The following is a 59,623-nucleotide window of genomic DNA, read 5'->3' as shown; positions in this document are numbered from 1 at the left end:
TGCATCTTCAATTCGTCGAAGACTTATGCTGTGTATTCTACATTACGGATTTATTGAAGAATTATGTTGTGTATTCTACATTACGGATTTATAACACGGAATTATGTTGTGATCCGCTCTATTTTAGCAACAATTTTACATCATCACACTAGTAACAATTTTACACTAACTCTACTTTAGTGTCCGGCAAATTTTGCATAGTCGTTGACACGTATAATCACACACAAACGTGTTTGATATGTGATTTTTTATACTTTATTTAGAAGTAGTTTTTGAGAGGATTTTGGACTATTTTGAAGGATGGACCTCCGCAAAAGCAAATGCCCAATTCGCATATAGCCCAAGGCCCCAGGTCCTTCCCCCTCAAAAAAAAAAGAAAGAAAACACAGGTCGTCCTTTTTCAGTTTTTCGTCTAAAATCCGCCTCTTGGAGGGAGCCCCACTTCGTTAGACTGTCTCCAGCGGTCGCCTGGAAATGGCCCGGTATCGGCTTTTAGGGGGCGCCATGGACCGCCACCCGCTCCAGCGGTGGACTGGAAAGGAGCCGGTAAATTTAGGGGGAGGAGAGAGAATCGCCAAACCTGGGGGGTGTACGGTCGTCCTCCACCCTACGCTCGTGGGCCCGACGAGACCCGCCCGATCAACTGTTGTGAGAGAGGGGTGCGGACGAATGGTCGTTGGATAATGTTGAGGAAAAAATAAATATATCATTGAAATGGTGGGATATATGGGGTGTGGTCCAGGATTTTTTTACCGACCGTTCCGTTCGAACCGCCGGCGCCCGGTTCCGGCTAACCGGTCCGGTTTGACCGGTTACCGGTAAAAACCGGTCAAACTCAAATTTGAATTCAAAACCCGCAGTTATACCGGTTTCGAACGGCTAACCGTCCGGTTAGACCGGTTTACCGGTCCGATTTGACCGGTTACCGGTCGGTTTAACCGGTAACCGGTCGGTTTAAATTAATTTTTTTTCTTTTTTAGTTTAAATTCAAATGCCCGCAAAGTATACTAAATGAATATTTGTATAATATGTTTTAGCCTAAATGAACCCTCCAACCCTCTTTTGTACTATTTTTACATTGTATTTGTATACTTTTGTATGCACGTTTTTTTGTTTAACTTCAAATGCTCGCAAAGTATACTAAATGAACGAATATTTGAAAAAAATTAACACCATTAGATTCGTCGCAATTTAAAGTATTTTAAAGAATTTTTTGGGATTTTTCCATTTTTTGAAATTCAAATTTAAAATTTGAATTTGGCCCGGTTTGAAACCGGCCGGAACCGGAACCGGTCCGGGCCGGTTAGACCGGTAACCGCGGTAACCGGACCGGTTCCGGCCGGTTTTTTTAACCCTGGGTGTGGTATGGAGTGCATTGTTGGAGAGAATTTTGATATAGAATGTAGAATCTGTTTAGAGGGAGGAGAATATTCTTTTTAGAGGTGAGTTTTAGAGGAGACCTATGGAGACAGTCTTACCAACTCATCGGCTGATCGGCTCGCCGAGCCAGATCTGAGCCACACGCCCACACCCGACGTGCCCGAACAAACGAACCGCGCGCCCCGCCCCGCACCGCACCGCACCGGTGAGTCGCTGGGGTCCCGACACTTGAAAAGCAGTCAGGCAACAACTGCCCGTCTCGGCTCTCAAATTAACCCCGGCTCAGCGTCGCGGATTCCACGAGTCCGCTTCCAATTTCTCCGCACCCGCTCCGCACCGCACCTCCCCAATCCCCAAGCCAACCACCCCCGAGATCTCCCAGACCGTCCTCGAGATCCCTGCGGCCATGTCGTCGGCGGCAGCCATGGAGGCCATCGACGAGCTCGTCCAGCTCTCCGAGTCCATGCGGCAGGCCGCCTCCCTCCTCGCCGACGATGACCCATCCGACGAGACCGCCTCGCGCCGCCCATCCACCTTCCTCAACGCCGTCGCGCTCGGCAACGTCGTAAGTGCCCCGCCACGCGAGCTTGAAACCCCTCGCTGTTGCCGCCACCCGATCTGACTCGTTCCTATTTGCTCGGTTTCCGTGCAGGGCGCTGGCAAGTCCGCCGTGCTCAACAGCCTCATCGGCCACCCCGTGCTGGTGAGTACGACACGCTTAACTCGTTCCCTTCTTCTGTGAGCATGAGCATTCGCTTATGTGATACTCCGGTGGTGGTTGCTGTTGCGTTGCAGCCCACAGGGGAGAACGGGGCGACGCGGGCGCCGATAGTGGTCGACCTGGAGAGGGATCCGGGGCTCAGCAGCAAGTCCATCGTCCTGCAGATCGACAGCAAGTCACAGCAGGTGTCGGCAAGTGAGTGAGATCTCGCCTCGCGTTGCCAGATCTAGCAATGGGCGCTGTTGGTCGTTTTGCTGAGTCTGGTGGCGGTTTTTGGTTTGTGGTGCGACCTGCAGGTGCACTACGGCATTCGCTGCAGGATAGGCTTAGCAAAGGGGCATCCGGTGGATCTGGGAGAGGCCGAAGTGATGAAATTTACCTTAAGCTGCGGACAAGTACAGGTTGGTTGTTGGATTGTACCTTTTCTTTAGTAGCTGGCCAATGTTGCCAATCCAGTAACAAGCTGAATAATCGGGAATGGGTTGGGCACAATGTAGCTAAGGATTGAGAATGTTCCCAAACTGTTATTCTGTCTGTAGAGCACTGGAGTCTTCTGCGCTGTATGTTTCATATAATGCTAGAATGGTACAGCCGCCATATTTTAGAGAGACACATCAACGAGGGTCTTCTGATGTCCTATTACTCGTTGGCCATGCTTTAGGGGAGTGTTTCTATGGATTGAGAAAGTTTCCAAATTCTTCTTCTAGTCGTAGAACATACACGCCTTCTGCATTGTATTGTATGTTCCGTCTAATGCTGGAATGGTATGACCATAATGTTTCAAAGGAGGGACGTGATCAGCTAGGCTCTTCTGATCGGTTATTACTTAGTAAGGATAGTGCAATGGTCTACTGGATTGTAACCCTACACTGAATGATCTCATTATCTGATAATGTTGATAATTAGAATACATGGTGTGCATTAGGCTTCACTTTACGCTATTTTGTTTTCTCTGGGCTCTTACTAACGATTTTACATTGCATTATCCCTGGTTTTCTGCTCTTCCAGCTCCTCCCCTGAAATTGATTGATTTACCTGGCATAGACCAACGTGTTATGGATGATTCAACGGTGAGTACTTGCAATGTGTTTTTTTGTCATTCTTTGTCAACTACTTGGGAAGGTTTAGACGATAGCTAGAATAATTGTTGGTCTAATTATGCATAAATGTGAATTGGAATATTATTGAATTCATGGAATGTCGGCGCTGGTGGATACAGAGAATAGTAGCTGTGGGACCAACCCATCAAAATTAGAGAGACTAGTATGTAACCACAGGAAAACCAATGCCTTTTTCCAAGAAACTTTTAGCTTGTTTGACGCCGCGTATATAGCCTTTGGGAAAAGTATTGAACATTAGGTTGGAACACAGCTTACACATCAAGCTCGTCACCTCTTATGCAATTCATACTCTTTTAAGTGCTGCTGCTTTGGGCCAATAATATTTGTTTCCCCAGTTAGGAGTCTTTTGTTGTTTGAACCTCACAGAAACATGTTTACACGTGCACCACACAAGAAGACTATTAGTTTACTTGTTACATTTATTGTATTATCTCAGTTAAGTTTCATAATGGCGACTACTTTCTCATTTCAGATCAGTGAATATGCTGGACACAATGATGCAATACTGATTGTTGTGATACCTGCAATGCAAGCTGCTGATGTTGCATCTTCTCGAGTTCTTAGACTAGCGAAAGATATTGATCCAGATGGTCTGTCATTCTAATTAGATCGTATCCTCCACAGTAGTGTAGCCACTCTCTCAATATCAATTGATGTTTCTTCTTGTTTAACTGTTGTAGGAACTAGAACAATAGGTGTCTTAAGCAAAGTCGATCAAGCCGCTGCAGATGCAAAAACTGTTTCTTGTGTTCAGGCCATTTTGTCCAACAAGGGTGCCCCACGAGCAGCAGCTGATATTGAGTGGGTTGCTCTAATAGGACAGTCTGTCTCAATTGCATCTGCTCAATCAGGATCAGTTGGGTCTGAGAATTCACTGGAAACAGCTTGGCGAGCAGAGGCTGAAACACTTAAATCCATTCTAACTGGCGCACCTCAGAGTAAGCTGGGGAGAATTGCTCTCGTGGACACCATTGCTAAGCAAATACGTAAACGGATGAAAATTCGGCTGCCTAACATGCTGAGCAGGTATGCATCCTATGCTGATCATGCTGTGTTTTACTTCTAAAAGCATTTTAACGCTGCCCTCTGCCCAATTAAACCATGCTTGTAATAAAACCATCGATATCTATATAGATGTGAACACATGTGAAATTGAGGGCACATCCTCCTCTTTGATGTCTAGACATTTCCATGTTGGCCCTTTAGAAAGAATTCCAGATATCCTTTATTTATTGATACAAAAGGATATACCACTTGTTTTATTGGCGGATTATGCTGATGATAATTAATCATGTGTGTTTTTATATTATTGCAATGATGTCGACGGATTTGCTAGTTTTAGATGAATGCCTAGCTACCATTTAGGTTAGATTCTCAAGGTTTTTTCTTCCGCCAGTCAACAAAAAGCTTGAGGATCTAGGTATTTCTCATCTGACATCATTCATGATTCTTTCATTGCAAATGTTCTTGTCTCTGCTGACCTTCTGGTTAAACCCACATAACATCTACATGCGGCACCTAGGTGATCCAGCCACAACTTTTGCATCTGTAGTTACATACTGACATTCATCTGCTAAGAGGAATTCCATGTGAAAAAAGAGATACATAGACAGCCTTCACTTGACTACTAAGTTGATGATCACCTTGAAAGCACCTTTCAAATTCTGTTAGTCACTGAACTAATGAACTCTGCAACTTTTACTAATCATCCATTGTACCAGTTGAGTTTATATTAGGTCATAATTGTTGAATTGCATACACCCTGCTCCAATTCCAGACTTCAGGGTAAATCCCAGATAGTGCAAGATGAGCTTGCAAGGCTAGGAGAATCGATGGTACAAAGTGCTGAAGGAACCAGAGCAGTTGCTCTGGAGCTGTGTCGAGAATTTGAAGATAAATTTCTTGCTCATATTACTTCTGGTGAGGTTAGTGACGATCCCCATTAGCATTTTTCTGGTTATATCTTAGATTGTCGCCACATGGAGTAACTGATTAAAAGAGTGGTGTACTGTTTCCACTCTAAGGGGTCTGGTTGGAAAATTGTTGCAAGTTTTGAGGGCAAGTTTCCAGATAGGATCAAACAGCTTCCACTGGACAGGCATTTTGATTTGAACAATGTGAAGAGGGTAAATTCAAAAGCTGCTCTATATTTAATTATAGACTGGGCATTTTCTTTTTGGCCTATGATGACTAAAATTCTCTTCATATTATAGATTGTCTTGGAAGCGGATGGTTATCAACCTTATTTGATATCTCCCGAGAAAGGTTTAAGATCCTTAATAAAAGGAGTTCTGGAAATGGCCAAGGAGCCATCACGACTCTGTGTTGAAGAGGTATGTCTAGATCTGACTTTCCTTTGTCTTTGGGCAGTTCTGATATATTTTGCATCTTTAGACTATCATATTTCCACAATTATTTAAACTGACTTTGTAGCTTCTGATATGCTAACTAATTATTATGTCTATCAACACACTAGGTACACCGTGTTTTGTTAGATATAGTAAATGCTGCTGCAAACGCTACACCAGGGCTAGGAAGATACCCTCCATTCAAGCGTGAGGTATCACATTGCTCTTTTGCTGTAACCAGCTTTCCCTTTTTTTCTACTTGCATTTATGGTTCATATTAAGGCTAATTTCTGAACATAATAATCCTATGTCAAGGTCATTGCAATTGCATCTAGCGCATTAGATGCTTTCAAAAGTGACGCAAAAAAGATGGTGGTTGCACTTGTTGATATGGAGCGAGCTTTTGTTCCTCCAAAACACTTCATCCGATTAGTACAGAGAAGGTCAATCACTGCTTTATTTTATTCCATCTACTTTAATGCAAGTCTTAAGCAAATAATCTGTTCTGTCTGATTTATGTCATTCTGTACAGTGTAGATTGATTAGAGCAATCCTTCTCTTTTGTATTCTTGATTTATTTTCTGTCAGAAAATCTTGACAAAACCAAATAGCACCATCAACCTAAATTTTAATTACCAGAAGACTGAAGCATTTCAATCCACCCGCCTCCTCTCAAAAATACAAAAAAGTTCCATTCGTGTGTTTCTCACTTAATTAATGCCTAATCACCTGGTTGGAAACTTGGAATGAATAAATGATTTTGTCAACTGGCGCCTTTACATAATTTTATGACCATATGAATGTCATGTGGTATACATCTTTGTCTTCACATGGTATTTGCAGAATGGAAAGACAGCGTCGTGAGGATGAGTTGAAAAATAGCAGGTCGTCTAAGAAAGGGCAAGACACAGATCAATCCAAGATGAACAGGGTATGACTTCTGCCTCTTTTTCAGGATGCACAAATCTATGTACTTAAGACCTTCTAGGCTCTTGGTATCAGTTTTGTCTTGCCTGTTGACATTCTCTCTCTCACTCATATTAGGCTTCAAGTCCCCAAACAGGATCGGACGAAACTGGTGGTAACCTGAAATCAATGAAGGATAAATCTAATCAGCAAGATAAGGATACAAAAGAAGGACCAAATTTGCAGGTTGCTGGGCCTGGTGGCGAAATAACTGCAGGTATGACAATGTGTTATAGGGTGGAATAAAATCATGTTTTCTCATAGCAATTTGGCAGTGCATTTTTTTCCATGCAACTATACTTGGGAACACTTCAGATTTTTCTAAAATGCTGTTCCATCATTAATTTTGGTTTTCATTAGAACGGAAAAACCATTTTCATAAGAATTCAATCTGTTTGGCAAATTGTTAACTTGTTCAGAACTCTTATGTAACATTTTGCTACTTGTATACAATGCATTCATGTGTAATGGGTGTAACTAGCCAAAAATTCAACTATTTATTTTCCAATTGTATGCTGTCATACTCCGATTTGGTGACATATTTCTTCTTTTCTCACCAGGTTACCTTTTGAAGAAAAGTGCAAAAGATAATAAATGGAGCAGAAGGTGGTTTGTTCTAAATGAGAAGAGTGGGAAGGTTAATAAATCTCCTTTGCAATTCCCTTCAATCCTGATTATTCTGAATGCTAACTTTTGATGATTCCCTTAACATTCTTTGCTGATATTTAGCACCTTCTTTAATTTGAGATGGCTTACATGATTTGCTTTAACCCTTTTCCGCTCCAGCTTGGATACACTAAGAAGCAAGAGGAGAGACATTTTCGAGGTGTCATTGTCCTGGAGGTGTGCTCAGATGTCAATCCTACTTATACTCCGAATAGTACAATCACTGTTTGATAGAATTCAAACCTTTCACCATCACTTTGTACCGAATATAGTTTCTGAAATAGTTTTATGGCAAAAAGCACTGTAGTTTCTACAACCAATCTTAATACTTTTTGTGTATATTAGCAGCAAAAGTTAAAATGTTTATTGCACACACCTTAAAATTACATATATTTTAAAAGGAGGCAGTATACTTTTGCATCCACACTTTAAACGGTTAATTCTTCAATTGCAAGGAAAGTTGGAATTCATATCTGAACTGAGAGACAACATGTAGCCGCCTATGGAAAGTGTGATACGATCTGTTTATAATAAAATGATCTGCTGTCTGATTTAGGAATGTAACCTGGAAGAGATAGAGGAGGGAGAGATTTCTAAGAGTTCTAAGGACTCAAAGAAGGCAAATGGGCAAGAAAAAGGACCAAGTCTTGTTTTTAAGATTACTAACAGGGTAGCCTACAAAACTGTCTTAAAAGGTTTGTACACATAAATGTTACAGCTTGTCTTAAAGGTACTTTTTTAGTCTTAATGGTTTAAATGTTTATTTCATGTTTGCAGCTCACAGTGCCGTTATATTGAAGGCTGAGAGTATGGCCGACAAAGTTGAATGGATCAAGAAGATAAAAGGTGTTATTCAAAGCAAAGGGGGCTCTGTTAAGGGTCCAAATACTCCTGAGGATGGTTCTATGAGACAAAGCCGCTCTGATGGATCCCTTGTAAGCTCCTGAAGCCCAACCTGTTTCCTTGTACATGTTTTTTTTTTGTGAAGTTCCTTTTAGTTTTAGCATTCATTATTATAGTATTAAAGACAAGACAGGACAAAATGGAAAAACATAGAACTGAAACCTTGGCCAATGCAAAGGTTGTTCCTACCATCTAGCCTGTGTGAAATGGTGCAACCACAGTTGAATCAGACAGCTTTCGACTGAACCGACAGCAAACCTGTCAAGTTGGACTGACTAGAGTTGGGAGGCTAAAAAAAATTAATTGCACACATGAGCATCAATTCAAGGTGTGGTCAAGGAAGGCTGAGGCACTTCTGGACCATCTACCAGCTGGATAATGCTCATTTTTTGTTCTCGAAATTACATTTATTGTTTAAACCTTTGGTCTCAGCTTTACCTAAAGCTATCGCCTTATTATGTTACTCATTTAAATTTCTCAAACACAAGATCACTTCATTTTGCTGCTTTGTTTGATGACCACTATGACACCTTGTCACTCTTTTTTGTTTAAGGATACAATGGCTCGGAGGCCTGCTGATCCTGAAGAAGAACTTCGGTGGATGTCTCAAGAAGTTCGTGGTTATGTTGAGGCTGTTTTGAACAGTTTGGCAGCAAATGTTCCAAAGGTTAATACTTGTAGCTTCAGGTGATTCTTTGAACCGTATGATTTGTGGAGTAATGTTCATTGTCTTTTGCATTATCAGGCTATCGTACTTTGCCAAGTGGAGAAATCAAAAGAGGATATGCTAAACCAGTTGTACAGCTCAATAAGGTTAGGCACTTCTTCTGATATACTATGTTGAAAATATAAGACGTATTGGATGAACACAAAAATTTAGACTAGACTGCCATGAAACGAAGAGAAAGAGAAGAGATGATAACCATGCCATCCGTTTTTACCTTGAAACATGACGGAGAATAGCTAGTCTATTTGTCAGATATTCACCAGGATAGCAGGTGAGGGAATATACAATAAACAAGGGCAAAACCTGGAAAAGTTCAATAAATTCACATGGATGCCTTATACTTTAAAAAAAAATGAAAACTATATGCCATATAAAGAGAAACAGAAGATGTACCATCTAGATGGAATTGCAACAAACTAAAAGTTCTTTATGGTTCTGTCCATGCAAATGTCTAGTAATTATCCTTTCAGTTAGTGTTTGGCATACTACATTCAAAGAAATGAGGAAAGTGATTGAAGTAGTGCCTTTACCCATCCTTGAGTTTTGCAAACTGATACACTCTTAATTGCTTGTCACACTCCTGATGGCCAGTGTTACATGGACACGGGTGCGGGTGTCGGTGTCCGACTCGGGTGCGGGTGTCCGATTCGTTAGAATTTTCGGGGACACGGCAAATAACACTTGGAATCCGACACAGGTGTCGGAATCCGAAACGGGTGCGGGGTATCTGACTCGGCAAAAAAATTAAGACACGGGTGTCCGGGTAACACAGCTGATGGGTGAATGCAGGTGTTACTGGTATTTTAATGTGCTTAGAAGAAAATATTATTGTTCCATAGTCATTGTAATTTTTTAATAGTTTCTTGCTGAGTCTGCTGCATTTTTCTCACTTCTAGTGCACAAAGCAATGCAAAGATCGAAGAACTACTCCAAGAGGACCAAAATGCTAAACGTAGGCGTGAAAAGTACCAAAAACAATCATCCCTCTTGTCAAAGCTTACTCGGCAGCTCAGCATCCATGATAACAGAGCAGATTCGTATGGGAACGATAGTTCTGGAGCTGGTAAGCTGGCTATACTTCAAATTCAGCATTATGCTTGCAAATGTATATAAATCTATTCGTGAACTTTCTTAATTTAAACAGGGAATATGGTGTATATCTTTTGAACTAAAGTCTTTCTTTTTTTTCAAAATTAAGTTAATAGGTCGCTCATTCTAGCAAAGCCCTTCTAAAAAACTCGGCCGGGTGGGGAAAGACCGCCCCACCGGTATTAAGCTAAGAAGAAGCCTCGGCTTCCCCGACCGAGAAAATCTCCGAACTCTAGCCCCGCCCTGACACTGGGAACCGTAACCCATGGGAATTGCTTGGGCCATACACGGTCCTCAGGCCGACCTGGGCCGGCTCTAAACCAGTGCTTTGGCACACGGGACCGGTGAGAGGATTTTTTTAACCACAGTCTGAAATTTGCTCCCACGGGGATTTGAACTCAGGACCTGTGGAGTGCCGCTCGAGTGTCTTAACCGCTAGGCTAAGCACCCTTTGGCTAGCAAAGCCCTTCTGGATTGTTTGCACATTGGTTTACCTGCTTAAGCGTATATGTTTTTAATAAAACCTAAAAGTACAACATTATGAAAATGTCTTTATAGTTTATATAGTTGATCCACATATGATGGGTAAAAGTGGGTACAAACCGTAATCGTTTGACTGCATTAAGGGATACCTATTTTTACTGAGCCTGGAATGACTATTCTCGTTTATTTAGTGAACTTGCTTGCATTAGCATAACTAAAGCTAATGGAATCCCTTTTGGTAGCCTGGAAAATCGGCATTGCTTGGCATAAATATGTGGACCATTTTGCTATGCTTTCTATTCTCTCTGGTTTTGCCTTTTGGTTGCAAATTCAGTAACCTAACCTTGAGCGGACATAAATTTACTTGCAGAGAGCCCGCGGTCCCCTGGCCAATCTGGTGAGGACTGGAAATCTGCCTTCAATTCTGCAGCAAATGGCTCTGTTGACAGATCCAGTTCACAGCATGAGACAAGGTCAAGAAGTGCTGACAGTCGTGGCCGGCGCTATGAAAATGGGGATGCCAATTCTGGCAGCCGGCGCACACCTAACCGGTTGCCACCAGCACCACCGAGTGGGGGGAGATATTAAGTACGTTGATTGATCTATCTGTGTGCCAATGAACATCATACGTTCTTGCCAGGCTCTCATCCCCTTGTGATATTGGCGGAAGAACACGTCTGGGATCAAAAGAATAGAGAGCTTGCCGGAGACATTTGGATGGACGGTGTGTATCAAGAGGACCTCAGTTGTTTATAGAAAATTAGAAATATATAGGTTATTGATGATTGCCATTTCTTGACCATTTTGGAGTATTGATCTGTTGGATGCTCAAATCCTGTGGATTTTGTTGCCACGGATCGGGTGATCTTGGTTTTGTACCATTCTGTTGTAAGTCATCCCATCGAACTGGCAATGTATAATTCCTTCCCATTCTTTTTAACTACCAAAGGCTCATTCGCTATTTGTGGTGCTAATATACTTTGCGATTCTTTGATATATGCCCAGGCTCCTCTATACTGTGACTGCAGTTTAATATATCCCTTGACCCTTGGCTGGCCTCGAATGGGTTCGCCGTAGTTCCCGTTAAAAAAAGAAAAGGCGTGCCAAGACTGTTGGTTTATGCTGCCGCCTTAAAAAAAAATGAAGGTTCAGTTGCAATCATGTGAAGCAGCATTCTTTCCACTCCATTCTCATGAGTTCTGGTCATGTGTTTCTGCCTCTGTTTCATGTCCTGCAGCTGATGTAGTGATCGTACGGCCCGCCAAGTTGGCATTGAAAACTGTATCGCGTCACGTTGGCGACCGAAGATGACCTGCTCGTTGCTGAACTGGAGCGCACGAACGAAGGATCACCCGACGGAAGGTACAGACAAGCACCACCAATAAATTAAGCGTGTCATTTCCTTTTCCTCGTATGTACTGGTAGCGAATTTACATTTGCATGTCAATGCCTCCACCTTTCTCTTTTTCTTTTTCTGTATACGTACAACCATCTCCGATCTGTGTAAAATGGAATCCAAAGCCCAAAAGAATTGAACCAAAGAATGGGGAAAATTGTACAGGCCCCCCTCTACGTCCTATCTATTTACACCGCCGCCGCCGCCGGCGGCGTCGGGCCCTGCTCCCGCTCCTGCCGCGCCATCCGGTGCAGCTTGGCGAACATGCCGACCATGGGCGCCGTGTTATAGGTGCACGCCTCCGTCTGCATGTAGTTCTCCCGGTTGTCCCTGAACCTGTCCCGGCGGTCGGGCCCGCCGACGATGGCGCCGACGAGCACGTTGGGGTTGGAGCTCCGGCGGCCGAACCAGTGGTCGAACCCCTGCGTGCAGCCGATGAACTCCTTGCTGTGCTTGTACGGCACGATGGAGGCGGCGCGGTGGTGCACCCGGTTGGGGTACTTGGGGCCGTACCCGACCAGGTAGCTGACCCCCCTGGGGTTGGTGCCCAGCACGTAGTCCACCTGCGCCCTGGCGAGCGCGAACACCTCCGACGCCGCCGCCAAAGCGCCGCCCTCCCCGCACGACACGGCCCCGACGCCGGCCTCGGCCAGGTAGTCGGAGTAGGCCGAGAGCAGGAACGCCGCGCTGGTCACGTACTGCATGTTGTTCCACTGCCGGATGTAGAGCATCCCGCCGGGGCTGCGCTCCACGTTCCGTCCGCCGTCCGCGTTCCGGCCCAGGCACGCGCACACGTAGCGCTCCGCCTTGGCCCTATACCGCTCCAGCGTGCTCCGGTGGCGCGCCGCGTGCTCCCCTCTCAGCAGCAGCTGATGAAACAAATAAAATGAAGCACACAAGTGTCAGCCCTGCTTGCAACTCTTTATTATCTTTGCTGGCATCATGACTAGCCAGGACTAGCTGCTCCACACTGTTGAGTTCCACTTAGGCATGCACTTACCCTTGTGGCTAGGATCTGGACGCCGGCGTACTTGACGTCCCAGCTGAACTCGTTGATGGCCCAGCCGGTGCCGCCGAAGGAGTCGGCGTTGTCGACGACGTAGTCGAGGTACTCGGCCCGGCCGGTGGCGCGGTGGAGCCAGAGGGCGGCCCACAGGAGCTCGTCCTTGTACCCGCTCACCGACGCGTAGTAGCTCTTCACCTCCGCGATGCTGCTGTCGTATTTGCCCCTGTACTTGTCGGCGAACTCGAACAGCTGCACAAGGATACGTACAGGAATGATTTTAGCTAACGTGCACTACTCTTATTCAACCAGCACACTTGTCTAATAATTGACACTGGAAAAATTAAAGTAACATTTGGCAGCAGGTGGTGCTAACATGGACTAGCTAGTTCTGTTTTTTATTTCCTTTTAATATAACATAATAAAAAGAAAACGAAAAAGAAAAGGAAAGAAAAGTATTGGTTGAATTAGCAGCTGGGCACATGATGACGTTTACATTCCTTAGTTTCTAAGCAGTTTATGCGATTGAACTGGCGACCTAATCATGGAAACGCGAGGCAAATGGAAAGCTATAGCTCCGATCCCGTCCACCAAACCAAATGGCAGCTCCCCCTTTTGGCCATGAGCATTCTTTTTCTCTGCGTTAGGTTGCGTGCCGTCTCCCTGGCCCCACATGGCATCTCCTACGAACCGACAGGAACCCCTCATCTGAAAGCCGTCGTGTTCACAACTTGGCACAGGCATGTGCCGCACAAGACACCAGGAAGAAAGAACGAACACACCCCTGCCTGCCAAGATGGCGCATCTTGACTCTTGAGAGAGAGAGAGAGAGAGAGCACATAGCAGCCTGCAGGGTGCTCGCAACAGCCCAAAGTTCGGTAGGCGCACTGTACGCGTACTAACCCTAGTCCACCACTTTTCCAATTCATGTTTTGTTTTCGAAGTTTTTCACGCGCGGCAAACGTAGCAAAAATGTCCAACGAACTTGCTGCAGGTTACGACGAAGTACCTGCTGGGCGTGGTGCAGGAGAAGGTGCGCGTAGTGCGGGTTGGCGTCGCGGAAGACGATGGAGGCGGCGGCCATGGCCGCCGCGGTCTCGCCGGCGACGTCGGAGCCCGGGTGGTCGCGGTCGACCTTGTACGCCTGCCGCGACGTCGTCATGTCCTCCGGCCGCTGCCAGCAGTAGTGATCCGTGTCGCCGTCGCCCACCTGCGCGCACGAAACCGTCAACACCCGGGATCGAGCACCTTTGAACAACTAACCCCTGCCATGTGGAACTTGCATAAACTAAATGCTACTGTGTTCGTACGTTCAATGAGCGGCCACCAAACCTGGCTGTTGCTATTCACCAGAAACAAATATAAAAAAAAAATCTTTGTGTGTAGCCAAACCAAATATAATTGCAATTGGGGTCGTTTGGAATGTTTGGAAAAGGTAGGGGAGAAAATGAAACTAGCAGTGACTAAAATACAGGTGATAATTGACTTGGCCTCTAGCTCTAGCTAGCTTGCTCCACGTTGGTGGTGTCGTGTGTAACAGCTAGCTTCCGCACGAGGCCAAGTCACGGCGTGCGAACTGGTCTCGCCATGGCCAGGTGCATGCCCAGGTGATGGGTCGATCGATCGAGAGCCGGCGATGGAGCAGTGGTGTTATTACCTCGGCCCAGAGCTCGTCGGGCTGGGTGTGCGCCTTGATGAAGTAGTCGGTGCCCCACTTGACGGCCTCGAGCGCGTGGCCGAGCTCGCCGGCCGCCGCGACGTCGCCGCCGTACTCGATCAGGCTCCACGACAGCATCGTCACCGTGAACGCCATGGGCAGGCCGAACTTGACATGGTCCCCGGCGTCGTAGTAGCCGCCCACCAGATCCACCTGCGATGATCATCACGCGGGCGCCCATGTTAGCGGACCGCGGCGATCGGGTTTTCGCGGCGCCGCCACGGCCGGCCAGCCGGCGCGGCCATTGGCTCGCCGATCGCATGCACTATACACGTACCCCTTGCTCGAGGCCGTCGGTGAGGCCGGAGTGGTGGCGCCAGGTGACGCGCTGGCTGTGCGGGAGCCGCCCCGACCGCTGCGCCTCGAAGTAGAGCAGGCTCTTCTGCAGCGCGTCCCCGTAGTTGTGCGCCTTCCCCTCGGCTCCGCCGAGACCACCCGCGAGGACAACCAGCACCAGCAGAAGCGCGCCCCCGAGCTGCCGCCGCCGGCACGATGGCGCGGTGCCCGCGCCGCTCATTGCAAGAGTAGAGCCCCCGCCCGGCGCCGTCGCATGCGGCTGCTGCCTCCGCGCCGCCCTTGCTCTGCCGCGCGCCGCGTTCCTCTGCCGCCGCCTCTGTGTGTGGGCGCGCGCGCGATCGAGCGAGAGAGATCGACTGGTCTGGCTTGGCCTCCCCCGTCCTCCGTGACAAGCAGCTCGCGCGGGCTTATATCCGCGGCGCGACCCCGCCCGACACGGGACGCGCGCGCGCGCGCACCGTGTTGAATTGGTTCGACTCCTCCCCGGGGGGAACGGAATAGAATACTCGGGAGCGCGGAGGAGTTGGGGGCCGGGCGCGGCGGCAAAGCTAGCTAATAGGCGAGGCGGGGCGAGGCGAGCGGGGGGCGCGTCGCGTTCGGGTGCCGTGGCGTGGGGTTGGAGTTGGAGGCGGGGGTGGACTTGTTCGGGTTTGGTTTGGTGGCGAGGTAATGGTTGGGGTAGGGTGGGTTTGGCCTTGCTTTGCTGCTGCCCTTGGCGACGCAAGCAAGCAAGGGCCGGGGCAGATTTTGACCGGGCGCCGGCCGGAGAGGTTTGGGAGCTCGGTTGGATTGGTTTGGGCATCGGTTGGGGCCAGACACGCACTGCTCGGCTCCGCTCGCCGCGCGGTGAAGAAGCACGAGTACGACCACGGCAAAAGGAGCCGGGTCATCGCGCGGCCGGTGGCACATCAGCAGCAGCACATGCTCCAGGCTTACACATGGTGACGGCCGGCTCGGCGACCAGTTTCACTGCCCTGTAGTTAGTAGCAGGTAGGCTATCGACAACGCAATCCAAGTTTACCGAGTCGTCATCGCATTCGCACGGGCCGGGTCTTCACACAGCTGCAGGTTCTCCAATCTCCATGCATGCGTCCGAGAGTATGAAACAGAACCAGGATTGTGCTGGCCGGTGACCAGTTTTTACTGCCCAGTCTTAACAGGTAAGCGATCTGCCTACCTGCTGTCCAGTTCATCAGATGATTAGTCCAAGGGTGTGACTTTTATGTGCAGGCTTTTTTTTTTGATTGCGGGAAGACTTTCATGTGCAGTTAGTTTATTTATAGATAGAGGAATATGCATTGGCACATGACAGTACGGTAGAGTAATATTGTACAGTAGGCAAGGCGTAGGTTGGGCTCTTCCGTTCAGCTATTGGCGAGCCCTGTCGTTCCGAGATGATTCCGGCAGATTTTGTCGGTAACCAGCATGTCTCGCCAGGATTAGTTGGCTACACGCCCTGCCTCTGCTCTGCCCCTTTTGGTCAATCCTCAGACTTTCTGGGGGACAATAATACGCGTACATGCATCTAGCGCCAGATCGCTGGTTATTATCATCATTAGGCCGCCGTGTCGGTCATCAGCAAAAAAAAAAAAAGACACGCCACGGACTACCTAGCTGCAATTGCTGTACCAACCAATTTTAGCTCATTCTGCTTCAAGAACCGGATACAGAAACTGGAGGATCACAAATTCACAATCACATGACACTCCTCTTGGCCTCTTTGTCTGATGGTAACTTGAAACCCCACGTCTTTCTCGATTAGCTAGCTTTGCCTTGTGTACCTGCACGGCTACCTCTTTTTGTGCGTGCGTGTCCATGAAACTACTCTAGCTGCTGATCCTTTCTCCCTGGTCTGGGACAGTGACTCCCCGGCGGTAACGATTTGGACGCCCTGATCCCGTCCTGGCCTCCCCTTTCCTCCGTCGCTTTCCCCATCCGCCGCTCCATCCATTGGCACTGTACAACACGTACGTTATTCACCTCCCTCTCCCTCTCCCTCTCCCTCTCCCTCTCCGTGGGCGCGCATTTGGTGAGCAGGTAGGTAGGCCAGGCCAGGCCAGGCTGGACCAGATGCTCATTTCTCCTATATATTTGTACAAATCTATTATCTTATTATTTGGCCAATAAATGGAGTCTCCACGCTCTCAAGTCCTAGAAATTCTCACGTTAATCAGAGAAAAATAGAAAAAATAAAAATTACCCACCACTGCCATTACGATAAAAATTAGCTTAAAATAACCATATGCCTAATTAAAAATCACCCACCAATGTCATTATGAAAAATTAAATATAAAATATCATTTAGCTATGTATCAGTTACAAATATATACTATTAATAAAAACTAAAGCTAACAACAATCAATCAAAATAAAATGAAAATAAAAATAATTATCTGCATAATATTATTAAAGCTCAACAAATCAAATTGTTATTATAGGTAGATCATAGTTGAATTGTTTTAATCAACAATAAGACATAATTTACGATAATTAATAGGATGATGTATGGTAAAAAAATAATATAACCTTTAAGAAATGATACAATGACATGTAAATTTTCGAATTTTCAATATTAGCCGGGCAAATGCGCGGGCTATACGCCTAGTTTATCATATTTAACATCTTCCCCTGGAACTTGGAAAACTTCTAGATCATTGCCCCTTGCACTGGCCAATTAAGCCACATTTTGACCGTGCTTTGCTACTACTAATCGAGTATGAAACTTTCCTCCTAACTAGCTAGAGTCTCTCCGTCCCTCTTTATTCTTCTTGTTATTATTAGTGTATCATGTGTTGTTAGCACGATGATTCATAGTTTAACGCGAACCACCAGGCGTTTCATGGCTCGTCTTTTTTCTCCCGTGCTGTTGTTGGCACGTCCTCCCTTTCTGCGTAAACTGTTTTGTGAAGCGGGGGGGGGGGGGGGGGGGGGTGATTAAATGGGAGCGCCACCTCACCTCACCTCCACTGCACATGCCATTTTGTGTACGTGACCAAATCACTTATCAACTAATAACCAGTGATTTCTTTTGCTAATGATCGCCGTTGATTGATATGCACCACCGATGTTTTTCTCACCTTGTGTTGCTAGGTAGCTAGTCAATTAGTCATGGAGATTTTTGAAACGACCCAGGTTTCCGTAAGAAGAATCTGAATCCCTGTATCGTCGTGATAGTTCCTGAATCAGTAGCTATCACATACAGAACTCATTTCAGACAGTAAATCAGTTCATACTCACTTAAAAGAGGTTCAAGCATGGATTTAATTATTACAACATCCAGAGGATTTGCAGTACGAATTTATTACAAGCCCCTTGGGCTAAACTGGAACAAACAGAAAACGATAGCGGTAACTGGTCTTTAGGCCATCCTTCATCTCGAACTTCAACTCCACAGACAGCACTTGAGCGTAGCACGGGCTTCTAAGCTTCAGTCGTACCATCCGTCGTTGTTGGCGTCGAACTCCTGCTCGGATCCTGCATCTTACCAAACTATCCCCAAGGACGGGATAGGTTCACGTCACCATCCATATGCAAGCTTTAAATGGATGCAAAGGTATAAAAACAGTCAAATGATAGGCTAAGGTTTTCTAAGCAAGCATATACATATAAATCCATAATCATGTCTCTCACCCACCCCAGGTCGGTGCAGGAAACTCCCTTTCCCTGCACCTCATCTGACTCCACAGGGGAAGTGGACTAGAGGGAGGTAGAGATTCTAGGGTTCACTACTCTATGAAAGTGCAGCCAGATCAAGAGTTGTACATGACCGAGTACGCGGCTATACGTACAGTTTTCACCCTACAGGGGTTGTACACCTGTACCCACTCGGGCTGCAAAGACGGCCGTCGCCGTCTTGAGACACAACCCACAACCATGACTCCCTAACCATGACAGTACCATCCTGCATTCCCGGAGTGGGATACATTCACCGCAACGAATGTTCCGGGGGCTATGGATCTCTAACCTGGTCATTGGCTTCGAGAATCTCGGAGACTAGGGTCGAAGAACTCAACCGGGCCCACGCACCCCGAATTGGGCGTGCGCGGTCTACCCTCTCCTGGAGACAAGGGTCGAAACACTCAACCGGGCCCGACGCACCCCGAATTCCCATGGGCGTGCTCGGCCTACCCTCTCCTTAAACACAGCCACAGTCTGGTACCACACAGCTAGGAATGGATGGAACCCCTGCCCATACGGGGGTAAGTGGTGTGCACGTTTGACATAGTTCCGTCACCAGGGGCACTATCTCAATCTATATTGCCGGGGCAAGCATCTTCTCGCGCAGTCCTCCGCAAAGGTCCGCCAAAGGCACCCATAACAGGTATCGCCTCTCCTTGGGCAACCACACTGGTACACCCCTCCTCGTACCACACCCGCCACAGGTGCTTCTTAGGATGTGCCCACCACACATCCTCGGCCAGTCGCTTGCCCCCGCTAAAAAGTCCTATCACTGGCTCCTCACATAGTGGATCTCATGCATGCCAAGACTATCATATCATGGAATCCCATACCCATCACTCTCATAGTAGCCAAAGCATCCAAGAATCAATCAAGGTATAGGGATGCAAGGAATACGGTATAAGTAGGCCATGCAGGCTTATCTCACACACACAAGTAATGCGATAGCAATTCTAGCAAGCAATATCTAATAAGAATTCAAGTCATAGATGGGCGTGAACCTGGCAGCTCTTCGTAGTCATCCGGGACGTCCTCCTGGGTCTTCTGGGCGTCCGGGGCGTCGATCTTCTCTTCAGCAGCAGGACCTATCCGTAATTACGAATCACTACAGGGGCCAAAGTGCAAGAATGCACAAAACTATACAAATAAGATCCAACTCACAACAAAACCTATTCTAACGCATAGATCATGATTTTAGAAGAATTATGAAACTAATTTCATAATTTTTGGAGCTCCGGTTGATTTATTATGAATTTCTGGAGCTTAAAATAATTTTTGGAGTTAAGTAAAGGTTTTCAGAAAAAGAAAAACACACAGGCTGACATGTGGCAGCACCAGGGAGTGCCACGTGTCCTGCTGACGTCAGCACGGGGTCTTTGATGAATAGTACAATGCATCTTGATACACATACGCAAAACATGCATTATTCAAGAAAAAAAGGATTTTTGACCCACCTCTAACATTAGACAGCAATTATTGTGATATTCCACACAGCACAAATAGTTAGAAAATAGTACTTTCTCGGTCCACAAAAGAATGCAACAATAGGATCCGTGCCGATCAAATTTGACCAAATTTATATTAAATAGTATTAGTGCTTATGTCTCCAAATAAATTTATTATGAAAATATAATCTGTAACTAATCTTATAGTACTTATTTTGCATCATGAATGTTATTATTTTTTTCTATAACTATAGTCAAATTTCAGACTGTTTGATTCATCGAAAAGCGAGAATTGCATTCTTTTGTGTATGGAGGGAGTACATGTGTTTTACATAGATGTTGTGAGAATTATTGTGATATTCCACAGAGCATAAGTAGTTAGTAGAAAATAGTACATGTTTTACATAGCTGTTGCGAGCTCTCAGAACAAGTGACAAGACACGCGAAGATAAAACAGAAACTGAGAAAGGATAACGCTCCTGATGCGTACGTCTCCATCCTCCAGCAGTCCAGCTCCAGCTCCTCCAGGCGGTGGCGTCCACCCGTTGTCCTGGCTGGCCGAGGCAACGTAGACGGATGGACGCACGCGTGCCATACGGACCCCCATGCTCTCTCCCGTCCCATACGTGTGTGAAAGGAGCACTCCCTTGTCCGTTCAAAGCGCGTTAGCACAAGGGGTTGGGGGAAAAAAATGACGCGTTGGAGCGGCGGCGGCGCGACGTGACATTTTTATTCGATTCTGCTGTTACGTTGGGCTGATGCGAACCCGATCGGTCTCTTGGCTCGGCACGGCTCCCTCCGTCGGCGGCACCGGTGGCGTCCGGCCGCCTCTCGCGGTAGCCTGACGCTCTGACCACGCCGCCGGCCGCCGGCGATGCGGAATTGCTTATGCTCTTGGCCACATTGTCAACGTGTGTGTCGGGCGGCGGCCGGTGGCGGTCGATGCGGATGCGCGCCGGCCGGCCGGCCGGGTGTCCGGGACGACGTGCACGGAATATTTGTCTTTTTTTTGGGGGTGGGGAGGGGGGGGTGGGGGGGGGGGGGTTGACGCATGGCACGGATGGCACTAGCTAGCTGGGAAGCTAGCGGAATAGTTCGTCAGGTTATGCATTCTCAACAGCGACCCTGACTGTGTTTAATTGCAAAAAGGATGTGAAAAGTGTTTGCGAAAAGTACTGTAGCACTTTTCATTTATATGTGGTAAATATTATTCTATCATAGACTAACTAGGCTCAAAAAATTCGTCTCGCAACGTACATCAAAACTATGCAATTAGTTTTTTTATTTACCTACATTTATTACTCCATGCATGGGTCATTTGCTATATTTAATATTTCGATGTGATAGAAAGTTTGGAAAATATGGAGGAGTTGGGGAACTAAACACAGCCCGTGAGAGGGTTGACACAGCTCCAGAAGATTCAGACGTCCTGTTTTTGCTCGACTGGAAGTCTTCTCCTTTTCTATTAGTGGCCGAATGCTCCCCAGGCTTCGATTTCCTTTTCTTTTGGAAAGAGGAGACTCAACGGACGCGTTGGCGTTGGATACTAGCTACAGGATTTGTCAATCGTTGCCCCCAAAAAAATCTTACCTACACATTGTTCCTGACTGATTTAGATGCCGCGGTTTTAATTTGCCGCTTTTTTCCCCCCAACATGTGATTATCATCCATTTTAAGGCGTGCTTAAGAGTAGAAATGGAGAACTAACAGCACTACCATGTCGGTCTAAATGGACATGATAGTATTTTCTTCTACACATTAATGAGGGGGCCAGAGGGGCTGTGAGTCAAGCAACACTACCTAACTTTGCCGAATCAATCCAAGTCAGACTGTAGCAAATGTGCCAACCATATCTTGGTCTCTGCTTCATAAACGCCACTTATCAATCACAAACAGGAGTTTCATTACCAAATAATAATGAATGCTCCAATTTAAAATAAAAAATATGCAATCGTAGGGCAACCGCTCAATCAAGAAACGAATACAATACAATGGGCATGTTTGGATACAAGGGCTAGAGCTATTTCTAGTCTAAAATAGCTCAAAATAGCCCAAAATTTTCAAACATGCGGGCTAGTTCTTGGCTATTTGCAAATAGCCTACCTCAAAAAACTATCACACCCAAAGGGTGATTATTTGTGTTATTTCAGGTGGAGTTCACCATAGCAAGAGAGGTAATAGAGCTCCAATGATTGAAAAAAGATTATTTAAAAACTAAATAGCTCTTGGATCCAAACATGTCAAGGGTTATTTTATTGGAGGGCTGTTTGATTGAGCTAATTAGTTCTAACTCAAATAGCTCTAGCCCTTGGATCCAAACACGGCCAATGTATGGTGATGTCACACGAAACGCCACCATGGCCGCCCGTTTTCTCACCCGATACATACGCACGAAATCCTCCCGTTTCCCGCTGCCGTTCAGCTAACCGTGTACTACTACTTGATCGTATACCATGCACCTTCTTCGAGAGAATCATCATGGTCGTCTTGTGTTTCAGTGCATTCAGCACGCATCATACAACACCGGCCAATGAGGCAGTGACACGTTCGCCACCCCCTACCAATGGTATGAGAGGGTTGACTGATATAGCAGTTGTTCACAACACAGGCATAGGCCGGCAATGATATTGTAGAGAAGCTAGTGTACGTTTTTCAAAAAATTAAGAAAAGAAAAAGAAAAGCTAGTGTACGATTCTGTTGAATGTATAGCGTTGCAGTTTGGATGTACTAGTAGCGACCAAAGCAAAGGTCCACTGGCAACGAGGCCCACCATGTCAGCTCCAACTGTCCCTGTCTGTCTGCCCCCGGGCCACCCACCCACCGCATCCATCATCCATGTCACCACTCACCACCATGTGCGGCAGTGCGGGCTGCGGAGACCACGCCGCGGTCAGCCACTCAGCCTGGAGATGCTGGCTAGGCTGACGTCCCGCTGACCGCAGCCTGACACGCCACCCGACGCCGTGGGCTCCACCCCGCAGCGAGCATCTCTCGCCTGTCTCTCCTGGCGGCTCCATGCCCCTTCATGCCATGCCCATGAATTGGAGACCAGAAATCTTGCAGAAAACCCAGCAGCCGGCCGTAGGAATCACTCGCAGAGGCAGAGAAGAAATGATCTGGTGGTCGAGCTGAGCAGAAAACGAAGCACGCGGCGCGATCCCCGGTTGCCTAGCTTGCAGGGATGCGCAGGCGATGATCGGCGTCACGCCGTCACCGTACCGCGGAAAAGTGGCTGGGGGCGGTCGACGGTAACCTGATGGCGACGGTCCTTAATGACGAGGAGGAAAGCTGGGGTTACGAAAGGCGAGTCCGATCTAACAAAGCGCCCAACGTGCGTGCGTCCAATAGCGACCAGACCGTGTAGCTACTAGCGAGTAGCTAGCGACTACTAAAGTGGTCGATGGTGAGGATGTCCTGTGGCTACGCAGTTGACATGTAACCTTGTGCCGTACCGGTGACCTCAATCTAGGCCATAACGCGGTTGACATGTAGCCAAGTTTTGAACTGAAGCTCAATGCACTGCTGCTGCCTAGCCTAGTAGCCTTACACTTCCAAAAAAAAATTTGCGGCCTCACCTGAACATGGGAAAAGTGAGAACTTCTTTCAAGGATGTCGATATAACAAGTCCGAACCCAATGTCTGAAGTCTGAACACATCTTCAGCTAGCAGAGGCCCAACCGCATCTCCGCGATCGATACGATCTCTGAAGAATTTCCCACAGCAGCACGCACCAAAAAAAACGCAGGCAAACAGCATCACCAATGTAAATGAAACCCTATTCCATCTACCCCAGGCCGGGGCCCCTCGAATATTTCTCGTCCTGGCGCCGCTCGTCTCGTTTCGTACCCATATGGCACGGCGCATCTCAGCATCTGCGTGGAGGCTAAGGTAGAGGAAAAAGCAGTGCGCGCGGGGGTCCGGCAGGTTCTGCGCCGGCGTCGCCGTCGCACCTGCTCGTTTCGTTTCGTTTCGTCCTCGCGCGGCTCGCCGGCACGCCGCGCCCGGCCGGCCTCCTTGGCGTGGGGCGCACGACTGCCGTGAGGTGAGTCGCCGCCATCCGCCACCAAACCGTCGTCGCGTCGGATGCGCGCGCGCGCACGTTGCCTTTTTGCCTTTTCCTCCTCTCGCGCCTCGTCCTTGGTTAGCGTCGTCTTGATGCGAGCAATTAAGCTCGCCAGCTACTTGTTGCGATCCGCATGCTAGTTGATCTGCAGTTCTAGTCATGGGCTTCTTTATTGCTGTTGGCTTGTTGCGATTGCAAAGGACACGGTCTCTCCTGCATTATTGCTCACCGGCTGATTGGTGCTCCGTGTGGAGTCTTAAAGCGTTGCTGGTGCCCGACGAGCCGAGGACGACGGACAGACCAACTGTTCTCAAGTCTGAAAACTGACCAGAATGCGTACTGCCGTGGGAGCCTTCGTTTACTGAAACTTTTGTTGGCGAAACAGTGCCGGTGTGCTCTGAGCCTGTACAAGGATTAATTACAAAGGAACTTGTGGTTTATGTTTTGGTGTGGTTGGAAGGCACTGTACGTACTTGCCACATGTTGGAGCTTCTGGGGAAATATCCTGGCCCCAGGGAGCATGAATAGTGAAATGTGTGGAAGAGCTACAAGATGGGTGCATCAGTATTCCACAAGACTGTTGTTGACGCGGGCTTCACCGAAAACAACGGTTTCTTCTTCTTAGTTTAACCAACCAAGACTAGGAGAGAGGAGAACCATATATACGAGCAGAGAGTGAAAGTGACCACGCCCAAAATAACAAACTTTTCGGTACCACGATCCCTTGACTTTTCCGAGGCCTCCTCTTCCAAGGAAAGGGGGAGCTGAGAGGAGCCTGCACACAACCGGCGTCTCGGAGTCGATTGCTACGGTCAAGTTATTCCTAGCTAGCTCGCTCTGGTTGAACGTTGGACTTCTAGAAACGCCAACCTGTACTGAACGGAAGAACTTGCTGCCGTGCTGCCACACTTTGCCATGGATAGAACTGGTTCTGAAACTCGAAAGCAGTGGTGTGGCACAGTGAAGTCCGAGCGTCCCAGCAGCGGGCTGCTACAAGCCTAAAACTAACGGACACCCATTGGTAGTCAGTTCTGCTTACCGTGTGGCCATGGGTAGAGTAGCCCTCTGTATGATTCCTACCATGCCGCAAATGCGTCGCCTCTCGAAATTTTGCACCGACAGGAGACTGGAGAGGCGGCGGCTGCTAATCAGCGAGCGCGCGCCAGGAGCGCTCGTGGCGCGCGATCTCTGACAGCAGGTCTCGATCCTTTTTAGGAAAGTTTTTTTTTTCTTCACAAACTTTCCTTTTATGAAAATGAGAACTTGTAAACACAACTTTTACGTATAACATTTTATACACCTTTGAAGTCAACATAACTTTTACGTAACATATAAATTTTATGTATAAGTTTTCCCTAACAACTGTTGAAGAATATTTTTTTAGCACAACTTTTATGATGCATACATAGTTTTTTTCAAATAATTTGTGGAGGATAATATTTTAGCACAACTTATATAAAAGTTGTTATTTTTATCAGAAAGATTTCTCGCATAATTTTTTTCCGTATAAGTTTGTCATACAACTTCTAAGTACAAGTAGTGGTATGTTTTTTAGTACGTTTTTTATAAATAAAGTTGTCAAGAGAACTTCAAACATAACTATAAAGTAAAAGGCAGCGTTTCAGGTGCAAACCAACCTCTCCGTGCAAATTATATAAACTTCAATCTGAGTCATTGGATCAACATCCAAGGGGTATGGGAGATTGGATAATTTTACAATCTGGACCCCCCTTGGATTGGGTAAACACACTTTTGCAAATCCCCCATCCCACCTCTCTGTGCATCTTACCTTGGATGTTGATCTGATGACCTAGATTAAAGTTTCTATAGTTTGCACGGAGAGATTGGTTTGCACCTGATATGTTTCCAAAGTAAAAACGAAAATCTGAAAAGAAAAAGAAATAATACCACATGCTATTACGCGACGTAATGGGTAAAAATAGAAATAAAAAAGAAAATAAATGCGTACTTGAGTCGTTACGAGTGGGGGAGACACTCCCTCACAGCTGTAAGGCCAATTTCAGTGAGAGTGTCATCGACACAGTTATCTAGACTGATGTCGGTGCCCTGACCCGGGGTCCGGATCCCAACTAGTAAATGTTGTGTGTTTACTCGTCCCAGATGTTGATGCAAGAGGCAACACAATAACGCGTGGGTTTATCCTGGTTCCGGCCACGGGGCCGTACGTCCAGTAAGGGGGTGTGCGAGGGCACTGTATTATCTTGCATCGGAGGTGCCAGTAGTAGGGGGTACATGCAAGGCGAGAGAGGGAGGGAAGCTCCCAGGTCTCTGTTAGAGGAGAAGTCGATCGAGGCGAGTGCCAATATCGGGTGCTGAGCGTGGTGCTTGTGTCAGGATGATCGCGACCAACGTCCCCCTTTAAGGGAGCCCGTCTCCTCCTTTTATAGTCACAAGAAGGGACGGTGTACATGAGCAGGGGATCGTGGAAGTCGTCGTTTTCCCCCGAATCGCGGGGTGCAGTGGCCGAATACTGTAGGAAGTACACTGTGGGGCATGGCGTCGGGCGTGGCAGTCGTCCTGGATATCGTCCTTGGTCTTGCGGAGATCGCGCCGGCATCCTGCCAGCCCCAGCAGACGGCGCGGTCATCGCTGTAGGGTGTACAGTCCTCCAGATGTGGCGTGGTGACGTTCTGTGGGCCATGCAGGTCAGGGTCTTGCATATATACGTGCACCAGCGGCGATGAGGCGCGTGGCGGTCCCGGACCCCGTGTACGGAGTGCTGGCGTGTGCACTAAGGAGGTCCGGGAGTCACGTGGAGGTCCCGGACCCCTCGAGGGGGGAGGTCCGGGCCTCCAGCTGCTAGCGCTGGGCATACATCTTCGGGGGGCACGTGGCGACAACGGACACCTTCCCAAGCAAGAGGCGGGCCCGGGGCCTTACGCGTGGTGAGGTCGAGTCCGGACAGCCGGAGTTGGCAGAATAGTGACGGGAGCTGTGCCGAGCACGTCTCGTCCCGCGTCGCAGGTCCCGCAGTGTTGCCACAGCATCCCGGATGGCGGAGCAGTGACCGGAGTTGGCGGACGGGACTCCGGTCACAGTCACTGTGGGGAATGGCGGCCTGACGCCGTCTGTCCTAGGCACTGTGGAGGAGTGGTTGTGTGACGGCCCAGGTTTTTAAATAGCCAATTTAGGATAATTAAGAACCAAATCATGCATCATTAAATAGGAAACATTGAATTAATGCATGTGTATGCATGAATGGTTATGTGTATGTGTGTTTATGTGTATATGAAAATTTGCTCATAAAATAACAAGTCAAATGAACCAAAGTATTCGAGGTTTTAAACAATCTTTCAAATTTTAAACAAATATGCTTTCAAAATAATTTCTAAATTATAGCTCAAATGAATTTTTGTCCAAAACCAAAGTTTTAGGTTTTCAAAAGATGAACAAATTTTGTGTTTAAAGTTTTTCGAGTTATCACACAAAAATGGGAGAAAATTTTGAATTTCGAAGTACATAGTATCTTTTCAAATGTACTCAAGTTTCAAATTTTTATCTTTTAAACAAAGCTTCAAATGAACTTTTTCCTAAAATAAAAGTTGTAGATCTCGAAATTTTGAACAACTTTGGTATTCAAAAGTTTTTCGTTTGAGGCCATGAAGAAGGATAAAAGCTGAGTTTACGAACTGGATGTTGGAACTTCGAGTTATTTACAGCTTTGCCATCACCACCATCTCTCCTCCCTCTCTGTTTCTCGCTGTGACGGCGTTCGTCGCCGTCGCCTCGCCGTCATCGCTCTCGACGTTAGTGCCACACGCGTCGCCTTGTCTAGCATCTCGCCACCGCTCAAGCCGTCCCTATCCGATCGCAAGCAACTCCGATTTCGTTTCTTCTCTTTCTCGCCCCCTCCCCGAATCGAGCTCTGCTCGCGCGCCAACGCCGGCCGAGCGCCGCTCCACCCCGCGCCATCTCCCCTCAAACCCCAGGCTCCCTTGCTTCGAGCCCAGGAGCTCACTTCTCCTTCCTCGTCCCCTCCTCACGCCCAGAAGGGTCCTAAGCCAAGCTTCTCTGCTCCAGAACGGCCGACCGCCGCCTGCCATGCCGCCGGCTGTCCTTGCTCCGTCGAGCTCCCACTTCCACCCTCCCTCGCCTTCAATCGACATCGGAAATGGTTTCATCTCGTTCCAGTGGAGCTCCCAGGCCCGGCCGCCCCTCCATATCGTTGCCGACGAGCCGCCGCCGCGGACAGAGTCGACGCCGGCCGTCTGCTTCCGCGGAGGGCCCTCCTCCGGCCTTCCCCAAGCCAAATGGACCCTGCAACGACCTTCTCCAGGGCACCGTGGAGCTCTCCGACTTGCTCCCCACCGCCCACGGCCGCCGGAGCACCACCGTCGCCGCGCGAGTTCGCCGCCGGCCGCTCTACTCCGTCAAGCCGCCCCCTCCGTCCGCGTCCGCGAGCCCCAAGACCCTCCTGAGGTAGCCCGTGAGCCCCTCTCTCTTTTCCCCCTCGGGCCCCCCACCTCCGGCGACCCTGCTCCCCGGAAACGGCGCCGCCGGCCCTGCTCTGTTCTAGGTGTATTCTGAATATTTGAATTGTTCCGAGTAAATGACTGCATGAAATAGTATGATTTTTGCAGGATAGATTACTCTGTTTACCTTCTGTTTAATGAAATGTTTGCTGAATTTACTATTGTATGTGTGCTGAGTTGTTATTTATTTAGCAAACCATGATTGACTTGCTTTCGGAAACAACTACCACTTGTTTATGAAGTTAGTGAGCTTCTTTTGTGCCGTTGATCATGATACCTTGTGTAGTTAGAAATATTAGATACTACTCTATAAACGATTGCCCAGGAAATGTTAATTAAGAAGTTCACATCCAAACTCACATCATGTTGGACTACAACTTTATTGTGAAGGAAAAATAGTAACATCCACATTGTTGAGCAACTCGAAACTGTGCATTCATACATATGCATTGTTGCATTTCATTTAGGTACGATAGATGAATCACGTGAAGGACGCGACGTTGGAGTCGAGCCAGAAGACGGTGAATGGTGGACACATCCAAAAGGTGGACGGATGGATCCCGATGTGCACGACCGAAGGAAGATGTTCGTCGAGCAAGTATTCTCTAACTAACACTGACCTAGTGTTAATTCCAGGCAAGCCCCGGAGCATATCCTATCTATTTTAAATTTATGCAACTTATTATTATTCCTATCTACTTGCGCATTTAAGTTTATAGGAGTTGCTTGGAACTTTAGTTGCATGATCTTAGGTACCTATGCTTGAACACTAGTATGTGTAGGTCGCTAGTTGGCTAGGCTAATGGTTCGGTAGAAGTCGAGTGATTTCCTGTCACTCGCGAGAATTATAGGAGTTGAATGTCTACTATATACTGCAACTATAAGGCTCACGGGCGGGGTTGTGGTACTTGTGATACCCCGTCTGTTTAGTGAAAATGGATAAGGCCGCAGTGTGTGGTAGTGGTGGTTAAGTTTTTGAACGTACTAACCACATGCCGAGAAATATGGTAATCGGTAAGCTTAAGTACTGGATTGCACCGAAACCGGAACATACTCCCCACCGTCTTTGAACGTTGTTCTCATGCGGCCACATGCGAGTGCAAGAAGGCTCACGACCCGGCGCCGTACCGTGGCGTGGATTCTTGTAGTCGAGGGCGGTGGGCCTGTTCCGTGCAGCGGGAATTGAAGGGAAAAGTCGTGTGGGCGAAGCGAGATATCGATCCCCATGCGTGTGTGTTAGATCTGCCTGGCCAGGTTAACAAATTTGATTCGAATCGTCCGCTTCTCACGGTTTGGGACTGCTTAACTCTTTTGCCACATAGAGTAAGAAGTGAAAGATGATGATGAAGAATATGGTTGGTTGGATGATGAAAGATAATTGTTTCCCACCATGTATGCTATTGGATAGATGCTCACCTAGAATGGTTAATTGAACTAGAATTTGGAAGCTAAAACCTGAAATTAAGGATCTACTCTTTATTGCTTTTCGGCAAACAAACCCCTCAAGCCAAAAGCCTTGCATGTCTAGATAAAGGGTTAAGTATACCCTTAGTCGGGTAAGTCTTGCTGAGTATTAGTATACTCAGTCTTGTTTGTGGCTTTGTTTTTCAGGTGGTACATCTGAGGATGTGATTGATGTCATGTACGGCCTTCATCATGACGTCTTCTATCGTCGCTAGACTATCGTGTATTTTTTCTGCTGCACTTGAACTTTGTTGTCTTTTTTATAAATTCAAACTTGGTTTGTAATATTAATTCAATTTCATACTCTGTGCTGTAAAATTTGTGGAATGCTGCATTCTCTGGACTGCTTTGTCGATCCTGTTCAAGTGGTTTAATCGGGATTTTACCCGACAGCACTGCCGGATTACTCCGTTTTAAGTGCGTGTTAACCCTGATTGTCGTTTTGATGATGGTTAGCGCACTTAAGCCGGATTAATTTAGGCGGGACTGCCACATGTTGGCATTCAATGCCTCCGTACGACGGGCGGGTGAGCGGTAGGGCCGTTTGTCCTTTACGCCGAGGGGTGGCCTCGAGCGAGGCGGAGATGAGTTACCTGCTCGAGGGTAGGTTCGCTACCCTCGAGCGAGGCGGAGATGCGCGGCGCAGTCGAGGGTTTTGATGGGAGCCCTCGAGCGAGGCGGAGATCGCCCCGCGGGTCCGAGGGGGGTGCGAATGGGCCGTATGCTGGGCTTCTTTGAGTCCTTTCCTTTCTTCCGGATTGGAAGGAGGCCGTGGGCTTTCGTGGGCTCAGCTGCCTAACATGTGTTTGCATTTTTTAGGGTGATCTTAGTACCCCGATTAGAATGTCCCTAATCGTGGTACCCGACAACTGAAATATTAAGAACTGTGCCAGTGGAGTGTCACCACCATGACACTCCTCTCATATTTCATGACACTTCTCTCTTCTCTCTCCTCGTACTATTGGTACATGTTAGTGAATTTAATATCATAACACTCTTATGACACTCCCAGTGAAATTGGACCTAACGTCGCCCACCAGGAAGCGATGTAGCACGCGAGTGCCGAATTGTATTCCGCGTGGAGAGGCTCCTCTGAGTCACGGCCTGATGGTTTCATCCCAATGCATTGACCTGCACGCTCTCCAACATGTCAGGCCGTGCTCCGCGCTATCATGACTCCGTGAGCAGTGGGCACACACGCCGGCAACGCCGCTGCCGGGAGTAATTTTACAATTAAGTGCTTGCTCTTGGATTAGATAATCACATTTTTGTAAATTCTCCCTCCCACTCTTCCTGCGCCCTTCCCTTAGATATTGATCCGGTGGCCCAGATTGAAGTTTGCATAGTTTCCACGAAAAAATTGTTTTGCACCTAATACATTCCCAAATAATTTATACTTTTTTAGATGCACTAACCTTTTCCTTTAGATTGATGCACTATCCTTTTTTAGAACTGCAGCCTATAGTTTTTTTTGGGGTGGGGGTGGGGCTGCTGGGGTCACACACGGATGACCCCTAACAGACTTGTCACCCACTATAAATTTTATGTTGTTGGGTTTAAATTGGTACAACAAACTGGTCCATAGTCTAATTTATTCTAGAACAGATTTATTTTGTTCTGAAATAATTTTTTAATTGTTCTAGCAATACAAAAAATTTGTTCGGTAATAAATTTTTTTGTTTCGGAACAAAAAATAGTTATTAGCCCTTGTGCGATGGTTTGACTGCCAGTAACCCGAGCAACTCCTAACATTTGCCAGTTTCGAGAGTATAAGGGACGAATAACTACTACTCATTTGGGCCTGGGCTAGTGATACAGCCGGGCCCAAATGGGCCGCATCCTTCAAAGGAATGGCCTCCGTCATATCAGCCCATCTCTGTCTACGAATAAGCCCTAATCCGCGGCCGAGACGCGCCCTATTTAACCCCCACGCACTAGGGTTTCGCTCTCTTTCCCTTTGACACCGAACCAGAGCGGCGTCGCGGGCGGACTAGGAGGAGGCAGAGCAGCAGCAGCCGGGCCAACCCACCGCCGCCACCATGGGTGAGCGCCCGCCGGTCTTCCCTTCTCGTTCTGCTTGTGCTGCCGTGGTGTCTGGAGGTTGTCCGGTTTGAGCGATGCTAATGATTGCGGCGGCGGTTGCTTTGGATGTGTCCATGCAGGTATCTCGCGTGACTCGATGCACAAGCGCCGGGCCACCGGTGGGAAGCAGAAGGCCTGGAGGAAGAAGCGAAAGTAACGACTCTTTTCCTCTCCTGTTCTTTCATTTGGATTTGCGTGGTTGTGCAAAGGTTTGTAGCCTAGTCAAGTAGTTGATAAGATCAATTGTATAAGGGTTTGGTAGCTTTACATTTCGATATTTCGGTGGATCTGGTGGTGTTTTCGATTATAGGAGCTGATCTGAGTTGTATCGTGTTTAGCTTTGTTCTCGAGGCGACTTTTTGAACTCTATAGATTTTACGCGGTTGGTACCCCCTAATTATGCGGGGGGGGGGGGGGGGGCTTTTAGTTCCAGCGTAGTGAGTTATCTGTGAGTGTTAAATACATTATCATAATGCTTTTGATGAAACTCCGGACTCTTGCCATTAAATGAAGCAGTGGTATCATGTCGTTTCTATGTTTAGTTTTCAATTTTCAGAAGGCAAAATAATTTTGAATTCCTGGGAATTATTTGGAGAACCTGTGATGGAAGTGCTCACCTTTATAATTGTGTTATATGATTTGGAAGCTTTATTTTTATTGATACTAACTGAATCCTAAAGCTTTATTTGCATTTGGTTACAAGTAATCTATGCAGTTGAATTCATATGATTTGTCAGTTGTCTGGATCATGTTTGTAAATCAGATGTAATACTGGTTTTTTGATGATGGGAATTGATGTCAGCAGCTCATTCTAGAAGTATTAGATCAAAACAACTGTATATTTTGTGCAAAGACTTATTCAGTTTCTCATTTGTCTTGAAAGTACGAGCTCGGCCGCCAGCCAGCCAACACCAAGTTGTCAAGCAACAAGACGGTGAGGAGGGAAACATACCTCAGCAGCATCCTTCTTGGCAGCAGGTGCCTTCTTCCTACCGATATCCACTCCATAGTGTGTTAGGTACCATTGCTTGAATGGGGCAGCATCAACTTGCACAATGGCGCTCTTCACAAGGGTATGAGTCCTCACGAGCTCATTGTTTGACGCGTTGTAGACCACATCAAGGATACGGGTCTTGCAGGTAACAGCCTCACTTCCCCATGAGTAGTTACCAGTATCCAGGCGGAGAGCCCTCCACTTCACATTACCTCCTCTGACACGGACCCTCCTCACCGTCTTGTTGCTTGACAACTTGGTAAGGCATCTTCTGTAAGGAATTGGCTTCACTGTTCACACACTTTGTAGATTACAAATAGCAGCTCGTCGTGTTATGTTTTGAGGGTTCTAAAAGTAGTTCATGTAGATACCGCTTATTCCTAAACAGACACTTCACCTGTCTTACAGATTTTTTTTATAGAACTCTTCCTCTATCCACCTGTTGTATGTGAATAGTTTGTTTCTCCATTTCTTTGCATGTTTTTAGGTTTCTATATTCTATATGAATGATATTAGAGTTGATTATTTCAAGGAATGTATTTTGGTAATCTATGTTACAAAACTAACAGTGATAGTTTTAGTTAAATTCCTTTTCCTTTACTCAAGAGGCTGTGATGGTTCCCTCAGCGGATCATTTATTTTTTGAGGTGAATTAATGTAGGGACAAGGTGAGGCTGCAGCTGAGGAAGCAAAGAAGAGCAACCACGTCCAGAGGAAGCTTGAGAAGCGTCAGCAGGGACGCACACTTGACCCCCACATTGAAGAGCAATTTGGCAGTGGAAGTCTGTTGGCGTGCATTTCTTCCCGCCCTGGGCAGTGTGGCAGAGTTGACGGGTATGGAATATCAGCATTCTGTTTTTCTTTCTTAAAACTTTTATCTGTCTGTTTAGGAAGTTGGCCCATGCCCAGCTTCAATTCATCCCCGCAGAAACCATCCATCCCAAAGACTCGATAGCCCACCGTCCTAAAAAAACAAAACCCCATCCAATCATCCAAACACTGCCTCCTCGGTTGGCATGACGGCAGCAGCGATGCGACCGCTGATGGGCGCAGTCGCCTCTGCCCTGCCGTCCGGCTGCTACGGACCACGGTATGCTATGTTTAGATCCGTAAAAATAGTAGTAAAAAGTATTACATCGGATACTATGGTATATTATATCATTTTTTGTTTGTTTGTGATAATTATTATTCTACCATAACCTAACTAGGCTCAAAAGATTCGTCTTGTCGTGTACATCAAAACTATGTAATTAATTTTTTTTATTTATCTACATTTAATGCTCCATACATGAGGTAAAATATTTGATGTGATAGATGAATAGTGAAGTTTGGAGAGAGAAATTTTGGAAGTAAACACAGCCATAGTACTCCCTCCGTCTCTAAATAATTTAATTGTCGCTTTCGCTTTCCGAGAAACAATTTTAATCAAATATATATAAAAATATATTAATATTTATTATACAAATTAAATATCATTAGATAGATATTTGAATCTAGTTTTTTATAAAATTTATTTAGAGATTTAAATGTTGCACGTAGTTTTTATAAATCTAATCAAATTTGTGGTACGAAAACCAAAAACAACTCTTATTTAAAGACAGAGGGAGTACTTCACAGGCGTCAATGCCCGCCCGCAGCCTGCACCCTGCACTCCGTCCCGCCACTGCCCGAGTGCCCGACCGGGTAATCTGCCGCACTGGCCGCGCCGAGCGCCGGCGCGATGCCACGCCACAGCGCCACCACCGTAACGCGAGGCCGGCCGGCCGGGTGCGTGTTCGTAGCATACTCGCGCACAGCGCCGCCGTACTGGACGCGCTGCCGGGGGCGGGGGCGGGGGCGGGGGTGGTGTCCGTTTGTGATAAATGTTGCGGCTCTCTCTCGACTCGCGCATGTGTTCCCCCGAGCGGCAGCGACGCGCGCGGGCGCTGTAGACGAGGGCGCGAGGTCCAAGTAACGTCGTCGCACCCCAGCCAACTACGCGGGGGTTGTAGAAGAGTTGTTCTTCAAATAAAGGTTCAGTTTTCGTCCACTAACCGGATAAAAATACAAATTTCCGAGACAAAAATAGGAATTTCATCTGCCTGCAGGACGAAATACCATGGGCCCTCTACGATAGTATAAATTCCATCAGCCCATAAGGCGAAATTAGCTATTTTCGTCCACCTAGCAGACGAATATATATTTTTATTTCCCAAGATAACAATATTATTCCATAATTGCAGTAAAATTTTATATTAAAAAATTCATTAAAGTAAGTGCTTATCATCGGCAGGTTAACATGACCTTGAGCGAGTCTTGCTTCTACGCTTCCTTAATTAATGAAACTACCAAGATGCCACATTGATGCATCACCCTCGGCGGCTGTCACCTGACGGTACCAGTGGTGGTACCACCGTACCGTGATGGACGCGATGTGGCCTGTGCGAGCCGGTACATGCGCGAGATCTTCCCTACACAAGTACACCGCGTGTGGGTCTCGGGCAAATGGCGACATGTGCCGTAGCAGAAGCATCACGACCGCCGCCCCCCGTCCTTCCTCTCGCTCCCCTTGCGATCAGCTCCTTCATCGCTCAGCTTAAGGCTATCTCCGATCATTCCTCCCATCCAACTCCTCCAAACGTACTATTTATTATATTTTATTACTTTCCTCCAAAAGATTCATCCCCTATAACTCCTTCTCTCCAACCATTCCTCTAATATCTATTCCCTCTATATACTATCACTCATTAACTAACTATTTATTTATCGTTTTTGAATTTAAAAAAATCATACAATATTTGTACTGTCATAATACACATTATCATTATGTTATGTGACTCAAACGAAATTAATATCATGAAGAAACGGTGTGATTAGAGATATACGGGGAGTTAGAACTCACCTTATATATAGGGGGAGTTTCAACGTGGGGTGGGGGGACGTATAAGGGGCTCCGTTGGAGCAAGCCTAAGGTCAATGCAAAATGCGTACCGAGCGAGTGCTGGCCGCTGCGTGCAGTACAGCAAACCCTACTGGTAGCAGCAGAAGCTCAGAAGCAGCATGGCAGGAAGGGAAACGGGGAGGTTAGTATATTTGCATCACATGGGTCCTGTTTGGTTTTGTGTAACAGAAAGTACTAGGAAACTTTGAAGACTAATTACAGGATTAAATAAAATCAATTTATAAAACCAACTCTAAAACCCTTGTGCTAGGAACCCTGAAGAATCTAATAAGACCTTTGACTCATGATTTGTGGACGGTTACTGTAGCATCAATGTAGCCAATCATCAATTAATTACCGCTATTAGATCCGTCACGAAAAATTATACTCATTCCTTAAAAAAATTTTGCAAATAAATTTAATTTAGCACTCTATAAATACAAGATTGTTTTTTCCACTTGCGTGCACTAAGAAACTCTAGTGGGAACCAAAGGGCCATGAAAGGCCATGTTTGGTTACATGTCCCATCAAAATTTCACAAAAAGACAAATGTCCGCATGGAGTACTAAATGAAGTCTATTTGCAAAACCTTTTCAGAGATGAGTGTAACTTTTCGAGATGAATCTAATGAGCCAAGTTTCATCATGGTTGGCTACAGTGATGCTACAGTGACCGCGCTCAATCATCCCCCAAACGTGCGGTCAAAGGCCTCATTAGTTAGAGCAACTGCTACAGTACCATAGTTGTGGAGGTAATTTTGTAATTAGACTTTATTTAATACTCTTAATTAGTGGTCAAACATCAAAAAGTTTTCCTCAAAACTTTTTCACAAAGTAACCAAACACGGCCAAAGCCTAGCGTTTCTCTGGCCATGTTTGGTTGAGATGTGAAAAATGTTTTGATGAGAGAGAAACGATGCTTTGACCACTAATTAGGGGTATTAAATAAAGTCTAATTACAAAATTACCTCCACAACTATGGTACTGTAGCAGTTGCTCTATCTAATGAGGCCTTTGACCGCACGTTTAGAGGATAATTGAGTGCGGTTACTGTAACATCACTGTAGCCAATCATGATGAAACTTGACTCATTAGATTCGTCTCGAAAATTTACACCCATTACTGAAAAGGTTTTACAAATAGACTTCATTTAGTACTCCATGCAGATGTTCGTCTTTTTGTGCAATCTTGATTTGATGGGTAACCAAACATGGCCTCTGATGGGCCAGCCAGCCTTAGCAGACGGCAGCAGCAGAGCATCGTACCACAGTGGTGGCTGAGCTGACCTGAGCTAGTGAGCTGCCACGCTACAGCCTACAGTGGCCTGCCCTCGCCGCTCGCGCTGGCTGGCTGGCTTCTTGCTTCCACGGTTCCACCGGGGGACGGGGGCTCCAGTACAAAAATGGAGGGGGGGGGGGGGGCGTGACCTGAACCGGGAGGAGCTTTTGCGCCGGTGGCGAAACAGGCTCGCCTCGCTCTGGGTCATACCCATATGCAGTCATGGATGCATGCGCAGGGGCCTTTTTTTAATCACGACCCCCGCTGCTGCTCCGTGTCTCCATCCCTGTGCTGTGCATCTTTATCAGGTCACTGCTCGCGTCCAAGGCGGGAAAGCAGGTCGCCCGCCCCTGTCCGGCGGCAGGTGCTTACCATGGGAGAAACTGAAATCAAATGGAGGCCACCGAAAGAAAGAAAGAAAGCAACAAAAGGGTAGCTAGCTATCTGCCGCTGGACAAAAGGCTGTTGGGGGAGAAAGAGATGGATGGAGATTCTATCTAGGGCCGTGTTTGGTTAGTGAGCAAATTTTTTGCGCACGTTTTTCGAGAAGAGAATCTTGTACGCATGGAGTACTAAATGAAGTCTATTTACAAAACCTTTTCAGGGATGGGTGTAACTTTTCGAGACAAATCTAATGGCGGTAATTAATTGATGATTTACTACAGTGATGCTACAGTAACCATCCTCTAATCGCGCGGTCAAAGACCTCATTAGATTCGTCTCGTGATTTACACGGGGGTTGTGGAGGTGGTTTTGTAATTAGACTTCGTTTGCTACTCTAAATTTTTGGTCAAAAGTGCTACAGTAAAACGTGAAATGTAACCAGAGTAATTTGGAGTATAGTACTGGAGTACTACATGGTGTTAACACTTTGCTAGGAATAGGATTGTAGGAAATTTAAAAACTGGGTTGGCAGCGGGGCAGGGCCGGCAGCGTGTCGTCAGGCCTCGGCAGTCGGCACCCACCCCTTCGGTCAGGGCCATGATTGGTTCACACCCTAAAATTTTTTTCACAAAAAACAAATGTACGTATAGAGTACTAAACGAAATTTATTTGCGAAATTTTTTCACGAATAGGTATAATTTTTCGAAACGAATCTAATGAGTCAAATTCCACCATGATTGGCTACAGTAATGATACAGTAACCGCCTCTAATAATCTTCCAATCATGACGTCAAAGACCATATTAGCTATAGCACATGCTACAGTACCATAATTATGAAAATTATTTTATAATTAGACTTTATTTAATACATCTAATTAGTAGTCAAAGAGACAAAAATTTCATGAAAACTTGTCACCCCCTAACCAAACAAGGCCCAGATGGTGAGAGAGAGAGAGTGGAAGCAGTGGCGGATCCCAAGGGGGGCTGGGGGCTCCAGCCCCCCTACGAGCTGCAACCTCTATTGGAACAAGGGAATCAAGGGAAGCTAGAGGAGGAGAAAGTGAAGAGAGAAGTGACCTGGATCCGCCACTGAGTGGAAGAGGAAGAGAACCCGAGGATCGTGTTACCTGAATTGTTTATCATACCACAGCTTATTTAACTTGTGCTGCTTCATGCTCCGGTTTTAATGAGTTCCAATTCAATGTGTGTTTAGCTCCGCCGCTGTGCAACCTGCTTCCAACCTCCCAGCGAGCGAGTTATCCTAGTACGTACAGCTCCAGCACCATCAGCCTGCGCGTGCCGTACGTACTCCCAGGTATGGGCAAGATTGGAAAACCCTAGCCGCACTGAAATTTCCAACCATCTCCAGCGATCCAAGCACCAACTTTCACCGTAAGCAAACGCAGAGGTAATGCTAATCAGCCGCATAATCAGCTCCGTGCCGCCGTCACCACTAAAACCCACTGATGGCCGAGGCACCGAGCAGAGCAGCAGCATATATGCAAGGGGCCATGAGCTCACGCGCGTGGACTAGGAGAGGCGCGGCGTGCTGAGAGCAGCACGCGGTTGACTCCCGGAGCCATTTGGGTCGGGGAGGCGTACGTGCCCCGGTCACTGAAGCACAGTACCACACCACGGGTGTGTTTAGATGTGTAAAAAGAGTGTAAAAAGTGGATGCGAAAAGTCACATCAGTCACTGTAGCGCACTGTAGCACGTTTTGTTTGTTTGTGGCAAATATTGTCCTATCATGACCTAACTAGGCTCAAAAGATTCGTCTCGCAACGTACATCAAAACTATGTAATTAGTTTTTTTATTTAACTACATTTAGTACTTCATGCATGAGTCATTTGCTATATTTAATGTTTTGATGTGATGGAGATGTGATGGAAAATTTGGAGTTTGGGGGGGAGTTTTTTGAAACTAAACACAGCCCACGATGATGAGAGCTGCCACAGCTCCAGCTCCCCGTCTCCAACAGTGGCGGCGAGGAGTAGGAGCGAAGCCGCGGCGGGAGAAGTTATTGCGTGCTTGGCCTCCGGCCAGAGGCGTCAACAGAGCCCTGCCGGCTGCCGTGGGTAGCCATGCCATGCGCCATTGCTGCTGCAGCCCAGCTGGAGGGAGGGCGTACCGGGCGCATGAAATCCAGGATCGCGTCCGTCCTGGAGCGAGGCGCCAGCGAGTCCAGTACTGCGGCGCGCTCTCTGCAATTGCTACTGCTCCGTTCCGTCCGCGTTGGTGATGAGATGTGCCGCTGTTCCCGCGTGTTGGGAGCTGCCGTTCGCTGCGATAATATTTTTCTCTTATACCAAATCAACACCAGTCAGCAGCCACCAACTAGCTAGCAGTATTGTTCTTTCATAATAAATCAGCACCAGTCACCAGCCACAAAACAATGAACATTGTGTGTACTTGTGTTACGGCTGGTTGGGTTCATTCTCCATTTATTTTTCTCAGAAAACAACATTCCAGAGATTTCTCCATGCCGGAATTTAACTTACTGCTTCTGCTTGTACTACAAAAGAATTTAGAGTAGAGTTTATTGTTTCGGCCGAATTTCTGGGTGCCCATCAGACTGGCATCCCGGCTCGTGCAGTCCTGCCTGCTAAGATAAAAAAAATAACGGTGGTTGCTACAGGGCTACGTGCTCGACTAATACTACTAGACTGATAGGCGTGGGCCGGGCCTAATTCCGCGCAGGAGAGAAGCGACGACGGGGGTTTGAGAGTTTGACCGGGAGGCTTCTCTTCAACGGCTGACTTGGACTCTGCCTGCTGCGCTGGCGGGCCACGGGCATTCCGTGGACGCGGAGCCGCCGGGCCCATGCGCCGGGTCCACGGAATGCACCCCCCCGCGCGCACTCGTGCTGCGGCCTCTACTCCCAGAACTGGGAATGAGATCCTCTGCAGTCGGGGGACACTGACAGGACTCTGCAGTCATGCCCATCCACCCGTCCTTCCGTGATCCGACGATGGCTCGTGCGCGCGGCTCTCCTATCTTCCCGACGCTGGCTTGGCTCGCTCGCGAGTCGCGGACTCGCGGCTCATTCCCCATGCCGACGGCTCGCTTCCCCTTCGCTTGCCTTTGGCTGGTTTGACCACGACGCCGCCAAGCAGTAGCAGTGCGCGGCGGCCACGGAGACAAGCCCAGGCGAAGCTGACCCGATGGCCACGGCACAGAGGCGGCGGCGATGCGGCTCAGGCTCAGGAGTCAGGAGCCTGGCGGCCGCGGGAAGCGCCGACGCCGAGGCCTTCGACAGGGCGCGACCGAAGCTGCCGGCGCCGACGAGGTTCCTGTCCTTAAACCCCTTGGTGGCGTAGAACAGTTCCCTGTACGCGAACCGGTGTGTCCCGATCTTGATCGCCGATTCGCCGCACGAGAAGGACCACGGCGGCGAGGACCAGCGCCGCGCTCGCGAGCGGCAGGGCGATCTCCACGATCTCGGACCGAGGGTCGGACGGCGACCGCTGCAGTTGCGGCAGACGAGGCAGCCAGGTGACGTTGAAGCCAGGCGCCAATTCGTGCTAAAGCTACAGCCGAGGACATAGTGCCGGGGGTTCCCGGCCCCGTCGTCGAGAGGTTGCAGGGGTAGGAGAGTAGCAGCGTTCTGGATTTCGGTGCCGACGCTATGCGGATGATGTCGAGCTCGACGGCGAGCAGGTGGTTGATGGCGGCGTTGCCATCGTCGTCATGGGCGTTGGTGAGGCCCGGCCAACCAGGTACTTGTCCGTGAGCACGGCCGACAGGCTGGCCGTGGTCAGCGCCACGGCGATGGCCATCCTGTGTGTGCTAAAGCCGGTGTAGTTGGAGACGATGTCGAGGACGAAGGCTGCCGAGAAGGACTGGATGGCGGTGCTGCCATTCGCGAAGTGGATCAGCCACGAGCGAGCCGAACAAGCGTCAGACAAGCAGAAGAGCCACGCGCTTGAGCCATCGTGAAGCCATCGTCGGATCACAGAAGGACGGGCGGATGGGCATGACTGCAGAGTCCAGTCAGTGCCCCCGATTGCAGAGGATCTCATTCCCAGAACTGCCCCTCCGATGCGCTCCGCTTCCCCCGCGCCGCGCGGCAGGAAAGAAAACAAAAGGGAAACCCGGCGCGCGGGGGGTAGAAGCGGCAATTCCCCGCCCGGCACGCACATGGCTTTAAACGCCGTCGCCTATGGCTTCATCCCCCTTCTCCCCTTCCTCCCCGTCTGCCACCGCCACGGTCGCCGCCGCGCCCGAGCTCGACCAGTACCGCCGCCGTCGAGCTAGGCCCAGGCACCCCCCCCCCCCGCGATTAGCCGCGCGCCCGCCCGCCCGCGTTGGTTAGCTCGCCGTGATTAGTTCGGCTCCACTGTTGCGGGAGGCGCCTTAATTGCGGGCGCGCCACGCTCGGCTGTCCCGAATATCTGCTGCAAAAAGCGGCCGGGATTCCTCCCTCCCTCCGTCCGACGGCCGCGCGCCCTTTGTTGATTAGCGCGAGCTCGCGCAGCGCAGTGGATCGACGTGCTGCGGCGGCCGCGGAGTGGAGGCAATAAAGGGAAAGCTGGGCGGAGGGGGTGCTCGGGTACCGTGGCCGGATTAGTTAATGCCCGCGAGCAGCTAGTCGTAGGCGTAATTATTTTAAGGCAGCTGTCGCCGCTGGGAACTCGCGAAAGCTTCGCCTCTTTTGAGAAGCTCCACCACCACGCCTCGCCTAGCCCCCGCGCCCCAGCTTGCTCCAGCCTTCTAGTCCCCCGCGCCGCGCTTGCTCGCCTGCTGCTTGGTGTTGGTGCTTCTAGGGGGAGGAGGGTCCGGGTGGCTCGCGCGGCGCGATTCGGCGAGCATATGGTGCGCATTGGGCGGGGGAAGGAGGAGGAAGAGGACGAGCGGGAGCGGCAGTAGATTCGGGAGGGGAGGCTCCTAGGGATGGAGGGGAAGTACGGCGGGGCGAGGAAGAAGAGGGGGTGGAGGGGGCTGGCGGCGGCGGCGTGGCTGCTGCTGGCGGTGGCGTGCTCGGCGGCGATGCACTGGCACCTGCGGCGGGAGAGCATGGACCGCGCCGAGGAGCGGCTCATCAGCATGTGCGAGGAGAGGGCCAGGATGCTGCAGGAGCAGTTCGGGGTCACCGTCAACCACGTCCACGCGCTCGCCATTCTCATCTCCACATTCAACTACGAGAAGCAACCCTCCGCCATCGACCAGGTTCGTGAGCATTTTGCCCTTCCTCTCCACCATTGCTTGCCTATGCTGCTGCATCAAATCGTTTAGCAGCGGCGGGCCCCTGAGATCCTGGAAACTGTTCTTCCTGTCTCTCCTTTTTTTTTTCTTCAAGGGCGAAAAGAAAAATAAGATGCCTCGTGGTTTGTTGACGCTTACAGTGGTTGCGGCACTAGTCGTTTAGCGCGGCATGATTGCTGTGGTTGGCCGTGACAGCTGCTGTTCACCATCTCCGAAAAAAATTGTCCATTCCTGCGGCGGTTGGGGGTTTTTTTTATGCTTAGAAACCTCGCTGAACTGAACTATTAGGTTGGTGGCCCATTGTTTGTTAGTAATAGAGTGGTTAGTGCGTTCGTTAGAAATCCATCTGGGCGCTCTTTTGACAACGATTTGTTTGCTTTTTTCTACAATCTTTTGATCCCTTAGTTTATGCTTAGAGAGGTCACTGTCGCACAGATGAATTGTGATATGCATTGCGATCTGCCTTTTCTTTTCCTGATTGGATCATTGATACTTAAAGGCGACTCTTCATTTTTGCAGTTCGTTCCTTCCCCCCTTTTGTTGGTCTGCCTATGGTTTAGTTTGCACCGTGCCATGGTATTTGAACACATGTTTTGGTACGAAAGTAATGACCTATCTGATTCGTGGTCACAGCTGCATTTCTTGTTCATTGATGACTTAAAAACACTGTAGCCTTTGTGAAAACCATACCGATTAATGGCCCCTTTTACTTTAGTTGCAGGCGCCTCAGTCTTATGCTGTTCGTTCTTGCAATATATGGGGCATTACTGTTGATTCTTACAGAATTTGTGTTTTATTTTGGCTCCCTGTATTGTGCGCGCTACAGGAAACTTTTGCAAAATACACGGGGAGGACATCATTTGAGCGGCCACTGCTGAATGGCGTGGCCTACGCTCAGCGTGTCTTCCATCATGAGAGGGAAATGTTTGAAAGCCAGCAGGGATGGATTATGAATACGATGAAGCGGGAGCTTGCACCACCCCAAAATGAATATGCCCCCGTGATTTTCTCCCAGGATACGGTTTCCTACCTTGCACGCATCGACATGATGTCTGGGGAGGTGAGATTACTTCTACATGAAGGTCTTCCTATTCATTGGGGTATTTATTCCATTTTTATGTCCCTACAGTGATGGTAATCCATTTATTTCCAATGTAGGAGGACCGAGAAAACATTTTGCGAGCAAGGACTACTGGCAAAGCAGTGTTAACAAATCCATTTCGTTTGCTGGGATCAAACCACTTGGGAGTAGTTCTCACTTTTGCTGTGTATCGCCCTGATCTTCCTGCTGATGCATCAGTTGAACAACGTGTGGAAGCAACTATTGGGTGAGATGATCTAAATTGTATCTTTCAAGTACCATCAACTATAGGTTTGTGTAGCACCCATTCTTTAGTAAAATGCGAGAATGAAATAGGCAAATATACTGAATAAAATGACGTGCGGGGACATTACACCATGCAATATATTGTCTTCGTGTTGTTTGCAGCACTTATGTTATTGCCCATCACTAAATTCCTGTTGACTATGATAACCTTGACATGTCTAGTACCAGGCTATTGCCTATAATAGGAATAACATGTTTCTTTTAACAAAATAGGATAGTGTGTCAATGACGCAAACAAATTTAGTGATATAAGATTATGAAGTTATATAATTTTCGCAACTTGCCTCTATTAAATTAAAGTTATGTATTAAGCCCTAATTTTAAAGAAAATAATTAGCAGTGGGCTGTCGATAATTATGAATCTATTTGGTTATTGTGGTCAAATCTAATCGAATTACGTACTAATAGATATCTTGGTGGAGCCTTTGATGTGGAGTCACTTGTGGAGAATTTGCTAAGCAAACTTGCTGGCAATCAGGATATTGTGGTAAATGTCTACGATGTCACAAATGCTTCGGATGCTATGGTTTTGTATGGACCTCCAAGTTTGGATGATCAAGTGCCGCTCTTACATGTTAGCATGCTGGATTTTGGAGATCCATTTAGGAAGCATGAAATGAGGTGCAGGTTGGTACCTTCTATCTGTAACTCTTGACTTTGTCTGCTTTGGTGCTCTATTAATGTTGTTAGCATGTGCAGGTATAGAGAAAAGCCTCCTATGCCATGGTCGGCCATCACTAATCCTTTGGGAACATTTGTCATATGGATGCTTCTGGGGTATATCATTTGTGCTGCATGGTCTCGATATGACAAAGTTTCAGAAGATTGTAGAAAGATGGAAGAACTCAAAACTCAGGCAGAAGCTGCTGATGTTGCAAAGTCTCAGGTTTAACATATACTTTAGCACTCTCTTTTACTAGGAATTCTTGGTTTTGGATCATGTATGCCTTACATATTGACATGTTTATATCTTTACTTGCAGTTCCTGGCAACTGTATCACATGAGATCAGAACACCTATGAATGGCGTCCTTGGTACTTACACATTTGTTGTAATACCTACACCATAATCTCCGTCTTGATGGGCTTGGGAATCTAAAAATTCTTCCTTCTAATGTAGGAATGCTGGATATGCTTCTGGGAACAGATCTGACCATGACTCAGAAGGATTATGCTCAGACTGCTCAGATGTGTGGCAGAGCATTGATAACACTGATAAATGATGTCCTTGATCGAGCAAAGATAGAAGCTGGAAAGTTGGAGCTTGAAGCTGTGCCTTTTGATCTGCGTTCTCTCATGGATGATGTCATTTCCTTGTTTTCTTCAAAGTCACGGGAAAAGTGCATCGAGGTATCCTACTGTTGATGCTTAAAGTAGGAAATGGTTTTTCCTGTTCCCTCAATTGCAATTGAAATAGATTGCTTCTAAGCCTAGTTTGTTGCTGAGCAACTAGCAAATAATGCAGTTCTGTCCAAACCAAGCAGCCCTGTTAATTTCTTTCAAATAGTATATTCTTTTCCTAATCTTCTCCTTGCCATAGCTTGCAGTCTTTGTATGCGATGATGTTCCAAGGGTTGTTCTGGGGGACCCTTGGAGGTTTCGCCAGATACTGACAAATTTGGTGGGTAATGCAGTCAAAGTAAGCAGCCAATTTTGAATCCTTCAAATAATGTTTCTTAAAGTCTTATGTAATTCTCTCATCAAATATGTTCAGAAAATGTACTGATACATGTGTTATCTGTTCCAGTTCACAGAACGGGGTCATATATTTGTCCGGGTCTGTTTGGCTGAGAACTCAAATGTGGAAGCTAATCAGGTCATACATGGAACCATGAATGGGAAAGATGGTAAAGTTGAGTCAACAGCTAATGGTGCCTTCAATACATTGAGTGGGTTTGAAGCGGCAGACAGACGAAATAATTGGCAATATTTTAAGCTGCTGCTCTCAGATAAGGAGTCACTTTTGGATGATTTTGATGGTGAAAATTCTAATCAAAATGATTCTGATCGCGTCACATTGGCAATAAGCATCGAGGACACGGGTGTTGGGATACCATTGCATGCACAAGATCGTGTTTTTACACCTTTTATGCAGGCTGATAGTTCAACTTCAAGGAACTATGGTGGTACTGGCATTGGTCTAAGCATAAGCAAGTGTCTAGCTGAGCTTATGGGCGGGCAGATAAGTTTCACCAGCCGCCCTTTTGTTGGAAGTACGTTCACATTCTCAGCTACGCTGAAACGCTCATTCAAAGATGCTTCAGCTGATTCAAGTAGGAGCTTGTCTGAGGCACTTCCAACTGCCTTTAAGGGAATGAAGGCCATCTTGGTTGATGGGAGACCTGTACGTAGTGCTGTCACAAGGTATCACCTTAAGAGGTTGGGAATCATTGTTCAAGTTGTGAAAAATATGAGTGCAGGACTCAAAGCTTTTTCTGGACAAAATGGAGCAACCATTTCAAGGTGAGTCTCCTCTTTACTGAAAAGCACAAAACCTAAAGGACCCTGGCTGTACTGTTATCGCTAATTGTTTTCAAACAAAACATAAAACATTCTTAAAGCTGTAGATTCTGCACTTTATATTCTTTTGCATTACCTGTGAATTGACCATCTTTATTTTTTATAGGGAAAAGGCAGCCATGCTTTTTATTGAGAGTGACTTCTGGAGGCCTGAGACAGATGTTCAGTTATTGAATAGTCTACGTGAGCACAAGAATGGTCTGTTGTCTGATGTGCCTAAGGTAGTTGTTTTGGTCACCTCTGAAGCTGACAAGGACAAATATGGATCCATATTTGATATTGTCATGTGTAAGCCTTTAAGAGCAAGCACAATTGCTTCATGTATTCAGCAGCTGCTCAAAGTAGAGATGCCTGAAAGAAAAGATAATCAAAATCGGCCATCATTTCTTCGTAGCTTGCTGGTTGGGAAGAACATATTGGTTGTAGATGATAATAAGGTCAATCTCCTAGTTGCTGCAGCAGCACTAAAAAAGTATGGTGCCAAGGTTCATTGTGTTGAAAGTGGCAAGGATGCTATCAATCTTCTTCAACCTCCACATTGTTTCGACGCATGTTTTATGGATGTTCAGATGCCAGAGATGGATGGGTATGAATTAAATAAACTCACTCATTGGTTACCATTCCACCCTGCTTACATATTAAAAAATGCTTTTGTTTCAAAATTAACTTGAAGGAGATTTATATTCCATTTATCCAGGCTTGTATGTTAAGTATTGTCTGATCATTGAAATTATAATTTTCCTACTGACCATCAAATTTCAATGATTACTTTCTGTAGGTTTGAGGCAACCAGACAAATAAGGCAAATGGAGATGAAAGCTAATGAGGAAAGAAAGAACAAGCTGGCTTCGATTGAAGGCTCAACATTTGTTGAGTGCCATTTGCCTGTTCTGGCTATGACAGCCGATGTTATCCAGGCAACTTATGAAGAGTGTATAAAATCAGGAATGGATGGATATGTGTCAAAACCCTTCGACGAGGAGCAGCTATACCAAGTAATCTCCAGATTAGTAGTGGGAACAACGGATTCGGCTGTTTAATATTGAGATGAACATAATGGATACGTTGAAGTGAAACATCACCATCTTGCTTCTGTCCAGCTGACACTAACTCTAACAATCATCTGTCATGGCCTCACAACACTAGATGAAAAAAGATGAAAGTGCCGTGAGTTAGCTATGCATCACAGATGAGAGGCAGTCCAGGGGAATATAGGTAGATCATCTTGTAATTCTCTTCTTTGATGTTTATAGGCTGTTGTACGTTCTGACAGTTCATTGCAAATACCACATCTTGTTGCAAACCCCTAGTTTCAGAGTACCCTGGAAACTTAAAAGGTGATGGCCATACCTGTTGTCTCCTTCTCATGTTCCATGAAGCTGTTTGCATTCGTTCAGTGTGAAGGAAAAGTGCACCTGGAGTTGGTCTGTTCATCGGTTAGATACAATGAAAAGCTTTTTTGTTCTGTACTGGTAACCTGTGTTCTTGTTAGCACGATCGGCCTGTGGTCCCTTCTTTCTGCTTCAGTATTGTACTCCTATGGTGCTGTTCCGGATGTAAAACGTGGCTGACGGGGCAGTGAATTTGATGCTCCGTCACTCCGTGCAATGACGGTATTAGCGAGATGTGAGTGTCAGAATGAGTGATGTGTCTACGTGTGGGCTGGTGGCTGCTATGAATAGTACCCGCTGGTATTCACTGTTCGTGCTGGTGAGGAAGGAAGGTTGAAGACGAGCATCTTATCCCCCAATCATTCGGCTCCACCTGGCCTGCCGAACGGCTGGCTGCCCAGCACAGCGATTCCCAGCCCAGCCAGCGCTTTTCCTCATCCGAACGGGGCCATGGCTGGGCACTGTGTATACGTGTGCAGTTTCATGAACTGTATAAGATACCATGTAAACTGCTCTGGCACTTACATGACTACACTACAATGTTCTTGGCCTCGAGCCCTGGACTAAAGATCGAGCCTGTTCGGCTGACTGCATGAATAGTGTTGGGCTGGTAGAATGAATAGTATTTTGTGAGAGGAAATAAGCCGAGACAAGCCGAAACAAGTCAAGCCTAGATAAGCCGAACAACCTCATATTAAACATGTTTCTGTATCAAGCTAGGTTCCCTTAAGCAGGTTACTTGCCAATTTGCCCCAAATTTGTGGTGCCAGCACAATAGCAGATTGTCACTCTGTTCGCTGTACTGGTGCTGGTGGCTGGTGCTGGAGTGGTGTGAGAGAAAAATACTGTTGGTTAGCTGGTGGCTGGAGGCTGGTGCTGGAGCTATGTGAGAGGAAAATACTGTTGGCTGGCTGGAGAAACCAAACAGCGAACAGAGTGTGTGTTACAGGTTTTGATGGCCCTATAATTGTCCTCGCATCATACTGGTACTGTTGGAATTATGGGCTTGGCCCATTTATTCTAATCAATGCAATAAAAAAATTTAAAACCCACCATTAAATGCTAGAGAATCAATTGCTTAATTCCGTACCGGAATTTGAGGAGGATCTCAACCGACTTAAAGAATGGACCTCGTGTACACCACTTGTAAAGCCGGTAAGAGGAGGTCGGTGAACCACACGCACGCGAGCGCTCGCTCGCCGGGCCGGGCCGAGGCCGTGGGCGCGGACGGACGGACGGACGGTGCGTGTGCGTGTGAGATGAGAGAATGTTTTGCTGTTGAAAGCATTAAAACAGAGACAATAAAACGTTGGCATTAACAGGTGAATGATGACACAGAATAAAACCTTTGCGGTTAATGAGATTCCTGTGACTCAATTACACCAGTAATTGCTGCTCATCAAAGTCCATTATGACGTCCAGGTTCGTTGAATAAAACGTTGGCATTAACAGGTGAATGATGACACAGAATAAAACCTTTGTGGTTAATGAGATTCCTGTGACTCAATTGCACCAGTAATTGCTGCTCATCAAAGTCCATTATGACGTCCAGATTCGTTGAATCTGAGACACCTCCTGCTTAGGAGACCTCTCCCTTCTCCCTCTGCTGCTTTCTGCATTCCCATCGCTAGCGCTGCGCGCACAGCTCTAGCGAGAGCAGGCCTCCGGAACCTCTGCTCGCTGAAGGTCCTGCACGGGACGCAGGCAATCAGGTTTTTGGGGAGCGTCTTGACGCGACTGCTCGCTCCCTGAACGACTACTTCGTCTACATCCCGGCATGAACGAACGACTACTTCGTCTACTTCCTAGTAACCATTCGTGGGACTGCACTGCGAACCTCTTCCTGTATCGACGTCGTTCGGCTACTTCAGGCAAGGCCAGTCGAATAGAATGTCTATTCCAGCTGGTAACGGCGCAACCGGTGCCTCCTACACTGGTCCCGCCTTGGGGTACACTCTAAACCTATTCTGGTTTAAAATTTTGTTCATGCTTATTAGTAAGAATAACATGAACACAAGTACATTCTTTGTTCACACATTATCACTTTTTTATGCCATGAAATTGCTAGTAATATTTGAAATTAAAATATACCGAAAATTGTCTAGTTATCTAACAATCCAAAAACCTGATCTTGTTAATAGGCTTTCGGTATCTAGCTTTGCTGCAACAATCAAACCACCACTTTTTGATGGTTCAAATTACAAACGTTGGCAAGAGTGTCTTATACTATGGTTGACAGTGCTGAGAGTGATGCATGTAAAAGAGAGTAAACCTGAACAGTTCACTCCAGAGGAAGGGAGTGCGTTTGATGAGGCTGATACCCTCTTTCGAGGCTGCGTTATTAGTGTTCTCGCTGAAAATCTGGTGGACTCTTATGTCCTACTGCCAACTGGCAAAGAATTGTGGGATGCTCTTGAGGCTCAATATGGAGTGTCTGATACCGGCAGTGAGTTGTATACAATGGAGCAGTTCCTTGACTATAGAATGGTCGAAGACCGTTCTGTAGTGGAACAGACTCATGAAATACATACTCTGGCAAAAGATCTCAAAAATTACAGCAAAGAGTCCCCATGTGTGTTACCCGATAAGTTTGTGGCCGGAGGTATTATCTCTAAGCTGCCACCTTCTTGGAGGGACTTTGCTACTTCTCTAAAACACAAGAGACAGGAGTTCACCATAGATGGACTCATTGGGACTCTTGATGTCGAGGAGAAGGCGAGAGCAAAGGACATACGTGGGAAAGGAGTTGTTGGTGCTTCTAGCTCCAATCTTATTCAGAAGAACAACTCCCACAAGTACAATAAAAAGCCACCACAGAGCCAACCAAAGACTAAGCAGACAACCACCTTCAAGAAGAAGAAGGGAGCTTGTTATGTGTGCGCTAGTACGGAACACTTTGCTGCAAAGTGTCCGAACCGCAAAATCAACGACTCCGCCAATATGGTCATTAGCGAGCCTGGAGGAACATCGGGGTACGGTAATTTATTACCTACAGTTCTTTCAGTTTGTTGTTCACCCGAGTGGTGGGTTGATACTGGTGCTAATATTCATGTTTGTGCTGATGCTTCTTTGTTTTTTTTCTTACCAGGACGGTGGGACTTCCTCCTTGCTGATGGGGAACGGATCGCATACGCGTGTTCTTGGTGCTGATACAGTAAATCTGAAGTTTACTTCGGAGAAGACCGTGCAGCTGAAGAACGTGCAGCATGTCCCCACCATCAAGAAGAATCTAGTCAGCGGTTCTCTACTGTGTAGAGATGGTTTTAAATTAGTCTTTGAGTTCAATAAATATATCTTGTCTAAATTTGGTACTTTTGTTGGAAAAGATTATGAAAGCGGAGGCTTGTTCCATCTTTCTTTGACAGATGTTTGTAATAAAGTTGCTTACAATATTATTAACGTTGATGAAATAAATATTTGGCATTCGAGGCTTTGTCACGTTAATTTTGGTTGTATGATGCGCTTAGCTAATTTGAGTTTAATTCTAAAGTTTACTTTTGTCAAAAATTCTAAGTGAAATGTATGTGTTGAATCAAAACAAACTCGCAAGCCTCATAAGGCCGCTGAGGCGAGGAGCTTGGCACCCTTAGAATTAATTCATTCCGATCTGTGCGAAATGAATAGAGTGTTGACAAAAGGTGGTAAAAGATATTTCATGACTTTGATCAATGACTGCACTAGATTTTGTTACATCTATTTGTTGAAGTCAAAAGATGAAGCTTTACACTACTTTAAAATCTATAAAGCTGAAGTAGAAAACCAACTTTAGGGAAAGATCAAAAGAGTTAGGTCAGATCGTGGTGGCGAGTACTTCTCAAATTTATTCACTTTATTCTGCGAGGAACATGGTATTATTCATGAGAGGACGCCTCTCTATTCACCTCAGTCAAATGGGGTTGCCGAAAGAAAGAACCGCACTCTAACGGATTTGGTTAACGCCATGTTAGATACAGCGGGACTTTCCAAGGAATGGTGGGGTGAGGCTATATTGACTGCATGTCATGTTCTAAATCGTGTCCCTACAAAGAATAAAGAGATAACACCATTCGAGGAATGGGAGAAAAAAATGCCAACACTTTCATACTTACGTACATGGGGTTGTTTGACAAAAATAAGTGTGCCAATAACCAAGAATCGTAAGTTTGAACCTAAAACTGTGGATTGTGTCTTTTTAGATTATGCTATTCACAGCGTTGGGTATAGATTTTTAATAGTGAAATCTGGAGTACCTGACATGCATGTTGGTACTATAATGGAGTCCAGAGATGCTACATTTTTTGAAAATATTTTTCCCATGAGAGATGGAACAAGTTTATCTAGGCAAGAGTTCATCGAGGATGATAGCTCTGCTGAGTCGATAGAACACAATGAACCTACACTTGTGGAAAATTCTGAGGAGGATAACAATGATGCTCCTAGAAAGAGCAAAAGACAAAGGACTGTAAAGTCTTTTGGTGATGATTTCATTGTATACCTCATGGATGATACACCCAGAACCATTGAAGAGGCATATTCATCTCCTGATGCTGACTATTGGAAGGAAGCAGTGAGGAGTGAGATGGATTCTATTATGTCTAATGGAACCTGGAAGGTCGTTGAACGTCCTTATGGATGTAAACCTGTTGGATGCAAGTGGGTGTTCAAGAAAAAAACTTAGGCCAGATGGTACTATTGAAAAGTACAAGGCCAGGCTTGTGGCCAAGAGTTATACCCAAAAAGAAGGAGAAGATTTCTTTGACACTTATTCACTAGTTGCCCGATTGACAACAATTCGAGTGTTACTTTCCTTGGCAGCCTCTTATGGTCTTCTCATTCATCAGATGGACGTTAAGACGGCTTTCCTCAATGGAGAGTTAGAAGAGGAGATCTATATGGATCAGCCGGATGGGTTTGTATCAAAGAATCAAGAAGGAATGGTTTGTAAATTGTTGAAATCTTTATATGGTCTCAAGCAAGCGCCTAAGCAGTGGCATGAAAAGTTCGACAGAACTTTGACGTCTGCTGGCTTTGTTGTGAACGAAGCTGACAAATGTGTGTACTATCGCTATGGTGGGGCTGAAGGAGTGATTTTGTGCTTGTATGTGGATGATATACTGATTTTTGGCACTAGCCTTAATGTGATTAAGGAAGTCAAAGAGTTTTTATCTCAAAGTTTTGAGATGAAGGATCTGGGAGAAGCTGATGTTATCCTTAATATAAACCTGATAAAAGAGAGCAATGGTGGGGTGATTCTCACACAGTCTCACTATGTGGAGAAGGTATTAATTGCTTTGGTTATAGCGACTATAAACCTGTCTCAACACCATATGATGTCAGTTTAATTCTTAGGAAGAACAAAAGGATAATGCGAGATCAACTGAGATATTCTCAGATCATTGGTTCATTGATGTATTTAGCTAGTACTATAAGACCTGACATCTCATTTGCTGTAAGCAAACTGAGCCGGTTTGTTTCAAACCCGGGAGATGATCATTGGAAGACTCTTGAAAGAGTAATGCGCTATCTAAAGGGGTAACTATGGAATTCACTACACCGGGTACCCAAGGGTACTATAAGGGTATAGTGATTCAAACTGGATTTCTGATGCTGATGAGATAAAGGCCACAAGTGGATATGTGTTTACACTTGGTGATGGAGCTGTTTTCTGGAAGTCTTGCAAGCAGACCATCTTAACGAGGTCAACTATTGCAGCAGAACTCACAGCATTAGATACCGCCACTGTTGAGGCTGAGTGGCATCGTGAGCTCCTTATGGACTTGCCGATAGTTGAAAAACCGATACCGGTAATTCTAATGAACTGTGACAATCAAACGATGATTGTCATGGTAAACAGTTCAAAGGATAACATGAAGTCATCTAGACATGTGAAAAGGCAGTTGAAATCTGTCAGCAAATTGAGAAACTCCGGAGTTATAGCCTTCGACTATGTTCAGACGGCTAAAAATCTGGCAGATCAGTTTACAAAGGGTATTTCACGGAATGTGATAGACAATGCATCTATGGAATTGGGTTTGAGACCCACGTGAGTCATTCTATAGTGGAAACCTGTCCTATGTGATCGGAGATCCCGTGAAGTAGGATGGTGAAACAAACTAAAGTCTGACTGAGAGAAGAGTACCTTTGTGAAAAAGGCTCATTCCATGTATAAGGTGTATTTCTCTTCTAATTTGTATGGCAGGTTGGTCTATACCTTAATGTGTTCCAGGTGGTTTCTTTAAAACAAATGAGTTGTTTTCTTGAAACAAAGATGTTGTCCTACAGAACATCTGAAGAAACACAACTATATGAGTCTGACTATTAGTCATGGTCTATGAGAATAGGGTATTCTCTAGAAACTCATGAAGGGCCTGGAGTATGACTTATAAGTTCCAAACTGCGGGGATGCTTATGCATTCTAGTACCAGTGTAGGGCTCTGGTCAAACTTGTTTGCACAAAACTGGCAATTCAAGGCATAGTACATTGTACAGTTGTGAATAAGTGTAGTCTTTGTCCTAGATGGAAGTTCAACATAACAGTCTCTATTAAATACTAGTATATCAATGAGGGAATGAGAGCATTTTTAGTGTGGCTTGAATTTCTTGGTGGGGATTGTTGGAATTATGGGATTGGCCCATTTATTCTAATCAATGTAATAAAAGAATTTAAACCCCACCATTAAATGCTAGGGAATCAATTGCTTAATTCCGTACCGGGGTTTGAGGAGGATCTCAACTGACTTAAAGGGTGGACCTCGTGTATACCACTTGTGAAGCCGGTAAGAGTAGGTCGGTGAACCACACCCGCGCGCGCTCGCTTGCCTCGCCGAGCCGGACCGAAGGCGTGGGCGTGGGCGTGGGCGTGGGCGTGGCGAGGCGCGGTACGGCCGGACGTGACGTGCAGGTGCGGTGCGGTGCGGTGCGACGTGCTGAGATGAGAGAACATTTTACTGTTGAAAGCATTAAAACAGAGACAATAAAACGTTGGCATTAACAGGTGAATGGTGACACAGAATAAAACCTTTGCGGTTAATGAGATTTCTGTGACTCAATTGCACCAGTAATTGCTGCTCATCAAAGCCCATTATGACGTCCAGTTTCGTTGAATCTGAAACATCTCCACGCCTATATAAACCAGGCCCTCCACTCATCCACACAAGCACTCTTGCTTCAGGTACTCCTGCTTAGGAGACCTCTCCCTTCTCCATATGCTGCTTTCTGCATTCCCATCGCTAGCACTGCGCGCACAGCTCTAGCGAGAGTAGGCCTCCGGAACCTCTGCTCACTGAAGGTCCTGCACGGGACGCGGGCAATCAGGTTTTTGGGGAGCGTCTTGACGCGACTGCTCTGCGACTACTTCGTCTACTTCCTGGTGACCGTTCGTGGGACTGCACTGCGAACCTCTTCCTGCATCGACGTCGTTCGGCTACTTCAGGCAAGGCCAGTCGAATAAAATGTTTATTCCAGCTGGTAACGGCGCAACCGGTGCCTCCGGCACTGGTCCCGCCTTGGGGTACACTCTAAATCTATTCTAGTTTAACATTTTGTTCATACTTATTAGTAAGAATAATATGAACACAAACACATTTTTTGTTCACACATTATCACTCTTTTATGCCATGAAATTGCTAGTAATATTTGGAATTAAAATATATCGAAAATTGACTAGTTATCTAATATGTACCTGTCGGTGCACCAAACAAGGACCAGATGCAAGGCCACTGACGTTTAGCATTACAATAACCTGCTTATCACCAAAAGAAAATTTAAAAAAAGGTCAACTGCGCTTGTTTACTCCCTGTTTGCCTATGGCTGCTTAGATCGGGGGGGGGGGGGGGGGGCGATAACAATAGCTTTGTGGGCGTGTGGTGTCATTGTCGCTGGTCGGCGAACTAGGTACCAACCACATGCATGATGCATGGCCAGAATGATTAGGGTTCTTTAGCTCCCTGACTAAGCAACTCATTCTTTCCTCAAATCATCCATCATGTGGACTATCCTGGAAACAATCATTACCCCCCTGAACGAGGTTCATGTGCATCGACATGCCACGACTGTACAAACTGGCTACTTCACGGGCAACTGAAATTCGCACGCTACTACTTCTCTCTGGATCCAGATCTGCTAACTTAGTATAGAATACGGCAGCGGTACAGCAAACCGTCTACAACCATCCATTAGCCATCCCACGGCTCACAGCTCATATGCATAAATATACATCAGAAGGCCCATAAAGAAGCCCAGTTTGCACGCTAAACAGCCTAGGCCCGGCTACAGTAACAGCCGAGATGGGAATTCCTCGAGCTGCAGCCGCCAGCCAGCCTGTTCCTCGAACAGAAAGGAAGAGCCGCTGCGCCGCTGCCCACCCCGCACCGGAGACGAAGGAGATCCGACTCTGAAGATAAAGGAGCCGCCCACCGCAGCCGGTTCTGGTTCATCTGTGGCGACGAGGGAGCTCCGATGCTGAAGAAAAAGGAGCCGCCATCATGCCACCCCACGAGTTCTAGCTCTTCGACGGTGGCACGGGAGTTCGTACGACGAGTGGCCTGGCCACGGATGCACCAGCATAGGGAGAGCAGTGGCGCTGCCAGCCTGCACCACCATAGGAGGAAAGGCAGCCACCATACACCACTCGATATCCTGAACAATGTCAAATAATATTCAGGCAGGGAGACAAGCTAGTTCAAAATTTAGAGTAGCAACTGGCAGTATTGTGAAAGAATGTTAAATTGAGTCAAATTGACTTGTAGATTGATATAAAGTGAGATGGAGACTCAATATCTTGAGTTCCTTAATGATGGTTTTGGAATGCTGGAATAAGAAATTAAAATGATGCATGTTTAGAGAAACAAAATAATGTTCTCAATGCAGGTAGAATTACCTTGGCATGGATTGGAACTTCAACCAAAATGCAGACTTACAAAATATGGCAAAAGAAAGATGGATTTCTTTTTCCATGCTCTTAGGATGCTTGATTGCAAAATGCAAAATGTTGTCTTAGTCTCCAACTCTACGGACTTGTACCAGAACTAGAGTTGCTAAAATAAATTTGTAGCAAAGAGATCTTCACCGATTGGTCCAGTCAACAGCTGAGTGAAGCTTAGATTGAGTGGACCGCCAACTTGACGACTAGCCAACTCATGTGCAGCTTTTGGACCAAGTCCCGCATCATCTGCTGTTTCAATTTCAAAAACTTGTAAATCTGAAATTTTCCTTTGTGACACCAGTAAGTGTAAGGTTTCTGACAAGTGTAGTGCATGATTGTGTTCCGAAACCAGCTCATTCACTTTCATTTTTCCATTTTGTCGGTCCATTTTAAGACTCATGTGGACTTGACAATCAGTTCTAGTTTCAGCTCGGGGGCACTTTATTATACGATCTCTTTTGTCTTTCAATCGATGACCCTCATTTGCACAAACAAATCTACATGACGTAACCTTGCCATCGGATGGTCTCTTGTTAGTATACCTTTTTCTGACCTCAAACCCCCTTTGCCCAGCGTAGCTAAGCCAAAACGCCCAAGCCACTTCTGGATTTTTGAATTCCATGCCAACATGAAGTACCAAGCTCGGAAGGCCATCACTGTAATATGAAATAACATGAGCAGTAGGGTGATTTTTCAATAGCAGTACTTGAGGATATAAAAATATAATCTTGTATTAAAACAATATGACGTCAAATATAAAATGACAGAGCAAGATTACAATACTCACACATTAGAATCAGGATGCACTGAGTTAGCCTCTTTCCTATTAGCCTCTTCATCCATCTCAATAAAACATATTACGATTGCAGCGTGCTGTTTGTTTAATGAAAAAAAAAGATAAAATTTGATCAAGCTCAATGCAACTGAAAAATGTACAAGTGATTATTGCAAAAGTCAGCAGGTTCAAGCATTTTTGAAGATGAAAAACTAACAGGGTGGAATCTGCAGCATGTTCGATGGAAAAAAAAAAGCTTGAGCCATCCATGCAAAGAGGCTAGGAAATTATCTTACTATTGGGGTTACTTACAGCAAGATTGAAGAGCAGAGCTAGCAGCACGAGCAGCACTGCCCCTCCGTCGTCGCCCTGCGCTCCGTCGTCGCCCAAGAGGAGAAGGTCCCCGGCGATCAGCCTTTCCCGCCCGTTTACGCCGTCTCCCGCTCTTTTGCTTTTCTCCGGCCGTTTTCCCTCTCTGTACACAACGTCTCAGATCATTTAGATGTCCCGCTGCCATAACTGCTACAACGTCAGCCGATCTGGATCCCTTCGCTCTGCCATTTCAAAATTTTGGATTCACGGGGACGACGCGAGCGTGCACGGGAGCCAAAATCCAAGCCAAGAGCATAGAATCTAGCAGCTAGCAGGCACGGCGCAGCGCGTCTGCTGTGCAGGCTGCGAGTCAGCCTGCACGATGTGCCACCCTGCCAGCGCCAGATCAGGGCCGTCTCGAGCAGCACGTCGCACATGGAGGACTCAGGACGAGCAGGCCCTTGTGAGTTGCGTCAGCCGCCTGTTCTTTTTCTTAGGGAAAAAAAATCACAAGAGCTTTTGTTGATCATGACTATGAGCAGGATTACAGTTGCAGCTGGTCAGTGGTTACCTCCTCTAGGCCCTAGCCAACTTGGAGTACAACATGAACAGTTCCTGGTGGACACTCTTGAGCAGGATTACAGTTCCTGGTGGTTAACTTATGGGCTTAGGGCCGCTGGGATCCAAGTCACGGGGGAGGGAGGGAGGAGAGAGGGAGAGGGAGAGGGAGAGGGAGAGGAAGAGAACTGGAGAAGAGAAGGGTTTCTTCTGGTTTGGCCCAGGAGCTCGATTGTTTGGGCCACGCTCCAATCTTATGCTAACCAGGCCCAGGTTGTTCTTCAGCCATATAATTTCGTCTTGTGTCAATCAAGCCCAAGATGGACGGGATGGCCAATCAGGCCCAGGTTTCCCTTGTAATGATCCTTAACCTGCAGTGCCCGGTCAGATACGAACTGTACAACCAAGATCACAGCACACATGGCAATGTCCAGTCCCATCAGTAAAGATTGTAGAGATCACCAGCAGCGGCCCTGGTGGTTGAGTCAACGAGTCTATTGGTTCCCATGTACTATATGGCAGGCAAGGAACCAATCCCACCGTTCATGTTGCTCGGAATCCTGCAAGATAAGATAAGACTAGGGCTTAATCTGTGGCGTAGATTTGTTCAGACCAACGGAATGGGGACATGGAAGAAATGACGTCGTTCCATCCTACCACCCAAAGTAGTGTTGGCGAAAATGGACGTCACTGACTGAACTCTGTACAACACAAATCAAAGATGTGGATGTTCAACCTTATGATCTCGACTGTTCGATTTGCTGTTGGCAGCTCTATCCATCTAACCTGCAGCTTATTAAGCTTTCAATGATATTCAGATGAAACAGTTAGCAAACTAAACTGATCATTCAGTACATGCATCTATAAGATCTTAGCATTTAGAATAGGGTTCAGAAGTTTTAGAGCCCGCAACTGCCCGGTAAAGCAACTAGTACATCATAAAATTTGGACACCCTCA

General features: G+C 46.8%; 4 protein-coding genes and 1 long non-coding RNA gene across 6 annotated transcripts; 3 read left to right on the top strand and 2 right to left on the bottom strand.

Annotated features, from left to right (window-relative positions):
• The first annotated feature begins 1,646 nt into the window (after nucleotides 1-1,646).
• On the top strand, nucleotides 1,647-11,400 carry LOC120641184 (dynamin-2A-like). The gene is made up of 22 exons (XM_039917187.1): nucleotides 1,647-1,945; nucleotides 2,033-2,083; nucleotides 2,176-2,296; nucleotides 2,398-2,502; nucleotides 3,110-3,171; nucleotides 3,695-3,812; nucleotides 3,903-4,248; nucleotides 5,000-5,147; nucleotides 5,247-5,348; nucleotides 5,436-5,555; nucleotides 5,699-5,782; nucleotides 5,886-6,013; nucleotides 6,414-6,501; nucleotides 6,615-6,753; nucleotides 7,097-7,173; nucleotides 7,323-7,379; nucleotides 7,759-7,897; nucleotides 7,980-8,137; nucleotides 8,659-8,772; nucleotides 8,851-8,918; nucleotides 9,729-9,895; nucleotides 10,775-11,400. Exons 1-22 carry the CDS (start codon nucleotides 1,787-1,789, stop codon nucleotides 10,990-10,992), a joined length of 2,769 nt encoding a protein of 922 aa, XP_039773121.1. The 5' UTR covers nucleotides 1,647-1,786; the 3' UTR covers nucleotides 10,993-11,400.
• Nucleotides 11,401-11,786: 386 nt separating this feature from the next.
• Nucleotides 11,787-15,444, bottom strand: LOC120641191 (endoglucanase 7-like). Its single transcript, XM_039917199.1, has 5 exons — nucleotides 14,798-15,444; nucleotides 14,461-14,673; nucleotides 13,813-14,013; nucleotides 12,801-13,055; nucleotides 11,787-12,669 (listed from the first exon to the last, which is right to left on the bottom strand). The coding sequence occupies exons 1-5, from the start codon at nucleotides 15,035-15,037 to the stop codon at nucleotides 11,989-11,991; spliced, it is 1,590 nt and encodes a 529-aa protein (XP_039773133.1). The 5' UTR covers nucleotides 15,038-15,444; the 3' UTR covers nucleotides 11,787-11,988.
• Nucleotides 15,445-31,850: 16,406 nt separating this feature from the next.
• On the top strand, nucleotides 31,851-34,009 carry LOC120641172 (40S ribosomal protein S8-like). Of its 2 annotated transcripts, none has more exons than XR_005662168.1 (4): nucleotides 31,851-32,002; nucleotides 32,122-32,194; nucleotides 32,925-33,294; nucleotides 33,697-33,926. XR_005662168.1 is itself a non-coding variant. In XM_039917171.1 (4 exons), the coding sequence occupies exons 1-4, from the start codon at nucleotides 31,999-32,001 to the stop codon at nucleotides 33,902-33,904; spliced, it is 381 nt and encodes a 126-aa protein (XP_039773105.1). In that variant the 5' UTR covers nucleotides 31,851-31,998; the 3' UTR covers nucleotides 33,905-34,009. The 2 variants fall into 2 exon arrangements, 1 of the variants encoding a protein (XP_039773105.1); XM_039917171.1 differs by having other exon boundaries at nucleotides 32,924-33,019; nucleotides 33,697-34,009.
• An 8,049-nt stretch (nucleotides 34,010-42,058) lies between these two features.
• On the top strand, nucleotides 42,059-48,203 carry LOC120641164 (probable histidine kinase 6). Its single transcript, XM_039917162.1, has 11 exons — nucleotides 42,059-42,785; nucleotides 43,648-43,881; nucleotides 43,980-44,149; nucleotides 44,617-44,835; nucleotides 44,908-45,094; nucleotides 45,191-45,242; nucleotides 45,328-45,557; nucleotides 45,748-45,846; nucleotides 45,955-46,670; nucleotides 46,834-47,313; nucleotides 47,506-48,203. Exons 1-11 carry the CDS (start codon nucleotides 42,510-42,512, stop codon nucleotides 47,765-47,767), a joined length of 2,925 nt encoding a protein of 974 aa, XP_039773096.1. The 5' UTR covers nucleotides 42,059-42,509; the 3' UTR covers nucleotides 47,768-48,203.
• Nucleotides 48,204-57,358: 9,155 nt separating this feature from the next.
• On the bottom strand, nucleotides 57,359-58,254 carry LOC120657709. Its single transcript, XR_005668273.1, has 3 exons — nucleotides 58,108-58,254; nucleotides 57,808-57,893; nucleotides 57,359-57,676 (listed from the first exon to the last, which is right to left on the bottom strand). It is a non-coding gene; the product is annotated as an uncharacterized LOC120657709 (long non-coding RNA).
• Nucleotides 58,255-59,623: the final 1,369 nt, after the last annotated feature.

This window comes from Panicum virgatum, chromosome 1K, assembly GCF_016808335.1.
Source record: "Panicum virgatum strain AP13 chromosome 1K, P.virgatum_v5, whole genome shotgun sequence".
NCBI lineage: Eukaryota > Viridiplantae > Streptophyta > Magnoliopsida > Poales > Poaceae > Panicum > Panicum virgatum.
The sequence above is the reverse complement of the archived record's forward strand: the minus strand, read 5'-3'. Positions and strand labels throughout refer to the sequence as shown.

Coding starts and splice junctions, on each gene's coding strand:
- LOC120641184 (XM_039917187.1), top strand. CDS start 1,787: ATGTCGTCGGCGGCAGCCATGGAGGCCATCGACGAGCTCGTCCAGCTC. Junction 3,172..3,694: donor GTGTTATGGATGATTCAACG/GTGAGTACTTGC, acceptor TTCTCATTTCAG/ATCAGTGAATATGCTGGACA. Junction 8,919..9,728: donor CAGTTGTACAGCTCAATAAG/GTTAGGCACTTC, acceptor TCTCACTTCTAG/TGCACAAAGCAATGCAAAGA.
- LOC120641191 (XM_039917199.1), bottom strand. CDS start 15,037: ATGAGCGGCGCGGGCACCGCGCCATCGTGCCGGCGGCGGCAGCTCGGG. Junction 14,674..14,797: donor CCGACGGCCTCGAGCAAGGG/GTACGTGTATAG, acceptor TGATCATCGCAG/GTGGATCTGGTGGGCGGCTA. Junction 13,056..13,812: donor TCCTGCACCACGCCCAGCAG/GTACTTCGTCGT, acceptor ATCCTTGTGCAG/CTGTTCGAGTTCGCCGACAA.
- LOC120641172 (XM_039917171.1), top strand. Junction 32,195..32,923: donor GCCTGGAGGAAGAAGCGAAA/GTAACGACTCTT, acceptor TTTGTCTTGAAA/GTACGAGCTCGGCCGCCAGC. Junction 33,020..33,696: donor AGCATCCTTCTTGGCAGCAG/GTGCCTTCTTCC, acceptor GAATTAATGTAG/GGACAAGGTGAGGCTGCAGC.
- LOC120641164 (XM_039917162.1), top strand. CDS start 42,510: ATGGAGGGGAAGTACGGCGGGGCGAGGAAGAAGAGGGGGTGGAGGGGG. Junction 44,150..44,616: donor CGTGTGGAAGCAACTATTGG/GTGAGATGATCT, acceptor ACGTACTAATAG/ATATCTTGGTGGAGCCTTTG. Junction 44,836..44,907: donor AAGCATGAAATGAGGTGCAG/GTTGGTACCTTC, acceptor TAGCATGTGCAG/GTATAGAGAAAAGCCTCCTA.